This window comes from Piliocolobus tephrosceles, chromosome 12, assembly GCF_002776525.5.
Source record: "Piliocolobus tephrosceles isolate RC106 chromosome 12, ASM277652v3, whole genome shotgun sequence".
Taxonomy (NCBI): domain Eukaryota; kingdom Metazoa; phylum Chordata; class Mammalia; order Primates; family Cercopithecidae; genus Piliocolobus; species Piliocolobus tephrosceles.
In genome coordinates, this window is record NC_045445.1 from 3,536,328 (window position 1) to 3,608,416 (window position 72,089).

Below are 72,089 nucleotides of genomic sequence, written 5' to 3' on the forward strand. Positions count from 1 at the left end.
TGCTAAAGATAATGGCCTCCATCCTCATCCATGTCCCCTCAAAGGACATGATCTCATTCTTTTTATGGCTGTATAGTATTCCATGGTATATATGTACCATATTTTCTTTATCCAGTCTACCTTTGATGGGCATTTACGTTAATTCCATATCTTTGCTATTGTGAATAGTCCTTCAATGAACATAGGCGTGCATGTGTTTTTATGATAGAATGGTTTCTATTCCTTTGAGTATATATCCAGTAATGGGATTGCTGGGTCAAATTGTATTTCTGTTTTTAGGTCTTTGAGGAATTGATACACTGTTTTCCAGAATGGTTGAACTAATTTATACTCCCACCAACAATGTTTAAATATTCCTTTTTCTCCACAACCTTGCCAGCATCTGCTATTTTTTGACTTTTTAATAAAAGCCATTCTGACTGGTGTGAGATAGTATCTCATTGTGGTTTTGATTTGCATTTCTCTAATAATAAGTGATGCTGAGCTTGTTTTCATATGCTTGTTGGCTGCATGTCCTTTGCCCCCTTTACAATAGGGGTTTTTTTTCTTGTAAATTTCAGTTCCTTATAGATGCTGGATATTAGACCTTTGTCAGATGCATAGTTTGCAAAAGGTTTCTCCTATTCTGTAGGTTGTCTATTTACTCCCTTGATAGTTTCTTTTGCTGTGTAGTAGCTCTTTAGTTTAATTAGGTCTCATTTGTCAATTTTTGTTTTTGTTGCAATTACTTTTGGTGTTTTTGTCATGAAATCTTTGCCCATTCTTATGTCCAGAATGGTATTGCCTAGGTTTTATTCTAGGGTTTTTATAGTTTTTGGTGTTACATTTAAGTCTTTAATTAATCTTGAGCTATTATAATTTTTGTTTAGGTTGTAAGGAAGGAGTCCAGTTTCAGTATTCTAGATATGGCTAGCCAGTTGGCCCAGCACCATTTATTGAATAGGGGGTTCATTCCCCATTGCTTATTTTTGTCAGGTTTGTCAAAGATCAAATAGTTGTAGGTGTGTTGCCTTATTTGGGCATTCTCTATTCTGTTCCACTGATAACCCATTATTTGAAAGTGATGACAACTTAAGTCTGATTGCAAAAACAAACTAACAAACATGCAATGATAAAACTCATAAAACTACACTTTAACTTCATCTCTCCTGCTTTTTAACTTTTTGTTTTTTCTATTTATATATTATTATACTTTCTATGTCTTCAAAACTTGTTCATAACTTTCGATAGGTTCATCTTTTATTCTCTGACTCAAAATGTGAGTAGTTTACACACTACAATTATAGTGCTATACTATTCTGTATTTGTCTGTGTACTTACTGTTATCAGAGAGCGTTGTACCATCAGATGATTGCATATTGCTCATCAATGTCCTTTTCTTTCAGATTGAAGAATTCCCTGTAGCATTTCTTTTTTTATTTAATTTTTAATTTTTGTGAGCACCTAGTAGGTATATCCATGTATGGGGTATGTGAGGTGTTTAGATACAAGAATACAATATGTAATAATCACATCAGGGTAAATGAGGTATCCATCACCTCAAGCATTTGTGCATTCTTTGTGTTACAAACAATCCAGTTATATCCTTTCAGTTATTTTTAAATGTACCATTAAATTATTTTTGACTCTTGCCCTCCTGTTGCGCTAGCAATTACTAAGTCTTATTTATTCTTTCTATTTGTGTGTGTGTGTGTGTGTGTGTGCCCATTAACTCTCCCCACTTTCCCTCACCACTCACCACTACCCTTCCCAGCCTCTGGTAACCATCCATTTACTCTCTATCTCCATGAGTTCAATTGTTTCAAAGTTTAGGTCTCCAAATTAGTGAGAACACGCAATATTTGTCTCTCTGTGCCTGGCTTATTTCACTTAATATTATGACCTCCAGTTCCATCCATGTGTTGCAAATGACAGGATCTCATTCTTTTTTATGGCTGAATAGTACTCTACTGTATGTATGTGCCACATTTTCTTTATCCATTCATCTGTTGATGGACACATTGCTTCCAAATCTTGGCTATTGTAAATAGTGCTGCAATAAACATGAGAGTGCAGATACATGTTTGATATACTGATTTCCTTTCTTTTGGTTATACACCTAGGAGTGAGATTGCTGAACTGCAAGGTCGCTCTATTTTTAGCTTCTTGAGGGACTTCAAAACAGGTCTCCCCAGTAATTGTACTAATTAACCTTTTCACCAACAGTGTATGAAGGTTCCCTTTTCTCCATATTCTTGCCAGCACTTGTTATTGCCTGACTTTTGGATACTTTAGCATGTCTTATAGGACTAGTATGGTGTTGATAAAATCCTTCAGCTTTTGTATCTCTGGGAAAGTATTTCTCTTTCATGTTTCAAAAATATTTTTACTGAATATACTATTCTAGGATAAAAGATTTTTTCCTTTAGCACTTTAAATATATCATGCCACTCTCTCCTGGCCTATAAGGTTTTCACTGAGAAATCGACTGCCAGACACATTAAAGCTCCTTTTGTGTTTATTTGTTTGTTTTTACTTTTCTCTTGCTGCTTTTAGGATGCTTTCTTTATCCTTGACCTTTGGGGCCAGGCACAATGGTTCATGCCTGTAATCCCAACACTTTGGGAGGCCAAGTCAAGCGGATTCCTTAAGCCCAGGAGTTTGAGACCAGCCTGGGCAACATGGCGAAACCACATCTCTACAAAAACAAACAAACAAAAAAAGCCCACAATATATTCTCGACCTTTGGTAGTTTGAATGTTAAATGTCTTGACATAATCTTTTGGGGGTTAAATTTGCTTGGTATTCTATAACCTTCTTGCACTTGAATATTGGCATTTTTATCTAGGTTTAGAAAGTTCTCATTATTATCTTTTCAAGTAACCTTTCTATTCCACTCTCTCTCTCTACCGCCTCTTTAAGGCCAATACTCTTAGATTTGCTCTTTTGTGGCTACTTTCTAGATCCTATAGTTATACTTTATTATTTTTTATTCTGTTTTTCTTTTATTCCTCTGACTTTGTGTTTTTAAATAGACTGTCTTCAAGTTCACTAATTGTTTCTTCTGCTTGATCAATTCTGCTGTTGAGAAACTCTGATGCATTCTTCAAGTTGTCAATTGAATTTTTCAGCTCCAGAATTTCTGCTCAATTTTGTTTAGTTATTTCCATCTCTTTGTTAAATTTATCTGATAGGATTTTAAATTTCTTCTCTTGTTATCTTAAATTGTGTTGAGCTTCCTCCAAACAGATATTTTGAATTCTCTGTCTGAAAGGTCCCATATCTGTGTCACTCTGGAATTGGTCACTGGTGCCTTATTTAGTTTGTTTGGTGAAGTCCTGTTTTCCTGAATGGTCTTCATGTCTGTGGATATTCATCAATGTCTAGGCATTGAAGAGTTAAGTATTTCTTCTAATTTTTGTAGTCTGGGCATGTTTGCACCCATTCTTCTTGAGAAGGCTCTCCAAGTATTCAGAGATAATTGAGTGTTATAATCTAAGTGTCTGGTCATTGCAGCCGTATGTGCATTAGGGGGCACCCCAAGCCCAGTAATTCTGTGATTCTTGCAGACTTGTAGATATACCACCTTGATGGTGTTGGGTAAGACCTGAGAGAATTCCATGGATTACCAGGTAGGCTCTTGTTCTCTTCCCTTACATTTTTCCAAATAAATAGAGTCTCTCTCTGTGCGGTATGCTGCATGGATTTGGGAGAGAGGTGATGCAAGTACTCCCGTGGCCACCACTGCTGGGACTGTACTGCATCACACCTGAAGCCAGCACAGTACTGGGTCTTGTCCAAGGCCCAGGTGGCGACTATTTCCTGCCTATCATTGATGTTTATTCAAGGCTCAAGGGCTCTTTAGTCAGCAGGCAGAGAATAGTGCCAGGACTGGATCTTTCTTTTGGGTAGTGGGCTCCCTTCTGGCCCAGGGCAGGTCTAGAAATGTCCTTCAGGAGCTGAGGCCTGGAATCAGGGTCTTTTGTGGTCTGTTTGGTATTTTATTTTACTGTGGCTGAGTTGGTACCCAAGTTGCAAGGCAAAGTCCTTTGTACTCTTCCCTCTCCTTTCCTCAAGCAGAAGAAGTCTCTCCCCATGGCCACTAGAGCTGGGAATGTGCTGGGTCACACCAAAAGCCAGCATGGTACTGGGTCTTGCCCAAGGCCCATGATGACTGCTGCCTGGCTACTACCGATGTTTATTCAAGGCCCATGGGCTATTTAGTCAGGAAGTGATGAATTCTGCCAGGACTGGGTGGTTCCATTCAAGGCAGTAGATACCCTTCTAGCCCAGGGTTGGTCTAGAAATGCCATCCAGGAGATGTAGCCTGGAATGTGGCTTTCAGGACTCTGCCTGGTGCCCTGTCAGCTATGGCTGAGCTGGTATCCAAGTTGCAGGACGAAGTCCTCTTTACTCTTCCTTCTCTCCTCAAGCAGATGGAAGGACTTTCTTGAGGAGCTGTGAGTGATGCTGACTGGGATTAGGGGAAGGGTGGCACAAGCACTCCCTTGGCTGCCCTAGCTGGTGTCTTACTGGGTTACATGTCCCCCAGGTCCACTGTCCCTAAGCCTAGCACAGCACCAGGACTTGCCTGGGTGCCATAAGGACTAGACCTTATGGCTAGACTGCCTTTCAAGTTTATTTAGGACCCCAGAGCGTTTTAGCTTATGGTGATGGGGCTTGCCGGAACTCACCTTTCCACTGATGAGTTGGACAATTTCCCTCTGGCTAGGGCTGGTCTAAGTGCCCTCTCCATGACAGCCAGCTGAATTCTGTCCTGTGTTGCTTTCCACTGTGACAGGACAGAACTGAGTTCCAATGCAAAGTCCCGCAATCACTTTGCTTTCCCTCTTTTAAGCTCACAGATTCTATCTCTGAGCCATGCAGTACTGCCAGGGGGTGAGGGAGGGGTGGCAATTCAAGACTGTCTTTCCTACCTTCTTCAGTGCCTCCTTCAGTAATATGATGTTAAAATCGGATACTATGGTTGCTCACCTGATGTTTAATTATTATGAACATGCTTTTTTGTGTGGATAGTTGTTCAATTTGGTATTCTGGGAGGGGAATAATCACTGGAGGCTTTTATTCAGCCATTTTTCTCCACCTCCCTTGTTAATCGATGTCTTAAACCTTCACATTTAAGTGATTATTGATATAATTGGATTAATATACACCGCATTTGTAATTGTTTTCTATTCATTACCTTGCTCTTTGTTTCTCAGGGTTTTCTTGTGTGTGTGTCAGATTTTTTGTTTGTTTATTTGTATTAGTCTGTTCTCATGCTGCTATAAAGATACTACCTGTGGCTGGGTTATAAAGGAAACAGATTTAATTGACTTACAGTTCTGCATGGCTAGGGAGACCTCAGGAAACTTATAATTATGGCAGAAGGTGAAGGAGAAGCAGGCAGCTTCTTCATAGGGTAGCAGGAGAGACAGAGAGTGCAGGGGAAAATGCCACTTTTAAAACCATCAGATCTCACGAGAACTCCCTTACTATCACAAGAACAGCGTGGGGGAAACCACTCCCATGATCCAATCACTTCCCACCAGGTCCCTCCATCGACATGTGTTCTTTACAATTCGAGATGAGGTTTGGGTAGGTATACAGAACCAAACCATATCGTTGTTTCTTTGGTTTTTCTGTCTTTTTTTCTGCCTTTTCTGGGTTTAAGTGAACATTTTGTGATTCCATTTTCTCTCCTCTCTTATATACTGATTGCACTTCTTTGATTATTTTTTAGTGGTTTCCCTGGAGTTTGACATATACATTTACAACTAATCTAAGCCAACTTTCAAATAACACTATACTACCTCCCAGATAGTGCAGGTACCTTATGACAGAGTATTCCCAATTCTTCCTTACCCTCCCTAATAATATTGCCATCATTCATTCACTTATCCATAAGCTATAATCAACTAATACATTGTTGCTACTATGATTTTAACAAACTGTTACCTATTGGATCAATTAAGCATAAGAAAAATGGATTCAATATTGCCTTCATTTATTGCTTTTCTAATGTTCTTCCTTTACTTATGCAGAAATAAGCTTCTGACGTTTTCTCTGGAGAACCATTTTTTAACATTTCTTCCAAGGTAGGTCTATTAGTGACAACTTCCTTCAATCTTTATTTGTCTGAGAAAGCCTTTTTTTCTCCTTCACTTTTAAAGGATAATTACATTCAATATATACATCCAGGCTGTTGGATTTTTTCTTTCAACGTTTTAAATAGTTCACTCCACCCTCTTCTCACTTGGGTGCTTTCTAAAGAGAAGTCCAATGTAATTCTTGTCTTTTGCCTCTATATATAAGATTTCTTTTCCTCTCAATTCTTTCAAATTTTTTTCTTTGCCTTCAATTTTCTGCAGTTTGAATATGACATGCCTAGGTATAAAGTTTTTGGCATTTATCCTGCTTAGTGTTCTCTGAGTTTCCTGGATCTATAGTTTGATGCTTGAAACTAATTTTAGAAAACTCTCAGCCATTATCACTTCAAAGATTTCTTTAATTCCTTTCTCTCTTTTCTTTCTAATATTCTCATTATGCATAGGTTACACTGTTTGTTATTGTTCCACAGTCTGTGGATGCTCTGTTATTTTTTTTTTTCATTCCTTTTTCTCTTTGCTTTTCAGTTTGGAAAATTTCTATTGTCATATTTTCAAGTTCACTGATTCTTTCTTCAGAAGAGTCCAGCCAACTAATGAGCCCATTAAAACTAATCTCCATTTCTGTTACAGTGATTTTTATTTCTAGCATTTCCTTTGATTTTTCTTAGAGTTTCCTTCTCTCATATTACTCATCTGTTTTTCCATGTTATCTTACCTTTTTCCATTGTAGTCCTTAGCATATTCATCATAGTGATTTCAATTCCTAGTCTGGCAATTCTAAAATGTCTGCCATAACTGAGTGTGGTTCTGACATTTGTTTTGTCTCTTCAGACAGTGTTTTTTGCCGTTTAGCATGACTTCTAACTTTTTTATGGAATCTGAACATGACGTACCAAAAAACTGAGGTAAATATACATTTAGTGTGAAGTTTTAGGTTTCTCTGGCTAGAAATCAGGCTGTTTTCACTGTTTGCTATAGTTGTGTCAGAGGCTAAAATTTCCTCTAGTGTCCTTATTTTTGTCTCCCTTGTTGTCTTTAGCTTTTTCTAGAATTTTTTCTTTAAATAAGATTAGAAACTTGCAGGGTTTTTTTTCCAGCTGCAATGTCCTGTTTTATGGAACCTTATTGGTGTGGTGATAAATTATGAAGGAAGGAGAATTCTATAGTCCTGTGATTAAGTCTCAGTGTTTTAGTGAAACTGTGTCCCTAAGCTGTGAGCTTTACAAGTGCTGTTTCACTCCCTAACCCTTAAGTGAGACAGGAAGGCTAAAGGGGACTGGAGTCGGGTATTTCCCTTCTACCAGGTTAGTTAGGATTGTAAAATGATGCAGCCACTGTGGAAAACAGTATGACATTTTCTCAAAAAATTTAAACATAGAATTCCATACGATCCAGCAATTCTACTTCTGAGTATATACCCAAAGAAATTGAAAGCAGGGACTCAAACAGATTTGTATGCCAATGTTTACAGCAGTATTATTTATAAGAGCCAAAAGGTGGAAAAAGTCCAAATGTTCATTGGCAGATGAATGGATAAACAAAATGTGATGTATATGTAAATGGAATATTATTCAACCTTTAAAATGAATGAGATTCTGATACCTGCTACAACATAGATGCATTTTGAGAACTGTATACTAAGTGAGAGAAACCAGACACAAAATGCTACATATTATGTAATTTCATTTATATGAAATATCCAGAATGGGTAAATTCATAGTCACAGAAAGATTAGTAGTTGCCATGGGGAAGAAGGGGATGGGGAGTGAACATTAATGGTTACAGGGTTTCTTTTGGGGTGATGAAAGTATTTCAGAATTAGATAATGGTTCTGGTGGTAACACAACTTTGTGAAAACACTATAAACACAGAACTGAACACTTCAAAATGATCAAATTTATACTATATGAATTATGCCTCAATAAAACTATATGTCTCAAAAAGATAGTATATATATAGATAGATAGATATAGACACTTACTATAGAAAGTGTTAAAAACATACAGTCTTTTCATATACTCATTTTGGTTTTATTAACAAACTAAATTACATATCATTTTATTACATGCCTTTTTCAACTTAATATAAATTGAAACTATTCCACATCAGTAAACCTTTCCACGAAAATTTTAAAAAAGAATTGCTAAAACACACAACGACACAGATTCATCTCAAAAACATAATGTTTAAGAAGAGAGCCAGTCACAGTGGCTCACATCTGTAATCCCAGCTACTAGGAAGGCTGAGATGGAAGGGTCACTTGAACCCAGGAGTTTGAAACCAGCCTGGGAAATACAGTGAGATCCCCACCCAAAACAAAAAAAAAGTAAATTAAAATCTATAATGTCTAACAAAAGAAGCTACACTTAAAAACCTATACGTGTATTATTCCTTTTATATGAAGGACAGGCAAAACTAATTTGTAATAATAGAGATTCAACCACTAATTAACTGTAAAGGAGGTATTGACTGAGTTGGGGCGCGAAAGAGCCTTCTGGGGTCTTAGAAATGTTCTATATCTTCATCTGAATGATGGTTACAAAAATATGCATATATGTATAAAATCCATTTAACTGTACATGATATGTGTGCACACCACCGTACATAAGTTATGGTTAATTAAATTTGAAAACGATGTGGTATTGGTGCAAGGATAGACTAATGGAACAGAATAAACAGTTCAGAAACAAAGAGATAAAAAGAGAGACACGTTTATATATGATTACCTAAATGGCAACAAAGTCTTTACTGTAGTTCAGTGGGGTAAAGTATGGTCTTTTCAACAAATGGTGATAAAATGAAAATATGAACCCTGGCTATACAAAAACATGAGCTTTGGTCCCTAACCCACACCATACACAAACAAATTAACTTGAGATGGAACATAGACTTAAATGTGAAAGACAAAACTGTAAGGTTTCTAAAATAAAAAATAGGAGAATATATTAATTATATTAGAATAATCAGAAATTTCTTAAACACAAAGCACAGTCAGAAAAACTGATAAATTGAGGCCGGGCGTGGTGGCTCAGGCCTGTAATCCCAGCACTTTGGGAGGCCGAGGTGGGCGGATCACGAGGTCAGGAGATCGAGACCATCCTAGCTAACACAGTGAAACCCCATCTGTACTAAAAATACAAAAAAAAAAAAAAAAAAAAAAAAAAAAAAATTATCAACAAACCACAAACTAAAGCCACAAAAACACTTTTATTTAATTGCTACCACAAATACAGAATAGAATTAAGGCAGTATAATACATTTCCGCTTATCCTCACAAGCTTTCATACAGTCAACTTTGCTTAAAGTATCTATTTGAATCAGCAATTGAAATTTTTATTAAACAGGCATTTTCTTGAATTGTAGAGAAAAATCATTTCCTGGTCTGTCAAGTGTGCTAATATAAGACATCTACGACTTAACATTGTGTATCACTGAACCTTGGCCAAGTGTGGTGGGATTGGCTGATGTCGGATGTGTGGTGGGATTGATTGGTGTCGGCATCTTTCTCCTCCTTGCCTCCCTCCCCATCCAGGAGGAATGTTCATTTACAACCTCCTGGCAGTATTCAATTCACTTCTTGCTGCCAGTCATTACTTCAAATTCCCTTTTGAATGAAAATAATAATGTAAAAACTGTAAAAATACCAGGTTGTTTTAAAAAAAAAATCTGTGGTAAAGAGTAGTTATGACTTATAATATTAAAAATATTACCATAATTGATCCTAGCAACCATAGGATTGTATTTTAGGAGAAGAAACTAGTTTATGAATGGATTTATTTCTCTGGAACTAAATGAAAAAAAATCCTGGCAAATGCTTAAAAAGGTAAATAATTACAAATAAAGTAAAAACCTCTTATCATTTGCAACCATGTTTGACTATAAAAAGCACCAATGTTCAAATTTTCAAAAAACAGAAATAATTTTGTGTGCCCATATCTCTCCTTTTGCCATTTGATCTCATAGGCATAAAAAAATGTATTTTTAATAAGAGCTTATCAAATTGTATTCTTCAAATAGGGGTCATATGTTGTTGCTGAAATTTAGGAAGAAACTTTCCAGTATTTGTACTTGATTACAATCGCTTTTCTGACTGCTATTAAAAGTATAATGTAGAGTTCCACATTTAAGAACATAAAGCTGTGCAGTCACATTAATGGAAGCCTTAACCACAACACACCTTTAGCATTGTGCATGCACCCCTCTCCCAACCCCCTCGGGGAATGGGAGAAGAAAGCAGAAACAAGGCAGAGGAAATGAGGAAAGGGGAGGAGGGACACAAGAGTGGGAAAAAAATCAAAGTCTAAAATTTCAGGGATCACTGAGGACTGAAGGTTGACCATAGTTGGAAAGGGAGGTTTGGAACAACAGACATCAAACTTGAGGGAAATTAAGGTCCCTAAAATACAAGCACACACACACTCACGCACACACTTTAATAGAGTACATTAAGTAGAGGAGTACGCCTGAAAGGTGGACGTAGCTTACACCATTTCTATGTGTCAGTGTCTGTGTCTAGGTGCAGTAAGGTATCTCACTTTGGATTACATATGCAAAACAAACTAGAAAGGCGACCACTGCCTGGCTACCTGTGAGAGCATTTTTCACACAGCCATTTCATCGGGATCATCTTCAACATCAATAACCACAACATCGTGGTAATCATTGGTATTGGTAGTGACTACAGTAGTGTCAGGAAGGTCAGCGATGGTGTCAGGCTCCAGCTGGCTGGCAGCAGGCTTGGTGAGCCCACCAGCAGGGCTAGAGGCCGATGCAGGGAGGTCACTGTCGTCAGACTCAGGGTGGGCAATGGCAGGGATCTCGGGGCAGTGGGAGGCAGAGAGCTCAGGGTGGTCAGCAGCAGTGGGCTCGGGGTGGCTGGTGGTGGCAGGCTTGGGATAGTCAGCAGTGGTGGGCTCAGCATGGCCGGTAGCTGGCTTGATGTGGCCAGTGGTGGGTTTAGGGTGGCTGGTGGCAGCACTGAAGGCAGACTTGGAGTGGCTGCCAGCAGAGACATGGTGACCAGTGATGGGCTTGGGGTGGCTGGAAGCAGGCTTGAAATGGACAGAGTCACCCTTGAAATGGACAGAGGCAGGCTTAAAATGGACAGAGTCAGCCTTGAAATGGACAGAGGCAGGCTTAGGGTAGACAGTGGCAGATTTTGGGTGACCAGAGGCAGGCTTGGAGTGGCCAGAGACAGGCTTGAGGTGGCCAGAGGCAGCCTTGGAGTGGCTAAAGACAGACTTGTGGTGGGTAGAGGCAGATTTGCGATAGGCAGAGGAAGCTCTGGAATGGGGCTTAGGGTGGCCAGAGGCATGGTCGGGGTGGCCAGCTGCAGCATCACCAGGTAATGGAACATTCTGGACATTCATCAGGGTTTCCTCCACAGTAGGACAGGCATGGGCATGGTCTTGTTCAAGGGCTTGTTCACGGGCTTGGTCGCGAGCATGGGCACGGGCACGGGCCAGGGCATGGGCCTCCTGCATCTCACGAATATCACTGATGAGGCCAGAGAAGAATAAGATAGGGTGCCGCATAGCATGGAAGATGGTCCAGTATTCTCTTCGGAAATTCTCATTGAGGAGCCCATAGATCACAGCGTTGAGGCAACTGTTGAAGTAGGCTATGAAGTAGGCTGCAAGATAAAGCCAGTTGGGGATCTTGCCTGCCATCTCCTTCGGACTGACAGCCACCAAGACAGTGAGCACATTGATAGGGCACCAGCACACTGCAAAGAGGAGGAAGATCACAAACATGGTTAGAAAATTGCGAACCTCAGCAAGTTGGTTGTCAGGATTCTGCCCTGCAGGGTCACGGGCTGCCAGCACTTTGGTCCAGATCCTCACGTAGCAGAAACCCACGATGAGGAGAGGGAGGACGAAGTGGATGCAGACGACGGTAACAGTGAAGACAGGGTTGTTCAGATAGTTGAAGACGCAGGTGTAGGTGCGAGGATCGTACTCGATGGTGCCAATGTACGTGTTGGGCAGGACAGCCAGGATGGTCATGATCCAGGTGACGACCAGGTAGATGCAGGTATTGCGCACACTGAAGATCCGCTCGTACTGGAGGCTGTGGCAGATGTAGCAGTAACGGTTGATGGCGATTGCCACAATGTTGAAGATGGAGCCGACCACACTCAGCCCTGTGACAAACCCGACCATCTGGCACTGTAACTGGCTCAGATCCCAGTCCCCAGTGGACATGGCATGCAGCATCAAAGGGTATGGGTAGATGGCCACCAGCATGTCGGCCACAGAGAGACTAACCACGAAGATGTTGCCTGAAAAACATATCAAGGGAGGGAGAAAAGGGAAAGACAAGAAGAATAAATGGTTTAAGTACAGAAATCTACACATTTAAGGTGCAGAGGAAGGCCAGCTGGATTATGACCATTTATAATTCTAGAATTCTTTTAAAGAAATGCAGTTGTGTTTTTATTTTTATTTACAAGCAGGTCCCACAAGGCTCTGATGAACAGCCAGGTTTGGGAGACCTGTACTTTGCCCACCTTTTTTCCTTTCAAAACAACGTCATCTCTGCTCTGAGAAAGAAGCAAACATGAAACAGACAGCAGTGAGCACAAAATCCCTGCCAGGAGCCTTCACAATGAGACAGGGTCATGCTGCCAACATCTTAGAGAAAAACAAAATGCAAACATTTCCTTCACTGGAGGTGAGGGGGAGGGAGAAGGAGGGGAGTACAGGTAAGCTAGAGGGACTTGTTTTTAGGAAAGAGGCTGGAGAGTGGGGGGCAAGGAAAGACACTGGAGGGATGTCAGGAAGCCTCAAACTGAAAAAATAAATAAAGAATTAGAAAAAGATAAATTAGCTATCTCCCTCCTATAGCCTAGCATTGCATTTATAATAAACACATTACTAGAGAGAAGATTCTGAGAAAAGGCATTAGAGGCCATCTTGTTAAACAGTCTTTTCCGATGGGATCAAGCAGTAACCTAAAACCTTGCCAAGTCACATACTTACCGTTCCCGAGGTAACCTAACAGTGAAAACTGAGGGGAAGCAGGGAAGCCCTGTAAAATTTAGTCTGAGACCAAAGAAGTAGTGAGAGGGTGGGCGGGGAGGGTGACGCGAGGTGTGGGTGGGGGGGGGGACAAGGGGGGGTTGGGGGGAGGAGAACAATTCCTGCAAGGATTAGCAGAAGTGCCTGTTTCAGTTTCATGCCGCGTCCACGCGCAGAGCCGCGCACTGGCACATTCAGCGCCCTGCACAGAGCTCCCGGCTCCAGGCACTGAACTTTACTGGAGCCTTCAGGTTAAACAGGGTAAAGAAGGATCACCCCCACTCCGGTCTTGTAGGCTGAGGTGGGAACTTTTTTGTAAAACCTTTCACAAAAAAGCGAAGGAAGAGGCCAAGTGCAGGCGCAGAGCCCTCTTTCTCTGGAAACACCTCGTTGCTAATTAGCATTGGTTTGGCAAAATATTGCACTTCATCTTGGACTAGGAGAAAATGAGCGCTTTTGTAAAGGGCAAGGGCATGGCTCCTTCTTCCTCCTTCCTCCAGCGCTGTCAGCACTCGGCCTCAGCACTTCCTACTGAAGAGGTTCTTTCTAGGGTTTTCCCGCAAAGTAATGAATTCAGGGACGTACAGCCGAAAAGAGAAGGGGCAAAGCCTTAAAAACAAAACCACAACAACCATTAAAGCCTTTATTTGAATTATAGTAGGAAGGAAGGAAGGAAGGAAAAGGAGAAAAAGAAAGAAAAGAAGAAACTTAAAGGAAATAAAATGGGCTTCGCAGGTCGCCCCCGGGACTCCGTGGGACTGCACCTCGGGACCGCATCGCGGGGATGAAGGTGAAGACCTAGTGTATGGCCCCACGACTCCAGGAGACGAAGGAGAAATCGGAGACACCCACCAGACTTTGTAAGAAAACTTTTAATGACTGTGCCAGTCAGTGCGTTTTGAAACTTGTTCAGTGTTCGTGACTCCTTGCCCAAGCCAAGTAATCCCCCAGACTCTGGCCGCCACCTCTCCCCCACGCCCCGCCTGGGAGAATCCAGTTGGTCTCCCCACCCTCTCAGAACCCCTTAGGTCCCCACTCCTCGCCACAGCCGATCGAGAACCTGGCGGTGGAAATTCCAGGCGCCACCCCTCCCTCCCCCTGCCTGAACTCGGAGTTTGGGCGCCTTTGCCTTTTCCCCTCCCTTCCAGAGCCCTCTCGCGCCCAACCTGTAAACCGGACTAGCTGCTTTGCAGTGTCTGTCGCCCCCACCCCCAGCACGTGTCGCAGCGCCTGGCATCCTCCCACGCTTCCCTCCTGCCCTGCTGGCCGCCGGCCCCAGGTCCCCGGCCCCTCCCCTTCGGCGGTGGCTAGCAGCGGGGAAAGTCCCGCTTGCGGCTCCCGGACTCCAGCCCTTTGCAGCCTCTCTGAGTCCCCCATCGCCCCCTCTGAGCTCTCCCGTCACCCTCCCGCCAATTCCTACTCGGTTTTGCTGCCTTCTATCCCTCCACCCCCAGCAATGCCCAGCTCCCAAGCCTCTTCGCCTGCCCGCCCTGCGACCCCCAGTTCCCCGCTTACGGACCTTGGGATCTCCGCTGCCGCCGCCGTCGCTGCCACCGCCTGCTGTGCCCGACCCGCCGCTCGCCTCTCTCTGCCGTTCGCCCTGGGACGGGCGGACGGAGCTCGGCTCCGGGGGGCTCAGACCTCCCTGCTCGATTCTCGGGCGCGGGGGTCTGTGCTCCGCCGCCCGGGATCTGCCCAGGAGCCGCCCTGGAGCCCCAGGGCAGCGGCGAGCGGGGTCTTGGCCCGGCTAGGGAGAGGCCACTGCATTGCGCTCTGGTAAGCGCCGCCGCGGCCGCTGCGAACTTAACTTTCACAGAGCAGATCGCAGCCCCGCTGCTGCCTCCGCGTCAGTTCGGTCCGCGCTGCCTCAGCGCGGCCGCCCTTGCGGCGTCCGGCTCGGCTTACTGTACCGGGGTGAATCGCCTTACTCTCCCGCTCGGGTGCCGGCTCACTCCGCATCAGGCCCCGACGGGACAGGGATCCTCGGGCTGCCGCGCACCACGCGAACGCTTTGCACTTGGATGCCCAAAGCTAATTCTCTGTGCTCTCTCGGCCTTGAGAACCTCTACGTTTAGGGGGCCCGGACAGAATACTACCACCCCCAGGCTTGCCGGGAATTTGGGAGCAGGGATGTTCAATATGAGGGCACTGTCCATAGATTCTCTATTTGGGGCTCTCAAAAACTAACGCCCTACGGGTTGCAAGTCTCTGCACACTGGATAGGGAGAAGAAAGGGTGGCTTACCAGAATTCCGGAGCTTCTTGTTTTTTGTCACAGCCAAAATGACCATGGAGTTGCCAAATAGGTCTACGATGATGGTGATAACCATGGCGCAGAACATAAAGATGATTAGAGCCGGTGGGTAGTCTGGCTGGGGTAGCTTACAGCCAATACAGCCGTAGGGGGTGGGAACCGCTAGTGTGGGCCCCATGTTGCTCCTGGAGATCCTTACGATCTCCCAGCAGGCTCAGGATCAGCAGCCAGGTCCAGACAGCAAACACCTGTTCTGTCACCAGGAGCTCCAGGAAAGCGTGCCTCCCTCTCTGAGAGTCAGAGAGCAAATGACAGCATCCCGCCTCTCTCCGATGAGCTTTTAAAGCCTCAAGAGGCGGCTAGCCCCACCCCAAATCCCTCCCCCCGACCAATCAGAGCTCCCTGAACACCACCACCTTGGCCACCCCCTCTTATTGGGCAAATCCACATTGAGGTGTCATCTTGCTTCCCACTGCCTTGTATGTGCTTCCCCTCTAGTCAGCCCACCCTGCCCTTCAATCTCCCAGGTACCTTGGAAGCATCCTGACTAGCTCGCAGTCCACCCCCTCCCCCCACCCCTCCACCAGTCGCTGCGCATCCGTTTCTAGCAAGTTCTTCTCCCTCCCTCCTCCAGTGCAAACACCTGGCAAAGAGATGCAGATTGCAGAGCGGGAGCACGGGGTCTTTCATAAGATCCAGTGCTAGACCAAGCTAGTCCACAGCCCCCAGCATGGTGTAGGGGATAGCCGGTGGCCCCTTGAATGCTGGATACTTGCCTCTACAAGTATCCTTGTGAGGTCCATCCCACGTCCCATGTCCTTGCCTGTCTAGAGCCTTCTGTGTCCCGCGAGGAACAGGGGACTACTGCTGGGAGCTCCCACCCCCAATGTGGGTCCCTAATCCCTAGGGAACTTATCCCCGCTCCGGTTCTCGCCAGGAGCCGCTTGGCTCCCTTAGCGGCAGCTGCGAGGAGCTGCTCAGTCCGGTCCAGGTCTTGCACTCTCCATAAAGAGATGTACCCTAAGCCCGACTCTGGAAGTGGGGAGCGGGTCTGCACCCTGGGACCTAGGGAAGGCAGCGATGGCCACTCGGTCCTCAGTTTTGGGGCTAACGGGAGCGGGAGCTCGTCTCCTTCCCAGCTGCCGGCAACCTGGCGGCGGGAGCCAAGGGACGCTTTGGGAAAAAGTAAAACAGGCAATAAAGCTCTTCTCTTGGGTCCCCGCTTCTCGAGGAAACCCAGGACGAGAGGCTCTGACCCCTCTCCCCTCTCAGGATGTTCGGCACTGTCTACTGAGCGGTACGGGGCAGTCAGGAAGGCTGAAGGAGCTGCGCCGCAGCAGCGGGAAAGGTGCGGAGGTGTCAGGCAGCAAAGCCGAGAAGCCGCTGGCTGACCGGCGACCCCTGGTTCAGTCAGGATTCATCTCGGTCTTTCTCCTTTCCCATCCCCTTCTGGGGTTCTCGTTTCGACCCCATCCCTGTCAGGCCGTCCCCCTCGCCCTCCCCACCGAGGAACTCTGTCGCCGTGCGTCACGGTTCCCCTGCGGTGCGCCCAGGATCTCGCTGCACGGGGACCACGGAAAATTCGAATATTCGGGCAAAACTAAAGGGGCGCGATTCGGACACTCGTTCCCTCAATAACCTTGGTCACCGGAATGGATTTCTGCCGGCTACTAAAAGTTACGGCTCCTGTCGAGAAGCCTTCCAAAATCTCAGTAAACACCTTGAAACTTGTTCCAGACTAGTCTTCTGGCCACAGTAGGGGAGAGGGGTTGCACTGGCCGGGAGCGCCATCGTCTGGACACAGCAGCCCCCTTGCCCCGGGATGGGTAGGGGGACGGACAAGGTGGTAGGGGCCCCTTTCGCGACGAACTTCAGCATTCAGATACCGTTAACGAAAAAAACAGACTCTGTCGAAAACCAAGATTGCACACACTGTCTCTACCTAAAAACCCTAAAGTGGGAATGTGTCCCCTTGTTTGAAAATGAAGCCCCCACCCCAATCCTGCGGCTTTCGCCTCTGTGAACTGAATCGGGCGCGAATTACAATCTCCCGCCTGGAGGCTTTTCACATTCATTGTCTCACTGCCCCTCGCTAACTGGAACTCCCGGCCGCGCGCTCTCGCAATTTTTTTTCGTAAGTGCAGACAGTGAAGGGGCTCCGCTGTCCTCCCTGCACAGCTGTGCGCCCTGTAAAGAGGCCGGCAGTCAAAAGCCCGTCCGCGTAGTGGAGTATTTTGTAGGATGCACATCAGGCTGTTCTTGCTGATTCCCGGAGAGTTTGGATCCCTTCACTTGTGGGAAGGGGCGATTTTGAATTCAAACAAGTAAACAAAATACATTTGAAGGAAAAAAGGAAACAAGCACTTTAGTGACTTAAGACACTAGACTCCCCCGCCCCAAACAAATCTGTAAGGAGAACTTGCAAACCTACACTCCAGAGTACTACACTTCTGAGATGAGGTGGCTAGAGCCCCCGGGAAATCCCCGTGGCGGTGGCTTGAACATCCCTGGGATTAAGGAGCAGGCAGGAGAGTGAGGGTGAGCTGACCCCCTGGCCCCTACCCCTGCTTGGACACTACTTGACTGTGACCTGGTGGGACTTGGTTTTTCAATACTAGACAAGTGGAAAAGGTGAATATTTTAATAATCTAGGGGGACAGAATTATGTATCTGGTTAAAATAATTTTCTTATTTTAATGAACTCATCTTAATAAAGATACTAAACATTGCCCCAGTACTAAGAAAATCAGATACTGAATCAGTTATAAGGATACATATGACGGAGAGAATCGGTCCCTGTTTGCAGAGGCAAAACAAGTCTCATGTGAAGTAAGTTCAATTACTTTGGAAAAGTTAAGGGGGAGTCCTTTATTGGATAGAGTGTAGTGTGCATGGTTTAAGATTCCACAGGATTTTTAATTAAATCTCTTTCTAAAAGGCTTGTTAGGAGGCCCTAAAGAACTGGAGTGGACATAAACCCTTTATTTGAGATTTTAAAGCTATTAAGATATCCAATCCAAATAGAGGAAACCTGGAACATTCCCTGAGGAATGAGAGGGCAAGTGAGCAGTTTCTGCTCAGGAATGGGTAATCCTTCTGATCACATGAGGGTATTGCCCGCATCTTCAGTTCTCTGATTTACATCAGCAATAATGGAAGGTTACCTTTTTATCAAACGTCCTAAGCTCTCTGTTTAACCCTCCAGCACTATAATAATACCTTGCTTGTAACTAGTGAGTACAGTTTTAAATAAGCATATTATAGTTTTCAAAAGTTCATTGGGAAAATATTTTCTCACAACAATGTCATTAAATAGTTGGGAAAACTGAGGCCCGGAGAGGTGAAAGAACTTGTCCGAGGTCATGCCAAGGCTTAAATCCAGGCTGAATTCCCTCTCAGCTCAAGGTCTTTCTCCCATAACCCAGCTTCATAGGACGGTGTTTTGCTCTGGGCCTTAATAGTGTGGACTTTGTGTTCTCTTTTTTGTTACTGTTGTTCTGGGTTTTTTGTTTGTTTGTTTGTTTTTTATTGATATATAATTCATATACCTCATATACCATAATATTCACCCTTTAAAGTGTAGAATTCAGTAGTTTTTTGTATATACACAAAGTTGTGCAATCATCATCACTATCTAATTTCAGAATATTTTCAACACCCCAAAAAGAACCTCATACCAATTAGTAGTCACTCTGTACTCCCCGCCACCTTCCAGCTCCTAGAAACCATAAATCTGCTTTCACTCTCTGTGGACTTGCCTATTCTGGACATTTCACAAAAACAGAATTACAGTATGTGGCCTTTGCATCTGGCTTTTTTCGCTTAGCATAATGTTTTCAGATTCATTAATGTAGTAGCATGGGTCAACACTTCATTCCTTTTCATGGCTGAATAATATTCCATTGTATAGATACACCACATTTCATTTACTCATTCATTGGTGGATGTTTGACTTCTTTCCACTTTTTGACTATTGTGAATAATGCTGCTATGAACATTTTGGGTTCTCTTTTAGCCCCAAGAAACCCTGGCCCAAGTTAGACAGGCAGAGGGCCTCTTAGTGCCAGCTCACACCTCCCCTCTACCCCAGGTAGAGCTGGACAGCCAGCCAAGGCCTGTCCCATGCACTCCAACTTTCTCTGGCCAATGCTTCTCTGAATTTATTAGATCATTTGTTAAAGCTACATGGGACCATTGGTTGATACTCTAATGTATAAGACTAGCAAAATGGGAATTTGATGCAAACCCAATAAGAATGAAAATGTCTTTCAGTTTGAATACAAGCAGAACATTCTCAATTTGTTTCCGCACATTTGGGGTCATCTACCTCTTCATAGGAAGTTACATAGGAGCCTGTTGGCTGCTTCACCCATCCAGGGCCTGCCCCTCCTGCTGCTCCCATCCCAGCAGCTTAATGAAGGGGGACTACATTTGACCCAATTCTTGAAAATAAAAACAAGCCCAGAACCCAGCTTTACTACTACTCAGATATGTGACCTTGGGCAAGTTACTTAGCCTCTCTGTGTCTCAGTTACCTCCCTATAAAATGCAGATAATCACAGTGTCTCATCATAGGGTTGATAGGAAAATTAAATGAGATAATGCATGTAAGCACTTAGAACGCTACCCAGAACAGAGTAAGCATTCAAAAACCACTGGCGATTATCATGATTATTATCCTAAAAGTTTTTAATACTCTGTCTAGACTCTACTCTGTTGCACTTCCGTTGAGAACAGGGGCTCTCTGCGATATCAGGAGACTCTGCACCCAGCACACTCAGGCTCCAATTCCTGGCAGAAGCCAACCAATGGGCACTCACTAGCATCCCAGGCTCCTGTGAGTGTGTCAGATGGAAAGGGACATACAGAGTGACTTGCCTTTTCACTGTCCCCCACAACCCCCGAGATGCTTCACTGACATAGTTTGTATCTTTTTCCACAAGAAAGAACAATCAAATTCCTTTACATCGTTTCAGTATGAAAGTAGGAAGTATGGTTGGCCTAGAAATAGGTGAGATCCCAAGTGCATAGGTGGCTGGGAGAGCTCAGGCAGGAGAAGCTGGGTTTCAACGGAGCCTGGGGCCAGTCCAGGCTAAGGGAGCTCTGGTTCCAGGTCGAAGGTGGGACCAGGACTCCAATGGTAAGGTTGAATCTTCAAAGGAAATGAGTAGGGATATAGGCAGGAATCAAGTCATTGGAACTGAGAACCAGCCAAGTCATGACATTAGCCAACTCAAGAGCAGTTTGGGACAGGTACTGATTCTTTTCCTAATCAGACTGCGTCTAGTCACATTTACTTTACCAACTTGGAGGCACCGTTCACATTTATTAAGTGAACAGAGAGAATGATTGTCCTCTCCAACTCCTCCAGGCTTAATTCATCATAGTTAGAACCACTTTATCTTCTCCCTGTGCTTGAGTCATTAGAGAGAGCAGGAGACATCCATTTCGTTTAGTGCAATGAGGGGCTCACCAAAATAATTAGAAGCCAGTATTTCCAGGATCTTAGTGTCTGATAAAGACTACAGGTTAGGTGGTTCAAATCAAAGGGTGACCAGGGAGAGAAGCAGCATATTAATTACTTATAGTAACACTTGGACTCCGTTCCCCTTGTACAATTTATCTACTAATTAGAGCTTAATGAACAATATCCATTTTCTTAGCTTCTCATTCTAGCTAAGCATGATCACCCGTGCATTTAACAACTGTCCCTTTTATTAGTCATCCTCATGACTTCTCAGGCAACAAGCCCTCCTCCACTTGCTCTGTGAGTTCTGCTTCAGCCCACCCCACTGCAGCACATAGGCCATGGGTACCCTTTAAGGACAAACCAGTCCTCTTTCTGCAAACCCTGCAAGTCCACTCAGTACCTAATAATAGCTAACACATATGAATGTGTGCTTCCTAGATGTCAGACTGTTCTGAGGGCTTTGTTTACATATTCTCATTTAATCCTCACGATAGCCCTATGAAATAGGCACTATTATTATGCCTTCTTCACAGATGAAGAAAGTGAGGCCCCGGGAGGTTAAGTCACTTGCCCCGGGTCACACAGGTAATAAGCGGTAGAGCCAGAAGTCTAACTTGGGCAGTCTGGCTCCAGAGACTGTGCTTTAAGCACTGTGCCGCATGGCTTATTTGCAGGCCACACCTGGTTCCTGGCTCTAGAGGGTCTCACATTTAGTGTATGATAGAGCAGCCAGGAGTACTTAAGAAACTGCAGCTTTCTAGGCCTTCCCCTAGACAGTGTGACTTGGCAGGTCTGGACGGGGTCCTGGAATCTGCATGTTTCCCAAGTGTCTCAGGTGATTCTAATGCAAGCAGCCCAGGGATCCCTTCTAGAGAAATTCTGCTCTTAACTCAGCCCTGCCCCTAGCCCTTTGCAATTTAGAGATGTCTAGGTCTGTCATCCAGTGACTCCTGCCGAGTTTCCTCCTGAGGGTTTATATGTTAGTCCCTGCTGGGACTTTATAAACTTGTTCTAGTGTGTAAGATCTTGCTTTGACCCTCAGACTAAACCCTACCCTCTATCACAGTTCTGGTGATGGGGTTCCCAGCCCAATGCCTGATAATAACCTGACCAGCTCCCTGAAAACAGGGCAACCAGAGGCCTGACTATGGCCACCTTCCTGCTGCCAGACTCATCCTGATGGCTTGCCTGAGTAGGGTTGCCTATTTATCAAAAATACAGGATGCCCAGTTAAATTTGAATCCCAAGTACACTCTTAGTATAAGTATATTCCATGCAATATTCGGACATACTTGTACTCAAAATTATCCACCGTTTATCAGAAATTTAAATTTAGCCAGCTGCCGTGTACTTTATCTGGCAACTCTATGGCTGTGGACCACCTGTAGCTGATCCTAAATGAGCCAAATATGAGGACTTTGCATTGGCTGGTAATGGGATTTTCTTTCTCCCCTTCCCCTCAACAAGGGGCTCAGTCAACCCTGGGGAGCAGGAACTATTGATTCAGGATTGGAGGGGCCCAGTTCTGGCTACCAACTTGCCATCTGCCTCTGGCAGATACTGGTTTGGTATATTTCCTACTCACTTTAGCCAGCCTCCTCTGTTTGCTCAGGAGATTCATAACTCATCCTTAAAAACATACCTGTCTCCTGTTTGCCTGAGTAGTACGCTACTGTAGAATTGCCCCTGTACGTAGCAGTTTGACTGCAAATTGACCCCTGGCATTTGAGGAATGTACATACCGTTTTGAATTGGGCTTATATTTGAAACCACTGTGTGTGTTTTGTATCCATGCCATCTCATAGGTATGGTGAGTCTCTCTCAGAACCTCAATTTCAGCTGCCCTGGAAGACTCAGCTTTTGGGGGTCCTTCCCAGGACTCCCCCAAATCAATTTTGTATATTCCATGTAACATATCTTCTGAGTCTGACCATTGTAAAGCTACCTCCAAATGCAGAGAACATCTATCTAGCCATTTTCACATGATGTTATAATGCATGAGCAGTCAGGAAAAACAAAGTATACTTTTATTGAAATAACTTTGTCACCTAAGCCAGAGGGTCGAGACTTTCTTATTACATCTATATCCATTCCAGTCACAGGGAGGTCCATGAGTGAAAGGTGGGGAATTGTATGTACAGGCACCATCTCCTCAGCTAAGTATTACTGGAAAGGAGAGGAAAGTGTGCGGAGGGCCCAAGGGGGAGATGTGTCTGTCTGGAATATTAAAGAAGCAAAAGGACAAATTGCAATAAAACACGCTGGCAGGACCATTCATTTGGCTGTAGAGTCACCAAAGGAAATCATTGGAACTTTCTGTAAGTGGATGCAAATGAGGAAACAATCCCACACTAGCCTAGGTCAAAAAGACTCCAAGACTTCACCAATTTTTCTCATTGCTGAGGCCAGGGCCAATTTGTAAGACTTAAAGCCCCAGAGAATTAGATTGAACAGATACTGTGATTCCAGTGACACAGAGCCCACAATGAGCTCCCATTTGGAACAAACACCAAAAACACTTTCTGAGTCTCCCCTCTGGCCTGACCTGCAAGGCTCTGATCTGAGGAGCACCCGATGAAGTAGGTGTCAAAAAGAAGCCCCCTCCTCTCCTGCATCCTTAGATGACTGCCTGCTGACAGTTCGCTAGACGTTCTGGTGCTTCTATCCTCTCTGAAACAAAGAATTCATAGTTAAGTTCCACTTTCTAGTCAAAATTGCCTTACGTTGCCAGTAAGGCTTCTCACTGTCTGCTTTCTGTTCTCACTGTGTGATAAAGACATATCCGAAACTGGGAAGAAAAAGAGGTTTAATTGGACTTACAGTTCCACATGGCTGCAGAGGTCTCAGAATCATGGTGGGAGGTGAAAGCCACTTCTTACATGGTGACAGCAAGAGAAAAATGGGAAGAGAAAAATGAGGAAGATGCAAAGGTGGAAACCCCTGATGAAACCATCAGATCTCGTGAGACTTATTCACTACCACGAGAACAGTATGGGGGAACCGTCCGCATGATTCCAATTATCTCCCACCAGGTCCCTCTCACAACACATGGGAATTATGGGAGTACAATTCAAGATGAGATTTGGTTGGGGACACAGAGTCAAACCATATCACTGTGACACATTACATTTTCCAAAATGAAAAAACAAACAAACAAACAAAACACATTCTTATGACTTTCCTTCCACTTGGCATCTCCTTTGGCTTTCACGGAAAATGCAAGTAATTTGATTGGAAAGGATTTTGAGGTGATCACCAAACCCTTTCCTTCCCTCCTTCCTTGCTGTCACATTCTACTGCATTGGAGAAGGAAGGCTTCTGGATCTACCTATCCTCTCCAGAGAGGCAGAATTCAGCTGCCCTCCATGTGTGAAGAGGAGTAATGACCTTAGCTTCTTTCTTTCTTTCTCTTTCTCTCTTCCTCTTTCTCTTTCTCTGTCTCTCTCTCTCTCTCTCTCTCTCTCTCTTTCTCTCTTTCTTTGAGACTGTGTCTCCCTCTGTTGCCCAGGCTGGAGGGCAGTGGCGAGATCTTGGCTCACGGCAACGTCCACCTACCGGGTTCAAGTCATTCTCCTGCCTCAACCTCCAGAGCAGCTGGGATTGCAGGCGCATGCCACCACACCCAGCTAATTTTTGTATTTTAGTAGAGATGGTGTTTCACCATGTTGGTCAGGCTGGTCTCGAACTCCTGACCTCGTGATCCACCCACCTCGGCCTCCCCAAGTGCTGGGACTACAGGCTTGAGCCACTGTGCCTGGCCAGCTGCTCTTTTTCAATAGTATCTATGTGTTACGCACAGTGCCTCATGTCATTTATTCGTCACAGAAACCCAGTAAGATCACTGGCACTGTTATGAGGGAACAGAGGCTCTGAGAGAAGAAGCCATCTTTCCTATCAGGCACATCTTCTCTTTCCTCAAACTTCCTCTCTCTCGTGTCCACTCCCAGTGAGGATAGACCCAGGAGCTGGGCTTGTGGTCAGCATGATGGGGGGATGGTTTACTCTGGGATGTAACTGACTAGCCGAATGCTTTCCCTGGGCTTAAGCAGGCAGAGAAAGCCCCAGGATCTCAGGTCTTATCCAGGTCCCAGAAGGTAGTCTTAGCTCCACCCAGTTTTCTTTGCACCAGCTGCCCTGGTGTGAAATGCTGAGGTCCTGGTAGTGCTGCTGTGCCTCAAAAGCTGAGCCAAAAGGCTGGCTGGGCATGCATGCCTTCCTCTACCGCAAGCACTGCTCCACCAACTCCCACACGGAGACAGGGGTGAGGGAACTTGGAACATACACTTAAGCATCCCTTTGACCTTGCCTTTGAGCAGGGGTCAGCTGGTCAAATATCTGGGAATCTTTGGGCTGTTTTTCTTGTTGCCAAGACAACCAAGCCTCTCTTTTCAGGCTGGCTACCGACAGCTATTCTTGGGCTGCTTTGGGTAGTGCTTTTTGTTACTGCTCTTAAGATATTCTTTCCTACCTTTAGGTCATGAAGATACTCTCCTATACTATCTTATAAAAGCTTTCTAGTTTTTTCTTTCACATTAGGTCTCTAGTCTATCTGGGCTTGATTTTTTTATGTACTGTGTGAAGTAGGAGTCTAATTTTTATACATGTGTTTGTGTCTTCTTAATTTATTTAAGCAATACTTTGTAGTTTTTAGGATACAAGCCTTTCACTTCCTTGATTAATTTTATTTCTATGGGTGTTTTGTTTGTTTGTTTGTTTTGTTTTGTTTTTTTGAGACAGAGTCTCACTCTGTCGCCCAGGCAGGCTGGAATGCAGTGGCATGATCTCGGCTCACTGCAACCTCTACCTCCTGGGTTCAGGTGATTCTCCCACCTCAGCCTCCTGAGTAGCTGAGACTACAGGTACGCACCACCATGCCTGGCTAATTTTTGTATTTTTAGTAGAGACAGGGTTTCACCAAATTGACCAGGCTGGTCTCGAACTCCTGACCTCAGGTGATCCACCCACCTCAGCCTCCCAAATTGCTGGTATTACAGGCATGAGCCACCGTGCCTGGCCAATTTTATTTTATTTTTTTGATGCCATTGTAAATGCAATTGTTTTCTTAATTTCCTTTTTGGATTGTTCATTGTTAGTGTATAAAAATTAAATTGAATTTTATGTGTTGATTTTATATCCTGCAACCTTGCTGAATTTGTTTACTACTTCTAACTTTTTGTTATGTAACCTTTAAGGGTTTTCTACACATAAGATCATGCTGTCTGTAAGCATAGCTAATTTTACATCTTTTTAAAATTTGGATGCCTTTTATTTCTTTTTCTTGCCAAATTGCTTCAGCTAGTACTTTCAGTACTATGTTGAATAGAAGCAGTTAGAGTTGGCATCCTTGCTTCATTCTTGATCTTAGAGGAAAAATTTTCAGTCTTTCACATTGAGTATGTCGTTAGCTGTGGGATTTTTACTTATGGCTTTTATTATGTTGAGGTATTTTCCTTCTGTTTTATTCACAGTTTGTTGTTGTTTTTTGTTTGTTTGTTTTTGTTTTTTTATCACGACATGGTTGTGAATTTTTTCAAATGTTTCTTTCTGCATCAATTGAGATGACCATGTGGGTTTTTTGCTTCATTCTGTTAATGAATATTCCACTGATTGATTTTTGTGTGTTGACCCATCCTTGCATTCTAAGAATAAATCCCACCTGGTCGTGGTGTATGTATAATCATTTTACTGTGCCATTGAATTTGGTTTGCTAGTATTTTGTTTACATTTTTGCATCAATATTCATAAGGGATGTCGGCTTATAGTTTTATTTTCTTGTAGTGTTTTCCTCTGGTTTGGTAATCAGGATAATGCTGGCCTCATGGGATGAGTTTGGAAGGGTTCTATCTTCTTCAGTGTTTTCGAAGAGTTTCAGGAGCATTGGTGTTAATTTTTCTTTAAATGTTTGGTGGCATTCCCTATTGAAGGCTTTTGGTCCTGGACTTTTCTTTGTTGGAAGATTTTTGGCTGCTAAGTCAATCAACAGGTCCTCTGGATCTTGCAGTCACCTAGCAGGGGGCAGGTATACTTTTGTTTTACCTCTACCTTGAGGTTATAGCTTGATATTGGGGTCCCAGTGTATTGAGGGAAGGTCTCCTATTAGACTGTTCCCTCCAGCCTTTAGCTTCTGAACCCCTTGCCCCATGAGGCTGTCAAATCCTAAGTTCAAGTTTGCCAGGATACCCTCAAAGCAAATGTTTTATTCCATGAAACTTTGTGAGCTATCATGTTTCCTTAGATTTCAGACTTATAATTTCATTCTCTGTTTCAGATGTTGTATGCTTCGAAGATTTTTAAAATATGTATTCTGTCTAACCTCTCTGGTTGTTTTCAGCAGATGAGTTGGTTCAATTAACCTAGCCTGCCATATTCCTAGAATTGGAAGTCCTCAATCCATTTCATTTTCTATGAGGAGAGTTCCCAACGCCAGAAAACAGACTTATATTCTGGAGTGCATGGTCCAACTGCACTATGTACAGACTTCCAAACCATTCCTTTCCTCCATTTTTTCAGCCTCCCATCTCTCTCTTGTCCTTTGGATCTCCAAATCCTAATTGTCTGTAGAGCTCTTCCACAAAACTGGCTCCCTCCTTAACAGCCCCTTTTTCATATACTCCAGCAGACAGTTCCTTTCATTTCTATTTGTCAGTTGCCGCTCTTTCATCTGCATTATGCCCTGCAAACAGTCACTGAAATCTCTCTACTATGGGACTATCTCATGTTCTCTTTGTGATCCTTGATTTACACTTTTTCCCTTTTATTATTTTTAGTGGCATCTCAATAGGGCTTAAAGATAAACCTGAGTGCTCAGTCTATCATCTTTACATGGTAGCCCTCTTCACTCTTCAGGCTACTATAACCTGGATTTCATCTCCACCACGCTCTTGAAACTGACTTTGGCAAAGTCATGCAAAAACCACCTCTATGTTGCTAAATTCAATGAATATTTTCCATTAGTCATCTTCTTTGACATCTCCACCATATATGATAAGATTAACCATTCCCTTCTTGAAACACTCTCTTCTCTTTGCTTATGTGACAACATACTCTCTTGACTCTCTAGACTCTCTACTTACTCCTCTGGCCTTTTATTTTCCAGCTGCTTCTTTTCCTCTCACCAACATGTCAATGGGCAACTGAACTCAAGTTTCAAGGACGTGATCTCTATTTTTCATGCTATTCAATTTGAACAAATGGCCTTGACTCTGCAGACTTCAGTATATGACTTCTAGAAGCATTGCCAGCTCTAAGTTTTTAGAATTTCATATTTTTGAAGATCTTTTCAGGAATGTAAATGATAGTAAATAATTTCTATGAAAGCTTAGGAGGACCACACCAGTTCCAAACAACAATACTTAATGCTCTATTCTGGAGAAAGAGACTCCCTTAGAGGAGCAAATGCCCTTTGGGGCTCAGCAGCTTTTATTTAGCTGTGTGTGATGTGTGACCAAATGCTTTGTCCTAGACCCCCATCTTGTGTGGGACTGTGGGTTTAAACAGAAGTATTTAGTAACCTTACTTGGGGCTATGTCAAAAAGAGGATTAGCAAAAGAATCACAGCATTGGTTCCTTCTTTGGATCACAGTGTGATATCCTAGCTGACAGAGAGATATATTAAGAGGGCCATCTGGAAAAATTAATTCCCAGCAAATGAATCGTGTATCTTCAGTACTCTGTAAGAACTATGGGATATATCCTTTTATAATTAAAATCAAACCACTGTGAAATGTTGATGGTGAGGGGAAAGAAACTAGTTTTTTTCCACCAGTCTTTTATTTTTGTGTCTAAAGTTCCCAGATACACTGCCATTTTTCACTAGCTTAATTTTTCTTATGTGATATATGATCGTTTGGGAAAAATAAACAGCAGTTTATGCTCAAATTGAAGAAAAGACATGTTACTCATTTCTGGTAATGGTTTTTCAGAAAGAATTGAGAGATAACATATATCTGTAGCACTCTCAGGATGACTTAGGCCTGATTTCTAACTCAGCACTGTCCAGCAGAACTTGCTGTGATGATGGAAGTGCTCTCTATCTCCAATATGGTAGCAACTAGCTGCCTGTGGCTATTGAACACTTTAAATGTGGGTAGTACAACCAAGGAAGTGATGTTTAAATTGTATTAAATTATTAATTAATTTAGACTTAGAGTTAAATAGCCACATGTGGCTCCTGGCTACAGTAGTAGCCTGCAGTTACAGAGAATAGACTTTAGTGTTTTCCATCTCTATGCAATCTTGGAGTCAGAGTGCATATGAAAGTAAAGCAAATGGTTTCCAAGAGCCCTCTTGATTCTAAAGACTGCCCTTCATTCTGGCCCCACTGCTGCCCTCTCAGAGAAGAGTCATAAAAATATTCTCCAAATAGCATGGAGCCAAAGAGGAAGTTAGAATGGCAGGACAGGCTGGCTGGTGAAACGAGAGCTGACTCCTGAGTCCATATCCACCCTAACATTTGTGGGACCCAGGGCAAGAGAAAAAGTGGAGGGCCATGTGCTGTATGTCTAAATATTTAAGTTTTAATGAAGGTAATAAAACATTAAATAAAATTGTGCTCTATTCTCCTAGCTTTGCAATTATAACTTCCTAATGACCAAAAGGGTAGGTCCAAATTTAAAATTCTTAGACTTCTCAGAGTTCTACTCTTAAACTTGGATAGTCATCCCCCAACTCCTGGTTGAGGCTACTCCCTTTCTCTTCCCACTCCCACTCTATCCGACACTGTGAGGGGCTTCCTTTACATGCGTGTGGACACCTGAGCATGCACATCCACACTTTGGTCAAACTCCCCACAAACAGCCACCACTTGGCCACATCTTGCACGTTGTCAATGTCTCAGTTCACCTTCAGGAAGATGTACCTAAAAGAAGGCTAAGGGCAGTTTGGACAGGAAATTCTTCCGTCCTGGGCAACTAGAGCATGGTCTAGAAGTAGGGGGAGAGGTATCAGCTTTGGTCTAGTGCAACCTCTTGATCCTCTGGACGCCTTGACCCTGCCACGAGTTATTCACTCTAACAGGTATTGCTCTGGCCCTCCTCCAGCCATGCCACCCCTTAAAGGGCAGGTCCCAGGGCAAGGGCCACTCCTGCCTAGTGCTAAGTGCAGTTTTACCTGAGTTTAAGACTGTGAAGAGTTATGATAAACCTTACCTTAAATCAGAGATATGGCCTCCACACTAGTGTGGAAGAGCTAGATTTGTGGACAGTATACCTGAGCTACTTTCAAGATGGAGTAACTGATGTGCCCAGATAAAGTCCAGGCCTTGAAGGTGAGAGAGAGCGAGAGGTGGAGCAGCTTGCCTGTAAGAAAGTGGGGAAAGAAAGCAAGGCATTTCAGACACCATCACCATGTCCTTTGCCAGTCTTAGCACCCTGCCTGGCCTGAGGGGGAAGAGATGTAAAAAGTCAGCTGCAGGCAAGGTACAGGTAACGAACACAAGGATTATGGAGAAGTTGCGAGGTCAGCCGAGGCTTTGCAGTGTGAATACATAACAACTGCAATCAGGTGATAAGATACAAGGCAGTACTCAGGGAGTGCTAGGTGACAGAGGGATGGACGGAAGCTGCCAGGAAGTAGGCACCAAGGGGAATTTCTCAGAGCCAGGGACTGGAAAGAGAAGAACATTGCAAAGGCAGGAGCCAGAGCCCTGCATGTGGCTTCCCTGTGCCAATTGAAAATCCTGTGTTGGTTTGCCATCAGAGAAATGCAAATCAAAACCACAATGAGATACCATCTCACACCAGTTAGAATGGCAATCATTAAAAAGTCAGGAAACAACAGGTGCTGGAGAGGATGTGGAGAAATAGGAACACTTTTACACTGTTGGTGGGATTGTAAACTAGTTCAACCATTATGGAAAACAGTATGGCAATTCCTCAAGGATCTAGAAATAGATGTACCATATGACCCAGCCATCCCACTACTGGGTATATACCCAAAGGATTATAAATCATGCTGCTATAAAGACACATGCACACATATGTTTATTGCGGCACTATTCACAATAGCAAAGACTTGGAATCAACCCAAATGTCCATCAGTGACAGACTGGATTAAGAAAATGTGGCACATATACACCATGGAATACTATACAGTCATAAAAAAGGATGAGTTCGTGTCCTTTGTAGGGACATGGATGCAGCTGGAAACCATCATTCTCAGCAAACTATCGCAAGAACAGAAAACCAAACACCGCATGTTCTCACTCATAGGTGGGAATTGAACAATGAGATCACTTGGACACGGGAAGGGGAACATCACACACCGGGTCCTATTGTGGGGAGGGGCAGGGGGGAGGGATAGCATTAGGAGGTATACCTAATGTAAATGACGAGTTACTGGGTGCAGCACAGCAACATGGCACATGTATACATATGTAACAAACCTGCATGTTGTGTACATGTACCCTAGAACTTAAAGTATAATAAAAAGAAAGAAAGAAAAAAAAGAAAGAAAATCCTGTGTTGGGGTCCCTGGCAAGGGAGGAGCAGTTGGGGGGTACTAAAAGCCGGGCTGGGAAAACCCAGAGAGCTTGAGAGCTGAGAAGGCCCATGGAGGTCGTGAGGGGAGAGGCTATGCTTCTGGCCCACAATTCTTGAGAGCAGAGCAGAGTTCCTAGGTGCAGGGCCCAAGGTGGCAGCTGCATTTATGGGTGGTCACAGCAGAGGAGCAAAGGGACTCATGCATCTGGCAAGATGAGGGGCTGGGAAGTGAGGTGAGGCTGGGCCAGCATAAGAAGCCAGGAGGGGAAATGGGGAGAAGAGGAGACTGAGTCAGGGGAGAAGGGATGAATGTAGCTGTCCCAGTGGAGGGAGGCAGGCCAAACCTGTGCAGACCAGCCTTTTAGAGAGCTCCTGGGAAGGGCCTACTCGAAAGCCCTTTTCAGAGGATGGATTCCGAAGGCTGGATGCCTCGATTTTACTTCCTGGAGCTACCACATAAGGGTCATGTCAGTTTGGACATGTCCCTTCACCTCTCTTTGCTACTGTTTTCCTCACCTAAAGAAAAAAAGGGGATAATGACACAACTAATGCAACAATATGGGATTGTCATAATGAATACAGAAAATAATAATTGAAAAGCTCTCCAAACCAAGCCTGACAAAAATTAGCACTCAGTAGATGCCAGCTGTTCTAATCAGGTATTAGAGCTGGCCCCCCTACAGCCAGGTTAACTTCCTTTGCACCTCTCTAGGATAACTCACAAGCTGCCATATCAGGACTTTGGCCTGGCCTCCAACCTAGAAATGCTCCTGGGCATTGACTGTGGTAGTGTTTTTAGGCACTTTTCATTGACCAGAGTGGAACCCTGTAGTCCTGTGCAACAGAGAGGTTGACTGTGTTAACAAAACAAAAGGGAGCATACTTTCACTGATAACAAGAAACCAAAGGAAGACTTAGCTGGGTAGGGATAGCATGGGTGTGTCACCAGAATACATACTCTTGTCCAGTGTTTGTGTCTAGTGCACTTGACCTGCATAGGAAAATGGGATGACATGGCCCTATATCTAGAAAACCCCACCCTCTGGGTGCAGCACACCAACATGGCACGAGTATACCTATGTAACAAACCTGCACATTATGCACATGTACCCTAGAACTTAAAGTATAATAATAATTAAAAAAAAAAGAAAGAAAAAGAAAACCCCATCCTCTCAGTCCAAAATCTCCTTAAGCTGATAAGCAACTTTAGCAGTCTCAGGATACAATATCAATGTGCAAAAATCATAAGCATCCTATACACCAACAATAGACAAGCAGAGAGCCAAATCATGAATGAACTCCCATTCACAATTGCCACAAAAAGAATAAAATACCTAGGAATACAGATAACAAGGGAAGTGAAGGACCTCTACAAGGAGAATTACAAATCACTGCGCAAAGAAATCAGAGATGGCATAAACAAATGGAAAAATATTCCAGGCCCATGGATAGGAAGAATCGATACTGTGAAAATGCCCATACTGCCCAAAGTAATTCATACATTCAATGCTATTCCCATTAAACTACCGTAGACATTCTTCACAGAATTAGAAGAAACTATTTTAAAATTCATATGGAACCAAAAAAGGGCCTGAATAGCCAAGGCAATCCTAAGCAAAAAGAACAAAGCTGGAGGCATCATGCTATCCCATTTCAAACCATACTCAGGGATACAGTAACCAAAACAGCATGGTACTGGTACAAGAACAGGCACATAGATCAATGAAACAGAATGGAGAACCCAGAAATAAGACCGCACATCTACAACCATCTGATCATTGACAAACTTGACAAAAACAAGCAAGGGGGAAAGGATTGGATTCTGTATATTTAATAAATGATGCTGGGAGAACTGGCTAGCCATATGCAGAAAATTGAAACTGGACCCCTTCCTTTCACCATATGCAAAAATCAACTCAAGATGGATTAAAGACTTAAATGTAAAACCCAAAAACTATGAAAATCCTAGAAAAACCTAGGCCATGCTATTCATGACATGGCCAAAGATTTCATGATGAAAATACCAAAAGCAAGTGCAACAAAGCAAAAATTAACAAATGAGAGCTAATTAAACTAAAGACCTTCTGATTGCAAAAGAAACTATCAACAGAATAAACAAACAACCCACAAAATGAGAGAAAATTTTTGTAAACTATGCATCTGACAAAGGTCTAATGTCCAGCATCTATAAGGAACTTAAACAAATTTACAAGAAAAAAACAAACAACCCCATTAAAAAGTGGGCAAAGGCCATGAACAGACACTTCTCAAAAGAAAACATACATACAGCCAACAAGCATATGAAAAAAAAGCTCAACATCACTGATCATTAGGGAAATGCAAATCCAAACCACAGTGAGATACCATCTCACACTAGTAAGAATGGCAATTATTAAAAAAAAGTCAAAAAATCACAGATGCTGGCATGGTTGTGGGGAAAAAGGAACACTTTTACACTGTTGGTGGCAGTGTAAATTAGTTCAGCCATTGTGGAAGACAGTGCAGCGATTCCTCAAAGACCTACAGACAAAAATACCATTCAACCCAGCAATCCCAATACTGGGTATATATGCAAAGGAATATAAATCATTTTATTATAAAGACATATGTATGCCTATGTTCATTGCAGCACTATTTCCAACAGCAAAGACATGGAATCAACTTAAATGCCCATCAATGAGAGACTGGATAAAGAAAATGTGGTACATATATACCATGGAATGCTATGCAGCCATAAAAAAGAAGGAGATTATATCCTTTGCAGGGACATGGATGGAGCTGGAGTCATTATCCTTAGCAAACTTACACAGGAACAGAAAATGAAATACCTCTTTTTCTCACTTGTAAGTGCAAGCTAAATGATGAGAGCACATGGACACATAAAGGGGAACAATGCACACTGGAGCCTACTGGAGGGCGGAGGGAGGGAGGAGGGAGAAGCTCAGGAGAAATAACTAATGGGTACTAGGCTTAATATCTGGGTGAGGAAATAATCTGTACAACAAACCTCCATGGCACACGTTTACGTATGTATCAAACCTGCACATCCTGCACATATCCCCCGAACTTAAAATAAAAGTTAAAAAAAATTAAAAAGATGGAATGAGGTCTTAAGGATGGAGCCCTAATCCAATAGTATTAGTGTTCTGATAAGAAGAGGAGGAGACACGGGAGAGAGAGAGAGAGAGAGAGAGAGAGAGAATCTGCATGTATATGTATAGAGGAAAGATCATGTGAGGAAACAGCAAAAAGTCAGCTGTCTACAAGCCAGAAAGAGAGTCCTCACCAGACACTGACCCTGCTGGCACCCTAACCTTAGACTTTCCAACCTCCAACCTCCAGAACTGTAAGAAAATAAATTTCTGTTGTCTAAGCCACCCATTCTATGGTATTTTCTTATGGCAGCACAATCTGACCAACATAAAGAGCGTCCTCCTAAAACTTCATGTCCACCTGGAAATAAGGTCTTGGCAGATGTTATTATTTATGTGAAGGTGAAGTCATACCAGATTAGATTGGGCCCTAAATTCAATGCCTAGTATCCTTATAAAAAATACCACGTAAAGACACAGTGACACAGAGACACAGAGGGGAGAACTCCACATGAAGATGGAAGCACAGAGATTGCAGTGATGCAGCTGCAAGGCAAGGAATAACAAGGACTGACGGCCACCACCAATAGCTAAGGAGAGGCAAGAATTCTTCCCTACACTCTTCAGAAAAAGCGCAACCCTGCTGACACCTTAAATTCAGACTTCTGGCCACAGTTAACTAATACAGTGGTAGAGCTCCAAGCTGTTTCTCTTCTTTCTCCTGCTCCACACTGCTTCTCCAGTTAAATTTACCTCCATTTCTGAATCCAGAGGCTGTGTTAAGACTTTTTTCTTCCAACAGCATTTATTTTAGAGAGACAAGGTCTTGCTATGTTGCCCAGGCCAAATTCCTGGGCTCAAGTAATCCTCCTGCCTCAGCCTCCCAAAGTGCTGGGATTACAGGCATGAGTCACCATGCCTGGCCAAGCATTTTTAATGTTCAACATAATTTTTTATTTTTATTTATTTATTTATTTTGAGATGGAGTCTCGCTCTTGTTGTCCAGGCTGGAGTGCATTTGGCTTGATCTCAGCTCATTGCAACCTCTGTCTCCCGGGTTCAAGTGATTCTCCTGCCTCAGCCTCCCGAGTAGCTGAGATTACAGGCCCGCACCACCACGTGGGTTCGTGTAATTTTTATATTTTTAGTAGAGACAGGGTTTCACCATGTTGGCCAGTCTGGTCTTGAACTCCTTACCTCAGGTGATCCACCCACCTCGGCCTCCCAAAGTGCTAGGATTACCAGCGTGAGCCACGACAACCGACAATGTAATTTTTTAAAATCTCTTGGAAACAATTTCAACAGTCAGGAGAGTGTAAGGTGAAACATAAAAACCTTCTTCCTCCTGATCCTCTTGTCGTACTGCCCCTCCCCAGAAGGGACAACGTTTAGCATTCCATTTGGGGTCCCTCCAGGGGCTGCCCATGCATGGGGATGATACAGATCCTTTTTCTTAACCAGCTGATAACTTATTTTGCACACTAATAAAGTAACTTGCTTCTTTTGCCTACCAAAAAGCCGCTGCTGTCTTCCTTTGGCCATCCAGGAGAAGGCTGTTCAGGCAGTGCTCCTTAGCAGCACCTTAGGGGATAGTCTCTGAAGCTGTATTGCATGGGTTCAAATCTTGGCTCTACCACTTACTAGCTGCATGATTCTAGGCAATTGCTTAACCTCTCTCCTCCTAGCTGGCTCATCTGGGAAGTGGGTACCAATCTCACAACTTTCTATAAGGATTAAATGAGTTAATGTACTCAAAACACTTGGAACAGTGCCTGGTGCAGAGAAAATGCTATATACCTTGGTTTTGTTAACAGGTGTGTGGTATTCCCAACTATGAATGAATCATCATTTATATCTACACAGAAATATACACTTCTTCCAGCTGTTCACTGGTGGTTATCACTTCAATTAACATCTTTGTGTGTGCCCCCCTTGTGTATCAGTGTCTAGGGGATAAATTCATGGGGATTGAGTTGGTTGTGCCAGTTTTCCCTTTTTCTGTCGCCTCACACCCACACGAACACCAGGTTATTATAAAACACTTTCAAATTGTAATCAGTAATGATTTCAACATTGCTGCATATATTGTGGTCTAGTAGGCAGTGTTCTTCCTTTCTTTTGATAAATACTTGCACTATTTGTTCATAAATATATTTCATGGCTGTTTACAAATGGCAAAGTGACAACTATCTTAGAGTTTCCCTTTTCAGGATTGCTTTTCACAGCCACACAGTGGTTGTTCAAAGGCCATTATAAGAGCATCTGGGCTGGGCACAGTGGCTTATGCCTGTACTCCTAGGACTTTGGGAGGATGAGGTGGGCAGATCACTTGAGTCATGAGTTTGAGACCAACCTGGCCAACATGGTAAAACCCTGTCTCTACTAAAAATACAAAAATTAGCCAGGCCTGGTGGGGGGCACCTGTAATCTCAGCTACTTGGGAGGCAGGAGAATCGCTTGAGCCTGGGAGGCAGAGGTTGCAGTGAACCGAAATCACGCCACTGCACTCCAGCCTGGGTGACAGAGCGACACTCCATCTCAAAAACAAGTAAATAAGAGCGTCTGGCCACATCTGGTACTAGAGACATGTGAGCTCAGAGGGCCCTGCTAGTAGACTTTCCTGGATCAAAATATGTTGGGGTGGAAATTACCTGCACTCCCTTTAGACAAGAAAAGCTGATTCAGAACCTGTCATACTTGGTATTAAGCTAATGGAGTCCACTCTATTTTCAGACAAACCCCAGTGTCTGAACCCTTGGTTAATTTGCAGTGGAGTCATATGGACTCAGGGTGGCTTGCCAGGGATCAGTCAATATGTCAGAAAAAAATGAGATTGGTGACGTGGAGAGTATTATTAGCATTCAAGTGCTCAGTTCCAGCAGCAGGAGTGTACAGCATGAACAACAAACTTGGCCATTAGTCATCTTGAAATCACCTGAACGGATGACTCTTGATAAGATAGGAAAAAAACAACCATTGTGCAACAGAGAAAATATGGTTTTTAGGAAGGTAGAGAGGAATTAGTGGTTGGGTTCACTTGTTTGGGGGTTGTTTCTTGCTGTTCCCCTTTCTCTGTGCTAGAAAGAATGGAAAGAAGAAAGTGATAAGTGAATAAATAAATTTAGAAAAATACAAAATATTCATAGAATTGTGAAATCCTCTTCTCAAAAATAAAAGATTTCAGAAGTCATCCAGCTTAGTCCCTTCTTGTGCAAGTGAGACAACCAAGACTCTGAGAAGGAAAATGATCTGATCCCAGTCCCTGCGCAGATAATGCAAGCAAGTCAATTATATTCATTCAGCCCCAAGTCTCTTGCGTGCTCTGGGCCCTATTCTGGGGACTAGAAACACGGGGAATAACAAAGCAAAGCCCCAGACAGGCTCCTCTTTAGGTTGGGCAGAGGTCTGAGGTATGGAGAGAACAATGATGCAAGGCAAGGACTGGGAGAAGAGCAGGGAACAGAACAAGAAGCTTATGGGTGGTTAAGCAAAGACCAAAAATGAAGGCTTTAACTGCTGCGGAGTCTGAAGCTCCCATAGCAAGATATGCAGGTAGGCTTGGTTCCATTTAATAGACCAGGAAAGTGGGAACCCTCTGGAAGCTGGAATATTCTCGCCCAATTGTTGCAGAATGAAATTGTCATTAAAAGCCCAGTAGTTTGCCTCCCTGCCTCAGGCATTTTGGGGTTTCAAATAGCGATGAAGCTTTTTTTTTTTTCTAAGTGATGAAGACACTGCACTTCTGAAAATCACAGGGCAGCAAAAGGCTTAAGAAGCTAAACGATTAGAGTCCGTGGAGCTGTGATAAGCGCACGAACACTCCGACTTCTGAGTCCTTTAAGATTTACACACACACACCCCACACACACACCAATCAAGCAGGGTGTGCTTAATTATACAAACACAAAAGAGTTGGACGAAGTGAAGAATAAAACAGGTGAGTTTTGGATTTTTATACACCTATCCGATGAAGCCTTACAGCAAAGTTGCAGCGATGAGATGTTTTAAGATAAAAGATTTCCATCCTTTGTGGAGTGAATATTACATCTGAGGCAGTCCCCACGGCTGTCTGAATTAGAGATGCTCCTGAATAAGAAATGAGAGCTCCATGTTCATGCTGCCTCCCCACAGCCTGCCCCCAGCACTTTAATTATAGAGTAGTGGGAAGATTGTCTCTCTTGTTCTCTGAAAATGACTTGCAAACAAGCCAAATCATCTTAACAGGTGAAGCCCCTAGAACTGGTTGCTGCCCTGTGGGGGTGGTGATCAGGCTTGCTGGAAGATTTTTCTGACTTGGAAATGAGCTGATTTGAAAGTCGTATAAAATGCAACTGTGCTTGCTTATACATTGAATCATCTGTGCTGACGAGAACATAATGACACAGTCACGACTTGCTGAGATGTGTGCCTCTGGCACTCTCCACAAAAGACGGAACGGACACTGGGAAAAGACTTCCTTTGAAGCATTTGAAATCCTCTATCCTCCCTCCCCCCACCCATTGTAGTCCCACCCTGTTCTCCAGTAGAAATGTTGTTGCTCCTCCAAATGCAGTCATCCTGTGTGCCAATTATTCCTAATATGGTTTCTATGTTCACATTTTCTCAGGATAAAAACGTGTCTGAGAAAAGCAGAGGTTTTTAATCCATGGCCCACGATCTGTTTAGCAGCAGCGGACCCCCTGAATGCCACATTTCGTGCATCTGCAGTTTTCTGATTCTCAACAGAGCTCACAATTCCCAAATGCTTAAGAGTTCATGCTTTAAGTGACCTGAGAAGGTACCTGAGGGACCAGTGGCCTGTTATTTTGGGCAAAGGCCCAGGAGGGGTTAAGCAGCCAAGTTTAGTCGCACCCGAAAACGTTTGAATAGCCCCCAATCTACATCTGACACCCCCCAACGATACAAATGGAAAATAACTGAGCAAATGAGCCTACTAGTTAAACAACAGCACCCCCAGCATGCAGAACGGCACAAGCAATGCAAAGAGCAATTCCTTCGCAAGCAGTTAGGATGGATGGCGAGGGATGCTGGAGCCCCGGAAAAGTACTGGTTTCCAGCCAGCACTAGCAGTGATTTATCATGAGGTGACCAATTATGCCTAACTTCTACCAACCTCCCAGGGTATATCCAAGGCCTTTGTGCTGCATATTGGAGTCGGGAGAACTCTAGACCAGAAATCAGAACTCTGGAATTCAAGTCCTGGCTCTGCCTTTAACTAGCCCTGTGATTCTGGGCAAATCACTTCACTCCTTATGGCCTTCATTTGTTCTAATGTAAAACATTGCTTCCAAGCCTTAATGGATAAACCTTAGTTTTCTTATTCTGACATCTATCCACTCCTTTATTTTTTTTTCATATTTCCATAAATGTTTCTTGAATCACTAATATATGCCAGTAATTAGGTGCCCAAGACCCTGGTTACCGTCTCCATGCTCATGCTGAATTTATAGATTCAAATTTTTCTCCTTACCCTCTCCCAGACATTCTCTTTCCAGACAGGAGAGGTCTAATTAGGCTAACTCCTTGCATACAAAAAATTCCAAGGCCAGGTGAGGTGGCTCACGCCTGTAATCCTAACACTTTGGGAGGCCAATGTGGGAGGATCACTTGAGTGCAGGAGTTTGAGACCAGCCTGGGTAACATAGTGAGACACTGTCTCTACAAAAGATTAAAACAAAACAAAAAAAAAATAGCTGGGCATGGTGGTGCACGCCTGTAGTCCCAGCTACTTGGGAAGCTGAAGTAGGAGGATCACTTGAGCCTGGGAGGTCGAGGACACAGTGATAACACCACTGCCCTCCAGCCTAGGTGACAGAGTGAGACCCTGTCTCAAAAAAAAAAAAAAAAAAGAAAATTCCAGCCCCCATCACTACCCCTGCTCTCCCCGTGCTCTTGCTAGACATTGTCATACCTACCTGCCTCAATATACAAATGAAGAGGCCAAGATCCGGATAGGGGGAGAGACTTGTCCCAGGATGATCCAGTGGGTCACTTCTCACAACTCCTGGGTGCCCCCCAGAGAAGCTTTGTAGCATATAGAATTGTTGGGGAATCCATTTCTCTGATCTTAAATCTGCATAATGGACCTTAGAGAAACTTTCAGCATGAAGAGGAATACCCAGTGACCCAGACCTCCTTCCTCAGTGACCACTGGCTAAGAGGAAATAAAATAGGGTAGCTCTGGTACTAGGAGATATCCTGGGAAGCCAGGCTGAATCATTCTGAGAGTGGGGATAGGAGTGGAAAGAAATTTGGCCTTTGAAGTTGATAGGTCTGGTACTGCAGAGATGGGGGAACAGACCACCTGGGGCCCTGTGGCAGGGCAAGCCCGGGCTGAAACTAAAGAACTAGATCCAGCAAGATTCAATCTTTTTTTTTTTTTTTTTTTGCTGGTGCAAGCAGAGGCAATTGGTAAGGGAGAGTATGTCATTCTCGGTGAAGGAGCGCCCTCTAGTGTCCATAAGAGACCTTGGCACCACTAAAGAATTTGGAAAGACTAGGAAGTACACAATCTCAGTAACCAGATGAGACTCAACTTGCTACCTTTCCTTGATTGTAGCCAAATTTTTCCTGCAACACATAGATACTTTCAAGTAATGAAATGCAATTAATCATGAGGTGAATTTGTGGATTTCCAGGAATTATGAGCATAGGTCTGAGTCTGAAGCCTGAAGGAGCACAGACAGCACCCAAGGGCCAAACCTATGCTCTGGAATATTCTTCATGGTGTGTAGGTGTCATGCACACGTGTGCATGTCATTTTTCTTTACAAGGTAATTTTTAATACATTTTTTAGAAAATTGAGTTATACTTATTTCAAAAAGCTTGGAAAACATAAAAGTAAATTTCTGGCCTTGAAGAAGTAACAGAATCTGGAATTACTCGTCCACCATAAGCAACTAGAAGTTGGATACAACATATGAAAGAACTAATTTTAGGCACTAGACAAGAGGCAACACACGTGGCATCACAGATAAGGAAAGAAATGAGGTAAGCCCAAACCTTGGAGCAGGGAAGAGTGACTCAAGCAGAGCAAAGAAGTTTCCCTGAGTTGAAGAATTGGAGATTAAAGTTCAAGGAGGCTGAAGTAGCTAAAATGTGTGGGACAGAGTACTGGAAATGAGGCAACTGCGTGGAGAAAGAACTCCAGAAATCTGACATGGGCTCTCCTTGGGTCTTTACTGAGTACTAGAATGAGCAAAGAACAACTGGGAAGTTTTAAAAGAACAATGCTCAGAACTCACACAAGACTAGCAGGCATTCAAACTCTGGCCCAGAGGAGTAAAGAATCCTCAATCTAGGTATTCAATGGAGACCCCAGAGGGATCATACGTTAGTAATGAATCTGAGGTATCCCTGGAGTAAAGGCTACTCTGGACCTCCTCTAGCAAAACTTAAAAACAAAACTTAAATAGACAAAACAGAGTGACAAATAACTTGCTTCTCTGTCAAAACAAAGTCCCACAGTCTTTGAAGAAGATAAAATCCATTCAATGATGTAACACTGACAGTGTGGACAGAACTAGAGGGGCGTGCCCAAGATGGCCGAATAGGAACAGCTCCAGCCTCCAGCTTCCAGCGTGAGCGACACAGAAGACGGGTGATTTCTGCATTTTCAACTGAGGTACCTGGTTCATCTCACTGGGGTGTGTTGGACAGTTGGCGCTGGTCCACGGGTGCAGCCCGACCAGCGAGAGCTGAAGCAGGGCGAGGTATCGCCTCACCTGGGAAGCGCAAGGGGGAGGGGAATTCCTTTTCCTAGCCAAAGGAAATTGAGACACACAACACCTGGAAAATCAGGTAACTCCCACCCTAATACTGCGCTTTACCAAGAGTCTTTGCAAATGATACACCAGGAGATTATATCCCACACCTGGTTTAGAGGGTCCCATGCCCACGGAGCCTCCCTCATTGCTAGCACAGCAGTCTGAGATCTAACTGCAAGGCAGCAGCGAGGCTGGAGGAGGGGCGCCCGCCATTGCCGAGGCTTAAGTAGGTAAACAAAGACCCCAGGAAGCTCGAATTGGGTGGAGCCCACCACAGCTCAAGGAGGCCGGCCTGCCTTGGTAGACACCTCCTCTGGGGACAGGGCATAGCTAAACAAAAAGCAGCAGAAACCTCAGCAGAGGTAAATGCCCCTGTCTGACAGCTTTGAAGAGAGCAGTGGATCTCCCAGCACGGAGGTTGAGATCTGAGAACGGACAGACTGCCTGCTCAAGTGGGTCCCCGACCCCTGAGTAGCCTAACTGGGAGACAACCCCTACTGGGTGCAGACCGACACCCCACACCTCACATGGCGGGGTACACCCCTGAGACGAAGCTTCCAGAGCAAGAATCAGATAGCAACACTCACTGTTCAGCAATATTCTATCTTCTGCAGCCTCCGCTGCTGATACCCAGGCAAACAAGGTCTGGAGTGGACCTCAAGCAAACTCCAACAGACCTACAGCCGAGGGTCCTGACTGTTAGAAGGAAAACTAACAAACAGAAAGGACACCCACACCAAAACCCCATCAGTATGTCACCATCATCAAAGATTAAAGGCAGATAAAACCACAAAGATGGGGAAAAAGCAGTGCAGAAAACCTGGAAATTCAAAAATCAGAGCGCATCTCCCCCTCCAAAGGAACACAATTCATCGCCAGCAATGGAACAAAGCTGAATGGAGAATGATTTTGACAAGTTGAGAGAAGAAGGCTTCAGTCGATCAAACTTCTCAGAGCTACAGGAGGAACTAGGTAATCAGCGCAAAGAAACTAAAAACCAGGCCGGGCGCGGTGGCTCAAGCCTGTAATCCCAGCACTTTGGGAGGCCGAGACGGGCGGATCACGAGGTCAGGAGATCGAGACCCTCCTGGCTAACACGGTGAAACCCCGTCTCTACTAAAAATACAAAAAATTAGCCGGGCGAGGTGGTGGGCGCCTGTGGTCCCAGCCACTCGGGAGGCTGAGGCAGGAGAATGGCGTGAACCCAGGAGGCAGAGGTTGCGGTGAGCTGAGATCCGGCCACTGCACTCTAGCCTGGGCGACAGAGCAAGACTCCGTCTCAAAAAAAAAAAAAAAAAAAAAAAAAGAAACTAAAAACCTTGAAAAAAGAATGGATGAATGGATAACTAGAATAATCAATGCAGAGAAGACCTTAAGAACTGATAGAGATGAAAACCATAACACAAGAACTATGTGACAAATGCACAAGCTTCAGTAACCGACTCGATCAACTGGAAGAAAGAGTATCAGCGATTGAAGATCAAATGAATGAAATGAAGCAAGAAGAGAAGTGAGAAGTGTAGAGAAAAAAGAGTAAAAAGAAATGAACAAAGCCTCCAAGAAATATGGGATTATGTGAAAAGACCAAATCTATGTCTCATTGTTGTGCCTGAAAGTGATGGGGAAAATGGAACCAAGCTGGAAAACACTCTTCAGGATATCATCCAGGAGAACTTCCCCAACCTAGTGAGGCAGGCCAACATTCAAATTCAGGAAATACAGAGAACGCCACAAAGATACTCCTTGAGAAGAGCAACTCCAAGACACATAATTGTCAGATTCACCAAAGTTGAAATGAAGGAAAAAATGTTAAGGGCAGCCAGAGAGAAAGGTTGGGTTACACACAAAGGGAAGCCCATCAGACTAACAGCAGATCTCTCGGCAGAAACTCTACAAGCCAGAAGAGAGTGGGGGCCAATATTCAACATTCTTAAATAAAAGAATTTTCAACCCAGATTTTCATATCCAGCCAAACTAAGTTTCATAAGTGAAGGAGAAATAAAATCCTTTACAGACAAGCAAATGCTGAGAGATTTTATCACCACCAGGCCTGCCCTACAAGAGATCCCGAAGGAAGCACTAAACATGGAAAGGAACAACAGGTACCAGCCATTGCAAAACCATGCCAAAATGTAAAGTCCATCGATGCTAGGAAGAAACTGCATCAACTAGTGAGCAAAATAACCAGCTATTATCATAATGACAGGATCAAGTTCACACATAACAATATTAACCTTAAATGTAAATGGACTAAATGCTCCAATTAAAAGACACAGACTGGCAAATTGGAAAAGGAGTCAAGACCCATCAGTTTGCTGTATTCAGAAGACCCATCTCGCATGCAGAGACACACATAAGCTCAAAATAAAGGGATGGAGGAAGATCTACCAAGCAAATGGAAAACAAAAAAAAAGCAGGGGTTGCAATCCTAGTCTCTGATAAAACAGACTTTAAACCATTAAAGATCAAAAGAGACAAAGAAGGCCATTACATAATGGTAAAGGAATGAATTCATCAGGAAGAGCTAACTATCCTAAATATATATGCACCCAATACAGGAGCACCCAGATTCATAAAGCAAGTCCTCAGAGACTCACAAAGAGACTTAGACTCACATACAGTAATAATGGGAGACTTTAACACCCCACTGTCAACATTAGACAGATCAACGAGACAGAAAGTCAACAAGGATATCCAGGAATTGAACTCAACTCTGCACCAAGTGGACCTAATAGACATGTACAGAACTCTCCACCCCAAATCAACAGAATATACATTCTGCTCACCACCACATCACACTTAATCCAAAATTGACAACATAGTTGGAAGTAAAGCACTCCTCAGCAAATGTAAAAGAACAGAAATTATAACAAACTGTCTCTCAGACCACAGTGCAATGAAACTAGAACTCAGGACTAAGAAACTCAATCAAAACCGCTTAACTACAGGGAAACTGAACAACCTGCTCCTGAATGACTACTGGGTACATAACGAAATGAAGGCAGAAATAAAGATGTTCTTTGAAAGCAATGAGAACAAAGATACAACATACCAGAATCTCTGGAACACATTTAAAGCAGTGTGTAGAGGGAAATTTATAGCACTAAATGCCCACAAGAGAAAGCTGGAAAGATCTAAAATTGACACCCTAACATCACAATTAAAAGAACTAGAGAAGCAAGAGCAAACACATTCAAAAGCTAGCAGAAGGCAAGAAATAACTAAGATCAGAGCAGAACTGAAGGAGATAGAGACACAAAAAACCCTCCAAAAAATCAATGAATCCAGGAGCTGGTTTTTTGAACAGATCAACAAAATTGATAGACCGCTAGCAAGACTAATAAAGAAGAAAAGAGAGAAGAATCAAATAGATGCAATAAAAAATGATAAAGGAGATATCACCACCGACCCCACAGAAATACCAACTACCATCAGAGAATACTATAAACACCTCTATACAAATAAACTAGAAAACCTAGAAGAAATGGATAATTTCCTGGACACATACATCCTCCCAAGACTAAACCAGGAAGAAGTTGAATCCCTGAATAGATCAATAGCAGGCTCTGAAATTGAGGCAATAATTAATAGCCTACCAACCAAAAAAAGTCCAGGACCAGACGGATTCACAGCAGAATTCTACCAGAGGTACAAGGAGGAGCTGGTACCATTCCTTCTGAAACTATTCCAATCAATAGAAAAAGAGGGAATCCTCCCTACCTCATTTTACGAGGCCAACATCATCCTGATACCAAAGCCTGGCAGAGATACAATAAAAAAAGAGAATTTTAGACCAATATCCCTGATGAACATCGATGCAAAAATCCTCAATAAAAAACTGGCAAACCGAATCCAGCAGCACATCAAAAAGCTTATCCACCATGATCAAGTGGGCTTCATCCCGGGATGCAAGGCTGGTTCAACATTCGCAAATCAATAAATGTAATCCAGCATATAAACAGAACCAAAGACAAAAAACATGATTATCTCAATAGATGCAGAAAAGGCCTTTGACAAAATTCAACAGCCCTTCATGATAAAAACTCTCAATAAATTCGGTATTGATGGAATGTATCTCAAAATAATAAGAGCTATTTATGACAAACCCACAGCCAATATCATATTGAATGGGCAAAAACTGGAAGCATTCCCTTTGAAAACTGGCACAAGACAGGGATGCCCTCTCTCACCACTCCTATTCAGCACAGTGTTGGAAGTTCTGGCTAGGGCAATCAGGCAAGAGAAAGAAATCAAGGGTATTCAGTTAGGAAAAGAAGAAGTCAAATTGTCCCTGTTTGCAGATGACATGATTGTATATTTAGAAAACCCCAGTGTCTCAGCCCAAAATCTCCTTAAGCTGATAAGCAACTTCAGCAAAGTCTCAGGATACAAAATCAATGTGCAAACATCACAAGCATTCTTATACACCAGTAACAGACAAACAGAGAGCCAAATCATGATTGAACTCCCATTCACAATAGCTTCAAAGAGAATAAAATACTCAGGAATCCAACTTATAAGGGATGTAATGGACGTCTTCAAGGAGAACTACAAACCACTGCTCAGTGAAATAAAAGAGGACACAAACAAATGGAAGAACATACCATGCTCATGGATAGGAAGAATCAATATTGTGAAAATGGCCATACTGCCCAAGGTAATTTATAGATTCAATGCCAGTCCCATTAAGCTACCAATGACTTTCTTCACAGAATTGGAAAAAAACGGCTTTAAAGTTCATATGGAACCAAAAAAGACCCCACATTGCCAAGACAATCCTAAGCCAAAAGAACAAAGCTGGAGGCATCATGCTACCTGACTTCAAACTATACTACAAGGCTACAGTAACCAAAACAGCATGGTACTGGTACCAAAACAGAGATATAAACCAATGGAACAGAACAGAGCCCTGAGAAATAATACCACACATCTACAGCCATTTGATCTTTGACAAACCTGACAAAAACAAGAAATGGGGAAAGGATTCCCTATTTAATAAATGGTGCTGGGAAAATTGGCTAGCCATAAATAGAAAGCTGAAACTGGATGCTTTCCTTACTCCTTATATGAAAATTAATTCAAGATGCATTAGAGACTTAACTGTTAGACCTAAAACCATAAAAACCCTAGAAGAAAACCTAGATAATACCATTTAGGACATAGGCATGGGCAAGGACTTCATGTCTAAAACACCAAAAGCAATGGCAACAAAAGCCAAAATTGATAAATGGGATCTAATTAAACTAAAGAGCTTCTGCACAGCAACGGAAACTACCATCAGAGTGAACAGGCAACCTATAGAATGGGAGAAAATTTTTGCAAACTACTCATCTGACAAAGGGCTATTACCCAGAACCTATAAAGAACTCAATCAAATTTACAAGAAAAAAACAAACAACCCCATCAAAAAGTGGGCCAAGGATATGAACAGATATTTCTCAAAAGAAGACATTCATACAGCCAACAGACACATGAAAAAATGCTCATCATCCCTCACCATCAGAGAAATGCAAATCAAAACCACAATGAGATACCATCTCACACCAGTTAGAATGGCAATCATTAAAAAATCAGGAAACAACAGGTGCTGGAGAGGATGTGGAGAAATAGGAACACTTTTACACTGTTGGTGGGACTGTAAACTAGTTCAACCATTGTGGAAAACAGTATAGCGATTCCTCAAGGATCTAGAAGTAGAAATACCATTAGACCCAGCCATCCTATTACTGGGTATATACCCAAAGGATTATAAGTCATGCTGCTATAAAGACACATGCACACGTATGTTTATTGCAGCACTATTCACAATAGCAAAGACTTGGAATCAACCTAAATGTCCATCATTGACAGACTGGATTAAGAAAATGTGGCACATATACACCATGGAATACTATGCAGCCATAAAAAAGGATGAGTTCATGTCCTTTGTAGGGACATGAATGCAGCTGGAAACCATCATTCTCAGCAAACTATCACAAGAACAGAAAATCAAACACCGCATGTTCTCACTCATAGGTGGGAATTGAACAATGAGATCACTTGGACACAGGAAGGGGAACATCACACACCGGGTCCTATTGTGGGGAGGGGGCAGGGGGGAGGGATAGCACTAGGAGTTATACCTAATGTAAATGTCGAGTTAATGGGTGCAGCACACCAGCATGGCACACGTATACATATGTAACAAACCTGTACGTTGTGCACATGTACCCTAGAACTTAAAGTTTAAATAAAAAAAAAAGTGCTCAGTAAAAAAAAAAAAAGGAAATAATAATGTAAAGACATTAGAAAGTTAAAGAAGTATGTGATAAAAATACAATATTTAATTCATATCAATATGTAATTTTAAGATGATGTGATTTAAAAGTTAAAACCAGAAAGCCTAAATTATGAGAAAGATAAAATAGTTCAAAGGAAAAAACAATTGTGTGTGTGTGCATATACATAAGCATATGTATATTTACATACCTTATCTTTTGGACTATATAGCTGAACAACACACCAGACAATTGGGAGTGGGATGAAGCAAAAAGTCCGAGGTAATTTTGCTCTGTGCTTCAAGCTATGATCTGAAGTTACAATGACTGTCAAGGGGAAGGATAACTTTAAGCAACTACCCTACTTTGCCTCATGATTTCTCTATCTTTGACAAGGAAAAATACTCAGAAAAACAAGGAAAGGACATTGGCTATTCTGAATGTAGACTCATGTATGGAGATTGTGTTTGTGGGTAGACACTGTAAGGGTAGAGAAAATGTGGGGTGGTAAATGGGGGTGGAAGGTGTTCTTTGTACATGTGAGGAATGAAAAGATCTGAAGAATATGAATGTGAGAGGAAATCAAGGAAGAGAGAGAAGTGCAAATGAAAAATGACGCCATGCTCTGTGGACTGTATTTCATATAATATCTTTCTTAAGTGAAAATCAATGTTGGAATTTTTTAAGTTTTATGATTTTTTTTTTGGTTGGGGGGTGAAAACTCCATTGGACAGTAGTTCCTAAAATGTGATGCCAATCTGCAAACTTTTGGTTATAGTTTCAATGGCATTTCATTTTCCCACACAGATAAAATGCTTGAATAACGTTCCTGAAGCTACTACAGAAGGGCCTGGTGGGTTAGCATATGTGTTGTCCTTCTACACTCCCTTATACTTAACACAATGTCTTTGTTGTGGTAAGGGCTCAATAAAATTATCTGAAACTGGAAAAAAAAAAAAAAGGAAGGAAGGAAGGAAGGAAGAAAGAAAGGAAAGAAAGAAAGAAAGAAAAAGAAAGAAAAGAAAGAAAGAAAGAAAGAAAGAAAGAAAGAAAGAAAGAAAGAAAGAAAGAAACATTACAACTCAGCCATAAAAAGACAAACAACCCAATTAAAAATTGGGCAAAATTTCTGAATAGACAATTCTCCAAAGAAGATATACAAATGGCCAATACATAAATGAAAACAAGCTCCACATTACTAGTCCTTAGAGAAGTGCAAATGAAAGCCACAATGAGATACCTCTTCACACACACTGTGATGGCTCTAATTTTTTTAAATTTGGAAGATAAATGTTGGTGAGGATGTACAGAAATTGGAACTCTCATACATTACTGGTGGGAATGCAAAATTGTGTAGCTGTTGTGAAAAATGTTTGGCAGTTCCTTAGACACTTGAACATAGAGTGTTACCACAAGACTTAGCAATTTCATTCCTAGCTATATACCCAAGAGAAATGGAAAAAATATGTCCACACAAAAACTTTTATATGAATATTTATAGCATCATTATTCATAAGATCCCTCAAATGGAAACAATTCAGATGTCCACCAACTGATGAATGAATAAACAAAATGTGTTATATCCATACATTGGAATATTATTCAGCCATAAAAGGGAATGATGGTCTGATATACGCTACAACATAGATGAACCTTTAAAACATTATGCTAAGTAAAAGAAGCAAGACACAAAAGGCCACCTATTGTATGGTTTGTATAAAAGCCCATTATATAAAGTGTTGAGAGTCAGCAAATCCACAGAGACAGGAAGAAGACTAGTGGTTGTCAGGGCTGGAGGGGTAGGAGGAATGAAGGGTTACTGCTAAAGAGTATAGGATTTCTTTCAAAAATAAACTAATGGGATTACATCAAACTGAAAATATTCTGCACAAAAAAGAAAGCAATCAATAAAATGAAAAGGCAACTTATGGAATAGGAGAAAATATTTGCAAGCCATATAACTGATAAGGGGTAAATATCCAAAATACACAAGGAACGCGTACAACTGCAGAGCAAAAAGCAAATAAACTGATTCAAAAATAGACAAAAGACTTGAATATACATTTCTCAAGAGAAGACATATAAATGGCCAACGGATACTAAAAAAGTGCTCAACATTATTAATTGTCAAGGAATGCAAATCAAAACTGCAATAAGATATCACCTCACATCTGTTAAAATGGCAGTTATTTTAAAACAAAACAAAAGAAAACAAAAGATAACAAATGCTGGCAAGGATGTGAAGAAAAGGGAATCCTTGTACATGGTCAGTAGGAATGGAAATTGGTACAGCCATTACAGAAAACAATATGGAGGTTCCTCAAAAAACCGAAAAGAGAACTGCCCTATGATTGAGGAATCACAGCTCTGGGTATGTATCCAAAAGAAAGGAAATCAATATCAAGGCACAGTGGCTCACATCTGAAATCCTTGTTACTTGAGAGGCCAAGGCAGGAGGATCTCTGGAGTCCGGGAGTTTGAAGCTGCAGTGAGCTATGATTGGACCTCTGCACTTTAGCTTGGGTGACAGACCAAGACCCCATCTCTAACTATAAAACAAAACAAAATACTGCAAACAAGAGAGTGAAAATCAGTATGTTGTAGAGATATTGGTGCCCCTGTGTTCACTGCAGCATTATTCACAATAGCCAAGATATGGAAACAACTTAAATGTCTATGTATGAATGAATGGGTAAAAGAAGTGTAGTACATACATACAGTGGAATATTATTCAGCCTTTAAAAAAAGAAGGAAATCCTGCCATTTGTAACAACATGGATGAACCTGGAGGGCATTTTGTTAAGTAAAATAAGTCAGGCAGATAAAGACAAATGCTGTATGATCTCACTTACATGTGGAATCTAAAACAGTCAAACTTCTACAAGCAGAGAGTAGGGGGAAGAGAGAAATAGGGAAGTGATGGTCAAAGGGTACAATGTTTTAGTTATGCAAGATAAATAAGTTCTGGAGGTCTACTATACTATGCTGTAAGAGACTAGATCTTATGAAGTGTTGTTACCACACACCCAAAAATAATAATAAAGAGGGCAGGAGGAAACATTGGGAAGTGGTGGAAATATTTATGGCCTTGATAATGGTGATAGTTTCACATTTCACAGGTGTGTACTTATCCCCAAACTCTTTGAGAGGTACACATTAAATTTGCACAACTTTTAATGCAATGTACCTCAATAAAGTGGTTGAAAAAAGAAAATATTCCAAAATTGATAGTGGTGATGGTTGCACAGCTGTGAATGTACTTTAGAAACCACTGGATTGTACCCTTTGGAAGAGTGAATTTTGTGGTGTGTGAATTATTTCTCAATAAAGCTGTTATTTTTTAAAATGCAGTCAGAGCTAGAGCGAGATGATATTTCAGATTCCTGAACCCATTAGAATGATTTTTTTCGATTTGCTTCCCTGGAATATTGGCATCATAGCAGTAACCTCCCTGAGCCCTGCTCATCCTCCTAGCCCTCACTACCCAGGTCTGTGAGTCAGGCTCCTTTCTCTGATGCTTTTGCCACCACTGTTTGCTAATTTTCCAAGAACCCTGCTTTCACCTGCTAAAAGGATCCCACTCTGCCCTGCCCTTCATGATATTAGGGTAATTTCTGCTATTTGCTTGCCTGATCCCCTCTTGGATCACCCTAACCAATGGCAAAGGAAAGCCCATAGTTACTGGTTGTATGAATATTTCCAGATATTTACTCTATTGGTTTGGGAGTTTCTCATACTTCAATTTATTATCCTCTTATCAGCAGCTCCAGCTACAAGGGCCTTCATTATATACTAATTGCCAGTGCCAATTGTCTTTACTTTTTATATTAAAAATCCGTTTATAAACACATTTCAGCAGCTCCATCACCTCACCATCATTGCTAATTTAATCTCCCTCCTCCTCTATTAGCGCCGCAGGGGGCTAACCAGAGCAGGAGGCACTGGGGCTAATCAGATCACTAGTTTGTCTGAACATTATGCTCAGTAGGAACTCAGTGGGATGTACTGGGTCAGGCTAAGGGCAGATTAAATCTTCCACCAGCTCTGAGGACCAACAGGGGAGGGACCTGGAATCAGAGACAATTAAAGGATGAACTCCAGCTTGAAGGGGCTGATGGTAAAGACTGGGTGACTGTTAGGTGGGGTGACTATAACTGAGGACTCTGTGAAGGCATGATTTGATGAGAAGAATTTCCTGGCTTATGCAACACTACTCATCATCTGACCTGTTCACTCACCACTTCTCAGAACTCCTAATGCAGTGAGCAGTGGTAGAAAATGTGTTGGCCAGCAAGTTAGGAGACCAGGGACTTGTTTGAACTCTATTCCTAAGTGTGATTCTTGGTAAACTCCATAACCTCTCTGGGTATCACATTCCTCAAATGGGGGCAATAATCCCTACCTTGCTGACACCTCAGAGTTTTAATAAGAGACAAATTACAAAAAAAAAAAATTTAGTGAGTATGTATTACTTGTTAAGCACTACTTTAAGGGAGTATTGTTCTTTGCACTTTGCATGCATTAACTCATTTAATTTCCTCAATAGTCCTATAAGGTAGGTACTATCATGGTCTCATTGTACTGATGGGGACATTAAGGCACAGAGAAGGCAAACAATTCTCTCAAGCTCACGTGTGTATGTGCTGTTTCACACACACATGAACAGCGCAGTGGTGTTCAGCCACTGCACTGTTCAACCACCTCTAGTCTATAAAATCAAACTCTAGTCTGGCTTTCTTAACCGGAGTCTTTCTCTACCTTCTCATTCTGAGCCCTGGCTTTCACCTGCGTATCTTGGGAGCCCCTCACCTAAGAGTAGGAGAAGGGTAAGCATTCTCCTCATTCTATAGTGCTTTGCTCAGGCCACTATTCTGCCATCTGCATGTAAAACCCCCTAATTTTTAGCCACTCAGTCTATCTTATTTGGTTCCACCACTCTATTCCCCTCCTGGTTGCTGTCATCTAATGACCTCCTAGTCATGACGCCTCAGTCACTGGAGACTTAGTTTACTGTCTTCCTCCTACTCCAAAGCTGGACTATCCTCTTGGGTGACTTTGGTGTCCAAGACGAATCTAGCCATAACAGTACCAGGCATAGTTCAGTCAGGAAAGCAGAGCCACTATGGGGATTCTGGGAAATCTAACTTTGTAAAAGGGTGGGAGGAGCTGGGAAGTGAAGGTCTGAAAAAGAACGTTGAAAGATCAGATCAAGAGTTACTAATGACTCCCCCTAAAGCACTGGTGTGGTGGACAAGTCAGGGCTTGCAGGAAAATCTGGAAAGTTAAGCACATTTAGCTGTTTAAGTCAATGACAAAGAGGAGTTGTGGGACAGTCTATGAGAAACTGTGGCCTCTATGTGGCTATCACTTCTGTGGACCCACAACCAAGGGCCTAGTAATGAGCCTAAGGCCACTGTTGAGAAGACCTGAATTTGGACAAGAGGAAAGCAAAGAAACACTGGAGCCCTCTTCATACCCCTGCATCTGCGTGTCACCATATATGGCCATGAAGACTTTCAAGGAGTAATGGGCCCTGCTTCATGTGTCAGCCATCTCATTTCAGTAACCTTCCCTCCCCGCTCCTAATCTATCCCTTCCATAGTCATGACCCAAATGTACTCATCCTCTGAAATTCCTCATGTAGTCATCACATTTTCCAACCACAGCCCCTTAACTTTACCTATCTCACTTCTTAAGTTGCTCTCATTGAGGTCACCAATAATCTCTTTGTCATTAATTCATTCAACAAACATTTGTTTAACTCCCACTCTGTGCCAGGCGCTGTATTGGATGCTGGAATACAATGGTAAGGAAAGACCGATCACAAAGCTTCTCAGCTGGGCACAGTGGCACACACCTATAGTCCTAGCACTTTGGAAGGCCAAGGTGGGAAGATCGCTTGAAGCCAGGAGTTTGAGACCAGCCTAGGCAACATAGGGAGACTTTGTCTCTACAAAAAATATAAAAGTTAGCCAGGTGTGGTGGTGCACGCCTGTAGTTCCAGCTACTTGAGAGACTGAATGGGAGGATTGTTTGAGGCCAGAAGCTCAGGGCTACAGTGACCTATGATCATGCCACTGCACTCCAATCTGGTGACAGAGAGAGACCCTGTCTGGAGAAAAATAAAAAGAACCTGTTATAGTAGACTTCTAGTCTGATGGGAAAGATAGATATCAGTTATATTATCCCATGAATAAATGGAGAATTGCAACAGAGAAAAGTGTTCCGAAGGAGAGATAAGTACATGGTGTTGTGTTATTAAGGAGTAGGATGGGAGAATCTGTCTGAATCAGAGAGGTCAGGAAAGGCTTTCCTTAGAAAGTTATGGTTGCACTGAACATCAAGAATGAGGAGAAGGGCCGGGCTCATGCCTGTTACCCCAGCACTTTGGGAGGCCGAGGCGGGTTGATTACCTGAAGTCAGGAGTTTGAGACTAGCCTGGCCAAAATGGTGAAACCTCATCTTTACTAATAATGCAAAAATTAGCTGGGTGTGGTGGCACATGCCTGTAATCCCAGCTACTCAGGAGGCTGAGGCAGGAGAATCGCTTGAACCCAGAGGTGAAGGTTGCAGTGAGCCAAGATTGCACCACTGCACTCCAGCCTGGGGAAAAAGAGCGAAACTCCATCTCAAAGAAATAAAAAGAAAAGGAGAAGTTAACTAAGCAAAGATGAGAAGGAAAGCATTTCAAACAAAGGGAACAATGTCTGCAAAAGCCCTGTAGCAAGATCAAACAGAATTTATTGGTAAACTAGAAGAGGGCCAATACAGAAGTGCAAGGTGAGAAATATGGCTGGAGGTGTACACGGGAGCCACACCATGCCAGAGCTAGATGCCACACAAAAGATTTTTGTCTGATTCCTAAGAACTTCGGAAAGTCATAGAGAATTTTAAGCAGTAATTTGAAATCATCTGATTCACATTTTCAAAAGATCACTTTGGCTGTAGCATGGGGAGTTCTTGGAGCATGCTACAGTGGAAAAGGGAGAAGTCAATTAGGAGGCTAGTGTTGTTGAGACCAGAGATAATGGTGGCTAGACTTGGGGTGGTTATAGTGGATACTGAGAGAAATTGGTGAACTTGAAATGTACTATTTTGGAAGTAAAATTGTCAGAATTTGGTGATGAATTCGATATGGTGGAGAGGGAGACAGCAAGAATGACACTTGGATTTCTGCGTCTGCAATTGGATGAATGTGGTACCATTCATTGATATAGGGAATACTGAAGGAATATAAGGAGAAAGAGTAAGGGAGGAAGAGCATGAGTTTGATTTTGAGCATGTTAATTTTGAAGGGCTTTTGTGATGTCCAAGAGGATATATGTTCATCAAACCATAAGTTTATGGGTCTGGAGCTCACAGGAGAGGTCTGGGCTGGAGGTATAGGCTTGAAAGTTGTCTATGAACAGGGATGACTGAAACCATGGATGGCTGAGACTGAAAATTTAGAGTGAACGCTAGGAAGAGGAGAAGGTCTTAGGCTGTAATTTGAGAAACTCTTTGTTTAGAGGTTGACTAAAATGAGACCCTGCAAAGGAGCAGTTGGAGCAATAGAAGACAAACCAGAAGAGTGCTGTGGACTGGAAGTCAAGGACAGAGGGGGTTTCAAAAAGAACGCATGTGAGTGAAGTAAGATAAGGATCAAAAGTGACCGAGGGATTTGGTAACACAGAGAGCCTTGGAACCTTAACAGACACTGTTTTCGTGACATGGTAGAAAAGGAAGTCAGATCAGAGTGAGGTGAGGAATGTGTGGGAAGTAAGAAAAAGGAGACGGCATGTGCAGACAAGATTGTTGGCAGTTTTGATTGGGAAAGAATGACTCATATACATACATATTGATGAAGCTTATAGAGAAAAGCACAGGGAAGATATGGGCTTGGACATGGAGACCTTAACCATGCTGGGATGAGGGAGTGTGGAGTGAGGCATCAGATTTCAAAAGAGTCGGCATAGAAGTGCACTATGAAAAAAGAGTTTGGTTTGAGACAGGATGTGGTACCCAGTTGATTGTGTTTGAAATGACACATTTTTTTTATTCATGTGTTCATCCAACAAATATTGCCTACTCTGTGCCAAGCTATTCTAGAACTAAGGATACCTCATAGAACAGAACAAGTAAAAGTCTCTCTTCTTATGGAGCTGGTGCTCTGGTTGGAGAAGATAAACGGTAAGTAAGTAAAAGAGTATGCCAGATGATAAGTGCTATGGAGAAACTGGAAAGGGAGCAGGAGCACAGTTTTAAATTGGGTGGGTCAAAGAAGGACTTTCTAAGAAGGTGACATTGAGCAAAGACTGGCATACAACTAGGCAAAGAGTGTTCGAGCCAGAAGGATCAGCAAATGAGATCACATGAGGCAACAGTGTGTCCAGCGTGTTAGAAGGAAACCAAGGAAGCTGGTACGACTAGAGTGCGGTGAGTAAGAGGCAAGTGAAGAGAGATATGTCACAAAGGAGACAATGAGCCATATCAGGTAGGCCATTGTAGGGACTTTGATTATGTCTTTGAAGGACTTTCCATAATCTGGCTTATGTTCTGAAAGGACCCTTCGGGTTGCTGGGCTAGAAATAGACGATGGAGTAAGAGATGCAAGGGTAGAGGTAAGGAGACCATTTAGCAGACTATTAGAGTAACCCAGGCTAGGATTGATGGTGGCTGGTACCAGGGTGGTGGTCATGGAGGTTGTGAGAAGTGGTCAGAATCTGGATATATTGTGAAATTATTAAAGTCAACAAAATGTGTTGGATTGGTCAATGGATTGACAAGTCAATAGACTGGCTGTATTAAGTGAGGAAAGAGGCAAAGACTTCAAGGTCTGGAGGCTTGATCAAATGGAAGAACAGAGTTGCCATTTACTAAACATATAGCAGTAGCATGTTTGGGAAAAATACCAAGAAAGTGTTTGGCGTGGATGTGTTCTTTTCTGTCTGCTACTAGACAATCCAGTGATGGAGTCAAAGAGGTAGCTGCAGACAGAAGTCTAGAGTTCAGGGGAGACTTCTGGACTGACGATGGGCATTCGGGACACAGCTAGCATTGGGTTGTATTTAAACTCATGAGATTGGGTGGGATCACATAGAACACAGTAAGGGAAGAGCACAAAGACTGATTGCTGGAGTCTTCCAAAATTAAGAGGACAAGGTTTACACCCAGAAGAATTGGAAACAGGGATTCAAACATGTATTTGTATACCAATGCTCATTGCCGCATTATACACAGTAGCCAAAAGATCAAGTATCTATCAACAGATGAATGAATAAGGAAAATGTGGATATACACACATTATTCAGCCACAAAAGGTTGAGTAACGATCCATGCTGCAACATGGATACACATGAAAAACATGATGTTAAGTGAAATAAGCCAGTCACAAATGATCACATGTTATTATATGATCCCATTCATATGAGGTCTTCAGAACTGGCAAATCAATAGACATAGAAAGTAGAATGGGAATTAATAAGCACTTTTATCAGAGAGGCGAGGAGATGGAGAGTTATTGCTTAAAGGGTGTAGGGTTTCAGTTTGGGATTATGAAAATGTTCTGGAGATGAACAGTGGTACTGATTGCACAACACTGGGATTGTAATTAATGTCACTGAACTTTGTGTTTAAAATATTTACAATGGCAAATTTTATGTTTTATATATTTTAACACAATAAAAAATGTAAAAAAAAAAAAAAAAAAAAAAAGATGAAACGTTACAGGCTGATGAGGAAGAGCCAACAAAGGATACTGAAGAGAAATAACCTGTAAAGTACCAGGAAAAACCAGGAGAGAGGAGTGTCCTGGAAGCCATCGAAGGGTGTTTCAAAGGAAAAAGGAATGAGCAACTGCATCAAGTGCTGCTCAAAACTCAAGTAAGATGAAGACTGACATTTCACCATTGATGACCCTCATCAAACCAGTTCATTCTAAAATGCGCTCATCTGCTTGTCATTTCAACGGAAACACAAGCCATCATTTGTTTTTACCCTGAGTTAGTAATCTGAGTCAATTCAATGTTTCCAAAGCCTTCTTCACCCTTTCACACCTCCACACTTTTGCAAGGGATTTGGAATTAGCCGTAATGGAAATCTCAGCTCTCCCACTGATGAACCATGTGACCATGTAACTTTGGGTAAGCCACTTCTCTGAGTGAGTTCTTCTCCATGGTAAGTAGGCCCCTCTTTTGCACACTTGCTATGTGGATGGACCTCTCTGAGTGGTCAAAAACTGTGAAGATATTTGCATCTCATGTGAATGCTCAACCAAGGGGAAAAGCCCCTTATAAAACCACCAGATTTCATGAGAACTCACTAACACAAGAACAGCAGTTACCTCTACCCAGGTTTACGCCCCTGACACATGGGAATTGTTACAATTCAAGGTGAGATTTGTGTGGGGACACAGAGCCAAACCATATCAGTAGCCATAGACTCAATGACATTAACCACTAGAATGTGACCGCCTTGGTCTGAGGCTTTGTTCTGTCATTTCTATCTATGATCCTGGGCAAGTTACTTGATTTCTGTAAGCCAAAATTCCCTCATCTATAAAATGAACATTGTAATAAATACCTAGCTCATGGTATTACGGGGATAACTAATAATGGTACAAAATATTTTGTGGTACTTACTCCATGTCAAGCCCTTTGCAGGTATTTGAATGTGTGATCCTCATGACAACTCTATGAAGTTGGGACATTCTATCAATTTGGACACCGAAGTGTGGAATAAGTGGTTCACCCAAGGTCACCCAACCAGTCAGTGGCAGTGATCCAATTCAAATACAAGCAGTCTAACCATAGAGCCAGAACAGTTAGCCCAACTCTTGGCAGCCTCCACCTGAGAAGGTGTACGCAGCATGCTTAGCAATATGGCCAGTACATATAAAGTACAGTCAATGCTGTTTATTGGTATAGTAAGAGTCAAATGACACTGAATGAGTCTGACCTTCAGAGGGCAGAACAAGAGACTGAACACATATCTCAGGTGATTCTGGAGCACTCCAATGTGGCTAAGAAAATTTGGTAGGGGAATGGCGTGAGTGACTACTTGAGGCATCTGGGTTGTTGGGATCACAGGTCCAAGGTCTCCGATTTGTGGCACAACCCTGGAGAAGTCCTGAGGTTAAGTTTTCTGACATTCTGGAAGAATAAGATATGGCATCAGCAATTAGTTTGTTTTGGAAGAAACATATATATTTCTTGCACATTAATATTTGTGAACTGAAATTCAGACCCATACTCATGAGAGTTGAGAACCTCTGGTCTAGCAAATAAAAGGCAAACAATAAGTGACAGCCACTGACACTATGAGGAGCAAGAAGGGGCAGTCATGGAGGTAGGAAAAGAACCAGAAAACCAAGAATGTATCTGAAAACAGGAACAAGAAGAAAGAAGTTCGATGTCGTAAAGAGGTCAGATTAGAAACAGACTGAAGCCAGGCACGGTGACTCAGGCCTGTAATCCCGAGCACTTTGGGAGGCTGCAGGCAGGAGAACACTTGAAGCCAGGAGTTCAAGACTACCCTGGACACCACAGGGAGACCACATCTCAAAAAAAAATTTTTTTTTTTGAGTAGTCAGGGATGGTGACACATGCCTGTAGTCCTAGCTACTCGGGAAGCTTAAGGGAGGATCTCTTGAGCCCAGGAGTTCTAGGCTGCAGTGAGCTGTGATCATGCCACTGCACTCAAACCTGGGCCACAGAGCAAAACCCTGTCTCTAAAAAACAACAAGAAGATATAGACTGAAAAGTGACCACTGAGTTCAGCATTTAGAGGTAATCAAAGACTGTGGAGAGTAGTTTGGGAGGTCAGCATCAACGATTAGATGCAATGATCTGAAGGAATGGTGCATGCTGAAAAGGTACAGACAGGGTGTCAAGCTAGTATCTCTCTGGAGAGGCATGAGTGTAAAGGCAGGAACATTAATTAAGCAGTCCTGGCAGAGTTCCAAACTGAAATGAACCAGAATGTCAACTCTGGAGGACAAATGGCGCAGGAGGGTAAACCTCAGGGCACTAACTACTGGGTGCAAAAGCAAGCCCACAAAGATGTTTTTCTCAGCTCCCTTTTCCCCCCGAGCCAAGAGTTCTTTTTCCCCCTGAGCCAAGAGTTCTAGGACGCCAAATGGTATGACTGGGCCCTGTGGTCCCTGAGACAGATCCAGGACCAAGGGAGAGAGCCTCAGGTGGGCTCCTCCAGGAGGCAAGAGCAGAATCCCCTTTACTTGGGAGCTGGACCTGGTACCTTCATACTCCCACCATGTGCTGCTCTGCTGCTCTGGAACCACTGATTTATGCCCTTTCCCTGGCATAAATCCCTGTGTCACTTGCACCCTCTATTTTTCTAATTGTTTTCCCATTTCTAAATGACTGGCATCCTCTATCATTACCTGACCCCCAGTTTGAAGCAGATGGCACAAAGTTAATAAGTGACAGGCAAAAAGCGAAGTTACTCAGCTCTCATTTTGCATCCACACTTCCCCAAAAGAAAGGTCTTCAAACAGGAAAGACTAGAGTGATTCTCAATCAGTAGAGGTACAATCTACTGGGAGCCCAGAGAAGGAGATTTTCCCAGGCAGTATGTGGAAAGGGGCATGTAGATTTCATGAATGTCACAGTTACTGGTGTTGAGGAATGTGCTGCTGGCATTTAGAGGGTAGAGGCCAGACATGTTATAAGTCCTCCAAAGACCTTACAATGGGAAATTCTCCCACCCAAAATGCCAGTAGCATTTTATGGAGAAATACTAAAACAAGCTTAGTAGAAAAGGAGTTCTATTCCAGAAGATAGTGGATGGCTACTTAGAGTCCTCAAGGCCCATGCAGCAGCAGGACCACCAGGGTACGGGTGCACTGAAGGTGTTAGAAGACAGGGGTTAAAGTGATACATGGTGGGGGCTGGTATGAATCGGGAGGACAGTGAGGCAGGAGGGGCTGATAAACCCATGAGAGAGGCAGAGGGCATAGCATAGACAAAGAGTGTGTGGCTCTGTGAGGACCAAAAGACTGATGTCAATGGGAAGTTGGAGAATGAGGTAGTAAGGAGGGCCTGGGGCACGAGTGCCTTTGTAGGTCATGGAAAGGAGTTTGCACTAGATCTGAGTGGCCATGAAACCTGTGAGGGACGGAGAGATCACGAGGTCAAATTTGAACATAGTGAGTGGGTGTTGGTTATGGGACATGCATGTGGCAATGCCCCTGTAGCAGTGGAGTATGTGGTTCTAGAGCTCATGAGAAAGGGCACAGCTAGAGGTAGAGGTATCAGTTCAGGTTGCACTCAGTGGCAATTCAAGTCCTGGGTGTGGACAAGCTTGGTGGTAAGGCAGTGTGGGCAGAAACAAGGAAGGAGTCCAGAACAGAGACCCACCTGAGGGACAGACAATCCTGCAGTGGAGAGAGAGGTCATGGGAAAGCCAAGAGCGGGTGGTGTCCTGGAAGCCTGCAGAAGACAGCTTTCAGAAATTGAAGAGGAACTATAGGCCAGAGCTGTCAAAATGTCTCAGAAGACAGAGGCTCTTTGAGTCTAGAGGCAGGACCCGGCACCCAGCAATGTGCCTGGCACAGAAGAGGTGCTCCAGATTTGTGGAATGAGGGGATTAATGCTCTGACATTCCTTATCAATAAACAGCGCAGGCAGCAACCCCTCACATATTTGTTTGCCACAGGGCACCCCTAAGGTGTACTGGGCCCCTGTCTATATGGATTATTTGAGTCACCAAAATCAGTGTGTCAGTACCAGCCTGATGACCTAATCTGTCTCGCTCCTATGAAAGAAATACCTTGCAGGCCAGCGGGAGCAATCTTTTTTTCCCAAAAACACTCTCAGCAGAGACCAGGCCATGGCGCCCTGGGGTGATTCCCATAGGTGGGAGTCCTGGAGCTTTTCAGGATATCTAATTGCAGCGAGTCAGGTGGAAAATAGAGGACTGAAGGGAGCTCAGAGAAGGGAAACCAGTACCAGGTTTCATGCAGGTCCGTAGTCCTTATCCCCACCTCCCTCTCCTGACGCCCTCCAACCTACATTCCCCCCACCCACCCCCGCCCCGCCCCGCCCCGCCCCGCCTGAAATAAACTCCGAGACCGCAGCGCAATCTGCAGTGCTTAGGCTGACCACAGGGTGGCGGGCGCGTCCAGGGTACCCAGGGTGGCAGCCTCCCCTGCGCTGCCGCCCGCCGCCGCATTTGTATTCCGAGCGAGCCGCCGCGTACATTATTAAGGCCCGAACTAGGCGTGCTCTCCCGCGTCGGCGCCCTCTGCGGAGCTGGCTCAGCGCTGCAGGAGAAACTGGCTTCTGGCTAAGCCGCAGTCCCTCGTGTCCTGTCCCTCGTGTCCTGGCTGGAAGGCCTCAGAAGTCACCTGGCCCACTCCTTACTGAGGGATGGCACCCGGAGGGGACAGGGCCTTGCTCAAGGCCACGGCGGTGCAGCCAGGACCAGAAGCCCGGCCTCCTGAATACTGACCCTATACACAATTCTGGATGTCCCTGGAACTGCACGATAGACTTAAGGCTTGCAAAGGCCCTCCAATTAGCCCCTTCCCTGGAGTTTGCTGCCACTCTCACCCCCAAGCTCCCGAGGTACACTGCTTCCTGCCCCTCCAGAAAGCCTCCTGCCCAGGTGTACCTACAGACCCCCTTTCCTGAGCTCCTCCCTGGAGGCAGGGGTAAGAGAATGCAATCTTCTCAAATTTCTGTTCAGAGCACGCCAGGAAAGAAAGATGAGCCTTCTCCATTCTCCTTCTGTGTGTCCTGAAGTCTTCCAGAGACTGCCATTAATAACAGGCAGCTTCTGAAAGCAGCTAGGCGGTCTAAGAGCAGTCAGCCTTCCATCCCACCTGCCTTCCAGGCCGGGAATCCGACCCCTGCTCCCCAAACACGCCCCTACGTCCTTGGATCCATATTCCCCCACAGCTGTGAAGGATTTTTCATGTTTAGCCTCACTCTGGGAGCAGCAGCCTCTCCTTAGAGTCTACCTTTATAAGAACCTGAAGGACTAGATACCGCGCTCATGCTTCTGTCTCTCTGTCTCCTAGAGTGGAATATACATGGCCAGCTCCAGGGGAGTTGGAACCCAGATTGAACCCCCAGTAGCAAAAAGGCATTGTCCACTTACAGCTTTAAAACCTACCCTGCAAAATTCCTGCCATTATCTTAGAGGCAGATTTCTCAATTCAGCAGTTCAACCCAGCGAATGGGACAAGTCATCATCATTTCTCACCTGAATTACTACATTAGCTAGCTTCCACACTTGCAGCTTTACAATCTATTCCCAGCATAGCAGCCAGAGTGATTCCATTAAAACACACGTGAGGTCCCACCCCTCCTCTGCTCAAAAGCCTCACGGGCTCCCATCTCCAACAGAGTCAAAGCCTAAGTCCTTGTCATGGCCTGCGAGGCCCAAAATGTCATCTGATGCTGTCACCTTTCTATCCACTCACCCTATTCTCCTCCCTTTGCTCTCTCCCAATCAGCCACACAGGCCTCTTTGCTGTTCTGCAAACCTGCAGGCGCTTGCCCACTTTGGGGCTTTGCTCTGCCTATGTCCTCTGCTGGAATGCGCCTCCCTTTGATGTCAGCTTCATCCTTCAAGGCTGCTCAAAAGACATTTTCTCATTGAGGACTTCCTTGACCACTCTGTTTAATACTTGTAACATTCCCCGCATCCTGCTCTTCTCTTCTTTTTTTCATAGCACCTGCTAACATATATACGTACTATTTCCTTATTTATGATGCTATTAGTATTATATGTCTCTGTCTATCTGCTGTCCCATAAACCTCAGAGGGCAGGGATATTTGTTTGCGTCACTGGTGTATCTCAAGTGTCTAAACCAGCATCAAATGAGTGAATGAATGACCATCTGCTGATTGCATCAGCAGTCCTTAGAAGCCCTAAAAGGTTATATATACTTACAACTCCCTACCCTTGTGGCTCTGGGAGAGTCAGAACTGGTCGAGAGGAGCGTACCCTCAAGGGGCTCACAGCCGGGCCTGTGAATGCTTTTAATCAGAAATTGTCTCCAGTCCTTGCCACAAACAAATGTGAATTCATGGTGGTAGAGAGGTTAATGTTGATCGGAGACTCTAAAAACAATTCAGGGGTCAAAAACATGTCTTTTAGCCAGAAGGTGCTCCTGGAAATTCGCCACCATTGCTAAAATTGTTTTACAGTGAAAATGGACTCTAAGGTCAAAAAAAAAAAAAAAAAAAATTAAAAGCACTTTGGAAATGCAACTCCAAATTCTTTAAAATGGCCTAAACTGAAAACATGATGATGCTCCCACTAGAAGGACCCACAACCAGTCTGACACATGATCCAATTATGTGTGGGAAACTGCACTCTAACGGGACAGCTTCATCGTGAATAATGTCCAAAGGACAGTTTCTAGAGCAATTGATCAACCCATATGCAATGCTTCATTGGGAGCAGATGTGTTCCTTGTTTTTCTCATTACGATGATTTACTGTCTTCTGAGCTTATTAAAGACAGAGACTTGAGCCCACTTTGGTGTGTCTGTCCTAGGGGGACGATGGAGGATGGATAGAGTGAGGGAGGGAGACAAGAAGGGAGAACCAACCAAAGAGCTGGGGAGATTTCCACTCTGCGCTGGTGGCATGGATTCAGCTGCTGGCACCCACAGCTGCCCTCATCCCAGAGGGCACCCAGTTGGCTGAACCTGGACTGACAGGTTGATCCACTTTGTCGAGTGCTTCCCACTGGCCCCCCTTCAACACATCCACACATCCACACACACACACACACACACACACACACACACACACACACACACACAGGTGCCCATGTGCATGCATCCTTACTGCTATATGACTACCACCAAATGAGCAGAGAAAGAGATGACATGGCTCTTGTCAGCTCCATTCGGGATACTGGGAATCTATTTCATCGAATTTAATAAGTTTGTGTGGTTTTGAATTTTCTTGTTCCACTGTCATATGAATCTAGATTTTCTTCCCCACAGCGTGGGCTGTTTCACACACACACATACACACACACACACACAAACTCACAGAAACACACATACGTACACAGACTCAAATACACATGCACACAGTCACACATATATACATTTACACGTACTTACACATATACACCAGCACACTCACATACACACACACACACAAATCACTCATAAACACTCATGCCAAAAATCCCTCACACCTATAATCCCTGGACTTTGGAAGACCGAGGTAGGAAGATCACTTGAGGCTAGCAGTTCAAGACCAGCCTGGTGAACATAGCAAAACCCTGACTCCACCAAAAAATATTTTTGTAATTAAAAATAAACAAAAACACACATATTACATGATCAAATACTGCAGCTACAAAAATTACTTTTGTGGCCTAATGTTTTGGATTCTTGTATTTGAACTTTAAAAATCATGTAGTTATTATTTGAAATCTACAGATCTTGTGTCTACATGATTAGCTAAGAGACAACATTTAAGACTGTTATAGTTATAAGCACTTTTCTCCAAAAACAGCTTGCTAGTGTTTATTCCAAATAAATGAAAGACCAAATCATAGTGGTCTCTGCCACTATATTTTCTCTTCTTAACATTGTTTTTGAAGTAATAGAAATTTCTTAGTGTGTTTTATAGGAATTTTTGTGAGATGAATGTAACTTATATATCTGCTAAAAATCATCATGAGGTGAAATTGCAAAATCATTATCATTTTATCCTCCTCATTTGTTTGTATTTGAATATCAGGTGGTCCTTATGTTTATGTCTTTAAGTAGTGGTCCTTTACGAATATAAATAGTCAATATTTTTCTTTACAGAAGAATAAAATCAATTTACACCTGTATAATGAGTCAAAATGACCACGGGGAATAGAAGTATTTAGCTGAATTATAAACTGATATTAACCACATCTACAGTAAAACCCACATGTTCACTCAACACTCATTGAGATACTTTCAGACTAGTCTGGTTTTAAAGGAGGAAATGTTTAAATAATTTTTAACGTTTTTAATTTTAATTGAAATTAAACCAGGAGTTATCACCATCTTCAAGTTTATCAAAGCCATGAAACACTGTCAGAGACCCCTAAATAGGAAATGTTGGCTGAGGCTATGACACTCATTTCACAGGCAAGGACATGTGTTCGAGACTTGGCTCTCCTACTACTATCCTATGGGACCCTGGGTAGACTGCTGCTTCTCTAGGCCTCTGTTTACTCAGAAGTAAAATGGGAAACAGTCCCCTAGGTATCTTACAATTTTTTTTATAATTTTAACCCAAATATGTCAATACACTGATGGCACCTATACAGGCATGGATCTCAACAAGTGCTAAGCAGAATTTTAAAAATTGAATCACACCAAGGCATATAATCAAAAGGCTGAAAATCAATAATAAAGGATAAATCTGAAAAACAGCAGAAAAAAATGATACATTACATGAAAAGGAACAAAGAAAATTTCTACTGATTTCTCATCAGAAACAATGCAAATCAGAAGAAAACAGAAAAACGACTTTAACCGACTTTAACTTGCTGAAATTAAAAAATAGTCAACCGTCAACCTAGGCCAGGCGCAGTGGCCCACACCTATAATCCCAGCACTTTGGGAGGCTGAGGGGGGCAGATCACTTGAGGTCAGGAGTTCAAGACCAGGCTGCCCAACATGGTGAAACCCCGTCTTTACTAAAAATACAAAAATTATCTGGGCGTGGTGGCACACGCCTGTAGTCTCAGTCACTCAGGAGGCTGAGGCAGGAGAATCACTTGAACCCAGGAGGTGGAAGCTGCAGTGAGCCGAGACCACGCCACTGCACTCCATCTCAAAAAAAGAAGAAGAAGAAGAAGGAGAAGGAGAAGGAGAAGGAGAAGGAGAAGAAGAAAAGAAAAGAAAAAATAGTCAACCTAGAATTTTTTATCTAGGACAAAATCCTTCAAAAAATGAAGATAAAATAAGGCATTTTCAGATGAAAGAAAAAGCTGAGACAATTTGTCACCAACAGAACTTCACTGTAAGAAATGTTACAGGTAGCTATTGAAGCAGAAGGAAAATGACACCAGATGGAAACTTAGATCTGCACGAAGGAATGGTAAGCATCACAAACAGTAAAATGTGGGTAAATATAAAAGACATTTTGAGAGCAGGATCTTAGGGTCTGTCGTTCAGTGCTGTATTTCCATCCCTGGTACAGAACCTATTTGTTGAATGAAATATAGTGATCGATCCCACCTCAAATACCAGGCATGTGAGAAGAAGGCACCCACCTTATTTCCAAAACAAAAATAATTTTATGGTGTTCTCTAATTATAGTGGTAATGTATGATCATGATACATCTTCTGAAAATAGAGCATATTGTTCAGAAGGAAACTAAAAATCACATGTAATCTGATTATCCACAGAAAATCACTGTTAATATTTTGGTATATTCCTGTCAGTCTCTCTCTCTCTCTCTCTCTCTCTCTCTCTCTCTCTCTCTCTCTGTGTGTGTGTGTGTGTGTAGATAGATAGATATGAATGTATATGTAAAGAGATACAGATATATCGAAAATTGAATTCATAGTGTACAATAACCCTGCACTGAATATCCCTGTAACTAAATCTTTGCCCACATCCTAAATTATTCCCTGAGGATAAATTACTAGAAGCAGAATTGATGGGTCGAGGCAAATGAATAGTCCCACAGCTTAAGCTGTGAGCTGACAATTGCCTTCCAGAAAAACTAAACCATTTTCACTCTCCTGTGCTGAAAGACAGTGCCCATCATTTGTACTCTCACAAACAGTGTGGTCGGTCATTCATACCCGTTGAAAAAGACTCGCCATTTGATACATAACACATATGGGGCTTAAAACCTAGGTGACAGGTTGATGGGTGCAGCAAACCTCCATGGCACATGTATACCTGTGGAACAAACCTGCACGTTTTGAACATGTGTCCCAGAACTTAAAATATGATAAATAAATAAATAAATAAGACTCGCCATTTGATAGACATTATTGCTTTCATTCATATTTCTCCGTTAATTAGTGAGAATGAACTATTTTTATGCCTGTGGGCCATTTAGAGTTCATCATTCTGATGCTCATTCTTATTCTGGGGCTCAGTTGAGCCAGACTCTTGCCCTCTGCCAGCCCTGGGTCTGCATCCTAGTTGCCTCCTGTACTCACTGACTTTGGGAAACGGGTTAACTTTGCAGAGGCACCGTTATATTGACTGTGAATAGGGGATACCACTGTCCCCATAGGATTGACATGACGATTAATAAAACAGCATGTATGAGGAACTTATCCCAGTATTTGATGCTCCGTCCCAATACAAGTACAAGAAGAAAAACTAAGTTGGGGCTATACACTCATAGGATAAAGGTCTTCATGTTCTGCCCTGAGTTTAATGAGTATGTCTCTAGGGTTTCACAATCAGCTATGATCTGGGCTATTCGTTTGAAATTGACTTTTTAAAATCAGGAAGTTCATCAAAATCCTTTATTAGGAATGTTTGCTAGTTTATCAAGCATCTCTTTGGTGTCTATTAAAATTATCATGTGCTCAGTCACCTTTGAACTACTGGCCAATGTGACTAATTATAACAGTGAATTTTCTAATGTTGAATCACCCTTGTTTTGGGGTATTCCTTCATTCATAAAACATTTATTATGCATCTGCTGTGTGCCAGGCACTGTTCTAGGCTCTGGGGATACAACAGCAAAAAAGATAAACCAAGTCTCTGCTCTCATGGAGCTCAAACATTAGTGGTGGAGAGAGGCAATAAACAGAAATAAACATAGAATGTCCATACAAAAGACAAGCATACATTTGGCATGTTTGAGGAATTGCCAGATGACTTTTATGACGGGGAAGCCTTTGGAGAGTTTGAAGTGAGGGAGTGACAATCTGATTATGTGTGAAAAACAGTACTCTAGCTGTTGTGTAGGAAATAGGTTGGGGAAGGGCACAAGTGGAAGTAGGGATACCATTTAGGAATCTGTTGCACTCATCTCAGTGAGAGCTGATGGGGGACCTTGGCTTGGACCACAGAGCTAGCAGTGCAAGTAGCCTATGGACATACAATCATATGTCACTTAGCAACCTGTATACATTCTGAGAAATGCACTGTTAGGCAATTTTGTCATTGTACAAACCTCATAGAGTGCACTTACACACACATAGATGGGATACCCGCCTAGCCTACAACACATTTCGGCTGTATGGTATAGCCTATTTCTCCGAGACCACACACCTGTACAGCATGTGGCTATACTGTATACTGTAGACAATTATAACACAAGGGTAATTATTTGTGTATCCAAACATAGCTAAACATAGAAAAGGCACAGTAAAAATGCCATATTGTAATCTATGGGACCACAGTCATATATGTGGTCCCTTGGTAACCAAAAACATTGTCATTATATAGCACATGACTGCATATGGATATATTTTGAAAGTAAAAGCCCACAAGATTCATTGACAGATGGGCTATGAGGCATGAGAGAAACAGAGGAGTCATAGGTAGTGGAATGGAGTTGACATAGGGTGAAATGAGGATTGCAGGAAGGGCAGGTTTTGAAAGGAAGATCAGGAATTTGGTTTGGGATGTGTTAAATTTGGGATGCCCATTAGCCATCCAGAAGGAGATGCTAAGTGGGCATTTGGATAGCTGCATATGCAATAATCCTTGTTAAATGTGTTTCATCATCCTTTTGATATTGTGCTGAATTCTATTTGCTAGCATTTTATTTAGCAATTTTTATTCTTTTCTTTTTGGCTATCATTCTCAGGCTTTCAAATCCAAATTATGCTAAATACTCTGATCTAAATAGTCCAAGTCAAAACCCAGGAATCTTCAATTTTTATCTTATTGTATCTTTTGCTTTTATTATTTTAAATTGGCATGTAATAATTCTGCATATTTATCGGGTACAGTGTGATATCTCAGTGTATGTATATAATGTATAATAAACCAGTCGGGGTAATTAGCATACCCATCACCCCAAACACTTATCATTTCTTTGTTTTGGGAACATTCAAAATCCATTCTTCTAGCTATTTGAAAATATCCAATGAGCTGTTTTTAATTATAGTCACCCTTGCTGAGCGCGGTGGCTCATGCCTGTAATCCCAGCAATTTGGGAGGCCGAGGCAGGTGGATCACCTGAGGTCGGGAGTTCAAGACCAGCCTGACCAACATGGTGAAACTCCGTCTCTACTAAAAATACAAATAATTAGCCAGGCGTGGTGGCACCTGCCTGTAATCCCAGCTACTCGGGAAGCTGAGGCAGGAGAATCGCTTGAACCTGGGAGGCGGAGGTTGCGGTGAGCCAAGATCGCTCACTACACTCCAGCCTGGATGAGAAGAGTGAAACTCCGTCTCACTCCTCTGACAGCTCCTCTGCCCAGTCACCCCACTGTCTGGGACGTGAGGAGCCCCTCTGCCCGGCCACCACCCTCTCTGGGAAGTGAGGAGCGCCTCTGCCGGGACGCTGTGCAACCCTCCAAGTGTGAAGTGACAGCCTCCTGTGTGATTTTTTTCTGCCCTCCCCAAGTTTGCATTTTCGACACTAAAGTTCACTTTTTAATTAAAAAAAAAAAATTGTAGTCACCCTATAGTGCTATTAAACACTAAAACTTCAGGAATCTTCATTTTAGAAGCACTCAATAGCCCGGGTGCGGTGGCTCACACTTTGTAATCCCAACACTCTGGGAGGTTGAGGCACAACGATCACTTGAGCCCGAGATTTTGAGATCAGCCTGGGTAACATAGCAAGACCTTATCTCTACAAAATAAAAATAAAACATAAAAAAGTTATCTGGGCATGGTGGCACATCCCTGTAGTCCCAGCTACTTGGGAGGTTGAGGTGGGAGGTTTGCCAGAGCCTGGGAGGCCAAGGTTGCAGTGAGCTGTGATCGTGTCACTGCACTCCAGCATGGCCGACAGAGCAAGATCCTGCCTCAAAAAAAATAAAATAAAATAAAATAAAAAAGAAAAAGAAAAGCACTCCATGGGATTATGATGCAGGTAGTCCAAGGACCATTATTTTGGAAAACACTGTGCTTTAATGCTTTCTATTTCTTTTAATATTATTCATCCATGGAACTCCCTATGTATCATTGTGTCAACTTTGATCATTTATGTTTTCCTATAAAGCCATGCATGATATCCCAGAGTTTCTAAATTTAGAATAGAATTTACTATATATATATATATATATATATATATATATATATACACATACATATATATATATATATATATATATATATATTTGTTGTTGTTTGAGATGGAGCCTTGCTCTGTCACCCAGGCTGGAGTACAGTGGTGCAATCCAGGCTCACTGCAAACTCCACCTCCCAGGTTCAAGAGATTCTCCTGCCTCACCCTCTGGAGTAGCTGAGATTACAGGTGCACGCCATCACACCTGAGACGAGGCTTCACCATGTTGGCCAGGCTGGTCTTGGTCTCCTGACCTCATGATCCACCCGCCTCGGCCTCCCAAAGTGTTGAGATTACAGGCATGAGCCACTGTGCCCAGCCTGTATAATTTTTTTTAAACGTCTGTATCTGACTAGAGGTATCATTTGGCATTGAGTCATGTGTACTTGTATGATCCTTCTTTTTTCCCAATATTATTTGCCCAAGTTTAGCCAATTTTATTTTATCTTTTCAAAGACTCAGCTCCTCAATTTATTTTTCTTTTTCA

The 72,089-nt window shown here is 43.0% G+C and overlaps 2 protein-coding genes across 2 annotated transcripts; one reads left to right on the forward strand and one right to left on the reverse strand.

Moving 5' to 3' along the window:
- Positions 1 to 10,662: 10,662 nt before the first annotated feature.
- Positions 10,663 to 15,677, reverse strand: GPR50 (G protein-coupled receptor 50). The gene is made up of 2 exons (XM_023202284.1): positions 15,353 to 15,677; positions 10,663 to 12,369 (listed from the first exon to the last, which is right to left on the reverse strand). Exons 1-2 carry the CDS (start codon positions 15,537 to 15,539, stop codon positions 10,691 to 10,693), a joined length of 1,866 nt encoding a protein of 621 aa, XP_023058052.1. The 5' UTR covers positions 15,540 to 15,677; the 3' UTR covers positions 10,663 to 10,690.
- On the forward strand, positions 14,426 to 17,072 carry LOC111536019. The gene is made up of 3 exons (XM_023202285.1): positions 14,426 to 14,884; positions 15,386 to 15,466; positions 15,996 to 17,072. Exon 3 carries the CDS (start codon positions 16,123 to 16,125, stop codon positions 16,750 to 16,752), a length of 630 nt encoding a protein of 209 aa, XP_023058053.1. The 5' UTR covers positions 14,426 to 14,884; positions 15,386 to 15,466; positions 15,996 to 16,122; the 3' UTR covers positions 16,753 to 17,072.
- The last annotated feature ends 55,017 nt before the right edge of the window (positions 17,073 to 72,089 follow it).

What these genes read in the sequence shown, in the direction of transcription:
- GPR50 (XM_023202284.1), bottom strand. Translation starts at nt 15,539, where the DNA reads ATGGGGCCCACACTAGCGGTTCCCACCCCCTACGGCTGTATTGGCTGT. An exon ending in CAAGAAGCTCCGGAATTCTG is followed by an intron (nt 12,370 to 15,352) that starts GTAAGCCACCCT and finishes TATGTTTTTCAG; the next exon opens with GCAACATCTTCGTGGTTAGT.
- LOC111536019 (XM_023202285.1), top strand. Translation starts at nt 16,123, where the DNA reads ATGCTGGATACTTGCCTCTACAAGTATCCTTGTGAGGTCCATCCCACG.